The sequence below is a fragment of the Candoia aspera genome, chromosome 6 (assembly GCF_035149785.1).
Source record: "Candoia aspera isolate rCanAsp1 chromosome 6, rCanAsp1.hap2, whole genome shotgun sequence".
Classification (NCBI taxonomy): Eukaryota; Metazoa; Chordata; class Lepidosauria; order Squamata; family Boidae; genus Candoia; species Candoia aspera.
The window spans coordinates 28,029,871-28,101,959 of record NC_086158.1 but is presented as its reverse complement, the minus strand read 5'-3'; the positions used below and the strand labels follow the sequence as shown (position 1 = coordinate 28,101,959).

Genomic DNA, 72,089 nt, shown 5'->3' with positions numbered 1-72,089 from the left:
GTTCAGAAATTTATCAAGTTAAAAAATAGACAAAATGCAAGAATTGATAAAAGAAGAAATATATCACATGAATGGCAAACTCTTTATAGCAGAGTTGCTAAAATAAAAAACAGTTAAGGGAGAACAGGGATGAAATGAAGCAAAAGGTATTATAAAACTCAAATTCCTCCACCTCTGATGGACCATTCCTTGAAATTACAAGATGGACCTGTCATTCATTCAGATCCATTCTTCCCCCATACTGGAGTTTTATTGGAAAAATCTAAACAAAGACTCAGTGGCTGTCTTTTGCAAAGCTTCAAAGTGCTGAATTGTGTATGCAGCCTCACGGTGGTCTTAAATGAATTCTGGTCACTGCAGAGGAACCCACATTACCCCCAGAAGCCACTGGATTGGTTCAGAAGTTGATTTAGGACCTAAATGTACTCTTTTGCATTCTCAGTAAATGGAAAAGTTTTCAGCTAATTTGTACTGTTCCAAGCTTAGATCAGGTTAAAAGAAATTTAACAAACTCTTGACAGTCCATGAATCATCCATGAGATTTCTCATCAGTATAAATATGTGAAGCCAGAATCTGAAAATAAAGTTGAGATTGTGATGAGCTTCAGAATCCAGAATACATCAAGTCAACCAAAGGTCTAACAGATTAAGTGTATTCAGCCCCAAATTCCCTTTTTTAAACATAAATTTTATTAAAAGTTTTAAAAAGAAGATAAAAACTAACAAAAATTAATATAAAGAATGAAAAGAAAGGAAAAGAGAGATAAAAAACAAAAGATAAAAAGAAATAGAAAGAAGCTTCCAATTTTGTTTGCAGCAAATACAAATGTAATTACAAAATTATCTCTTACTCTATGGTTACAAAAAGAAAAGCTCTCTTTTTTCTATTACCTAGTTTTTTTCTGATCATCAAAACAACAGATCATAAGTTTAATTTTTTTCTGGTTTGGGCAAAAAGTCTTACAATCAGCAATAATTTTGATACTGTCTTTTCTCTAATCAAGGAAGTCAGTTTAGCCATTTAACAAGTTAGAGTCACTCTTGAGTGAGAAGGGCAGTGACAAAATTTGAAATATAAATAAATAAATAAAGTAAGTTCCATCATCTTTACCAACCATTCCTCCACTGTGGGTAATGCTGAACCTTTCCACATTTGAGCATATAATAATCTAGCTGCAGTTGTCATAGGTAAAGGTAAAGGTTTCCCTTGACGTAAAGTCCAGTCGAGTCCGACTCTAGGGGGCGGTGCTCATCTCCGTTTCTAAGCCTTGGAGCCGGCGTTGTCCATAGGACACTTCCGGGTCATGTGGCCAGCATGACTCACGGAACGCCGTTACCTTCCCGCCGAAGCGGTACCAATTAATCTACTCACATTTGCATGTTTTCGAACTGCTTGGTGTGCAGGAGCTGGGATTAACAACGGGAGCTCACCCCGCCGCGCGGTTTCGAACCGCCGACCTTCCGATCGACAGCTCAGCGGTTTAACCCGCAGCGCCACCGCAGTTGTCATATACAGCATAAAAACAAAGTTCCATAACCTTTTTCCAGCTCTGTCCATTAGTCCCGAAAGAAATGCCTCTGGTTATTATTGCTTGTTGTTGTTTATTCGTTTAGTTGCTTCCGACTCTTCATGAGTTCATGGACCAGCCCACACAAGAGCTTCCTGTCGGTCGTCAACACCCCCAGCTCCCCCAGGGATGAGTCCGTCACCTCTAGAATATCATCCATCCACCTTGCCCTTGGTCGGCCCCTCTTCCTTTTGCCTTCCACTCTCCCTAGCATCAGCATCTTCTCCAGGGTGTCCTGTCTTCTCATTATGTGGCCAAAGTATTTCAGTTTTGCCTTTAATACCATTCCCTCAAGTGAGCAGTCTGGCTTTATTTCCTGGAGGATGGACTGGTTTGATCTTCTTGCAGTCCAAGGCACTCTCAGAATTTTCCTCCAACACCACAGTTCAAAAGCATCGATCTTCCTTCTCTCAGCCTTCCTTATGGTCCAGCTCTCACAGCCATATGTTACTACAGGGAACACCATTGCTTTAACTATGTGGGCCTTTGTTGTCAGTGTGATGTCTCTGCTCTTAACTATTTTATCGAGATTTGTCATTGCTCTTCTCCCAAGGATTAAGCGTCTTCTGATTTCCTGACTGCAGTCAGCATCTGCAATAATCTTTGCATCTAGAAATACAAAGTCTATCACTGCCTCTACGTTTTCTCCCTCTATTTGCCAGTTATCAATCAAGCTGGTTGCCATAATCTTGGTTTTTTTGAGGTTTAGCTGCAAACCAGCTTTTGCACTTTCTTCTTTCACCTTCATCATAAGGCTCCTCAGTTCCTCTTCGCTTTCAGCCATCAAAGTGGTATCAACTGCATATCTGAGATTATTAATGTTTCTTCCAGAGATTTTAACTCCAGCCTTGGATTCCTCAAGCCCAGCTTGTTGCATGATGTGTTCTGCATACAAGTTGAATAGGTAGGGTGAGAGTATACAGCCCTGCCGTACTCCTTTCCCAATCTTAAACCAGTCCGTTGTTCCGTGGTCTGTTCTTACTGTTGCTACTTGGTCGTTATACAGATTCTTCAGGAGGCAGACAAGATGACTTGGTATCCCCATACCACTAAGAACTTGCCACAATTTGTTATGGTCCACACAGTCATAGGCTTTAGAATAGTCAATAAAACAGAAATAGATGTTTTTCTAAAACTCCCTGGCTTTTTCCATTATCCAGCGGATATTGGCAATTTGGTCTCTAGTTCCTCTGCCTTTTCTAAACCCAGCTTGTACATCTGGCAATTCTCGCTCCATGAACTGCTGAAGTCTACCTTGCAGGATCTTGAGCATTACCTTACTGGCATGTGAAATGAGTGCCACTGTTCGATAGTTTGAACATTCTTTCGTGTTTCCCTTTTTTGGTATGGGGATATAAGTTGATTTTTTCCAATCTGATGGCCATTCTTGTGTTTTCCAAATTTGCTGGCATATAGCATGCATTACCTTGACAGCATCATTTTGCAAGATTTTGAACAGTTCAGCTGGGATGCCGTCATCTCCTGCTGCCTTCTTATTAGCAATGCTTCTTAAGGCCCACTCAACCTCACTCTTCAGGATGTCTGGCTCTAGCTCACTGACCACACCGTCAAAGCTATCCCCGATATTGTTATCCTTCCTATACAGGTCTTCTGTATATTCTTGCCACCTTTTCTTGATCTCTTCTTCTTCTGTTAGGTCCTTGCCATCTTTGTTTTTGATCATACCCATTTTGGCCTGGAATTTACCTCCAATGTTTCTAATTTTCTGGAAGAGGTCTCTTGTCCTTCCTATTCTATTGTCTTCTTCCACTTCCGCACATTGCTTGTTTAAAAATAATTCCTTATCTCTTCTGACTAACCTCTGGAATTTTGCATTTAATTGGGCATATCTCCCCATATCACTGTTGCCTTTTGCTTTCCTTCTTTCTTGGGCTACTTCTAGTGTCTCAGCAGACAGCCATTTTGCCTTCTTGGTTTTCTCTTTCTTTGGGATGTATTTTGTTGCCGCCTCCTGAACAATGCTGCCAACTTCTGTCCAGAGTTCTTCCGGGACCCTATCTACTAAGTCCAGTCCCTTAAATCTATTCTTCACCTCCACTGCATATTCCTTAGGAATATTAGTGAACTCATATCTAGCTGATCTGTGGGTCTTCCCTCATCTCTTTACTCTGATCCTAAATTGTGCAAGAAGTAGTTCGTGATCTGAACTACAGTCAGCTCCAGGCCTTGTTTTTACCGACTGTACAGATGTCTGCCACCTTTGGCTGCAAAGGCTGTAGTCAATCTGATTTCGGTGTTTTCCATCTGGTCCATGAAGTCCATGTATAAAGCCGTCTCTTAGGTTGTTGGAAGAGAGTGTTTGTTATGCAGAGTGAATTGTCTTGGCAAAATTCTATCAGCCTATGTCCTGCTTCATTTTGTTCTCCCAGGCCATACTTACCTGTAATTCAAGGTGTCATTTGACTGCCCACCTTAGCATTCCAGTCTCCTGTGATGAAAATAACATCTCTTTTAGGCATGTTGTCCAGTAGGTGCTGCAGATCCTCATAGAACTGCTCTACTTCAGCTTCTTCAGCATTTGTGGTTGGGGCGTATATTTGGATCACTGTGATGTTAGATGGCTTGCCCTGAATTCAAATTGAGATCATTCTGTCGTTTTTTGGGTTGTATCCAAGCACTGCTTTAGCCACTTTAGTATTCATTATGAAGGCTACTCCATTTCTTCTGTGGTCCTCTTGTCCACAGTAGTAGATCTGGTGGTCATTTGATGTGAAGTGGCCCATTCCAGTCCATTTCAGTTCACTGATGCCCAAAATGTCTATCTCTAATCTTGACATCTCACCAATAACCACATCCAATTTGCCCTGGCTCATAGATCTTACATTCCAGGTTCCAATGGTGTGTTGATCCTTAGAACATCGGATTCGCCGTTCACCACCAGCACCGTTGGCCGCTAGCCGTCCTTTCGGCTTTGAGCTAGCTGCGTCATCACGTCTGGGGCTAGTTGAGCTCATCCTCTGTTCCTCCCCAGTAGCATTTTGATGATCTCCCAACCTGGGGGTCTCATCTTCCGATGGTATACCGACATATCTCTGGTTGTACTGATCCATTTAGTTTTCACGGCAAGAATACTGGGGTGGGTTGCCATTACCTTCCCCAGGGATCGCATTTAGTCTGACCTCTCTGTCATGACCTTCCCATCTTGGATGGCCCTTCACGGTTTAGCTCATGGCATCATTGAGGTGCTCAAGCTCCAGCACCACGACAAGGTGACGGTCCTTTGCTGAAGGCAATCCAGTATACACATTATATTCACTTTTAATACAATGCAAGCAAGATTTAAATAGGATGAATATCTTCTATTTCATAAATCATACCAATATCTTAATCAGAAGGCATAATTTGGTTCAGAAAAATAGAGATTAGTCTTTAAAATCTTCTGAATTGGTGTATGTATTTATATTGAAAAGTTTCTGGCTTTTTTACACATCCATCAAACATGATAAAATGTCCCTTCATGTTGTTCACATTTCCAACATAAATTTGAGGTATTTTTATACATCTAGACAAATTTTTCTGGTGACATATGCCAACAGTACATAATTTTATAAAAATTATCTTTAGAAGGCTATTGGAGTTAGAAGGACATGATCTAAGATTTAAGTTGTATAGATATTTGTGGTATGCCAAAGCTAAGGTTAATGTAGCTTTGTAATTTTAATGATTTTAAAAATCATTACGTCAGATGTGCCATTCTGAGAATATGGAAGAAATACAAATCTAGGCTGTGCCCAAAAACACCTTTCTGGTTCTCATCACAAAAAGCATTTCATAGGCAAGGAATTATAAGTAAGCATACAGTAAATGGTTAACTTATCATGATTCAGTCCCAAATTCCAAGAAGTTACATGCTTTGCTTTTGTTTCAGAGTTAATCTGTCCTGAAACCAGAACAACAGTGCTGAGCTTACACCCACAAGTGCCTGTGTTCTGGGAGATTTGGTGGAATATCTGATTTTCCATCTGTCTCAAATGTAAATCAGTAAAAAGTTATAATGGTATTCTTTGTTTCTTTAGCATTTCCATTTGGTCAGTCAGTGGTGCTTCTTGAGCTTACTCTCAAGAAGACAGAATCTAGAATGATGAAATGGCAGTTTTTGTTTTTTCCATTTTAGACACCAAATTACAATGGCCTAGAGTGGCCTGTAATAGGTTATTATAGAGCTAGAAATATAAGCATAAAACAGATGAAGTCAGAGTTTACTTTAATGAGAGTTTAAACATAACTGGACAGAACACACATAACTTAAGGGTAAAAAAATAGAAGAAATGGATTTGTGTAGTGTACACTAATTAGATCTCAGAACCCAGCTTCACACACTCATTTGAATGAGTTTCATCACAGCATGCCTAGAAATAAATTGAGTTTAAAAAGCAGATGTGCTGATTTAACAGAGAAGGGGAGAAAAGATAGTTATGTTGTTGCTCATTATACTATATGTCAATGGTTTGGAAGCTTAGTCTGAGTAAATAGAAAATAGAAATTATGGTCCGCAACTTTACTTCATCAAACACATTGGAACTGAAAAACAGGCTTAAAGCTTTAGAACAGTACTATTTTCTGTGATTGTAAAGCCTTGAATAAAAGACTAAATATCCTCAAATGACTACACTGAAAAGACAAAATAACAAAATCAAACAAAGCTATTATTTCATGGAAACCATAATGAATTGAGGTTTGAAAGGGATGAACTTTCTAAAAAACATTTACTTATAAACCTTTGGTTTAAAAAATAAAAGAACAATACACTGTCTTCCTTTATACCCTCTTCATGCATGTTTGTATGTGAGAAATTGTGATGCTTTCAACACAACTGGAAATAAAAACACATAAAAGTATTTCAATGATGTGTAATTCTAAGTAGAAGTGAATAGAATAACCCTAAATTAACATAGAAATGATTGCAATAACACTAAGAAAAGGGACAATATACAAAACCTCTACTTAAAAGGTGATTATTATTGCTACTGTTATTGTTATATAGAACTGAAGAATATATTCACTTTTACATACAATGCAAGCAAGATTTAAATAGGATGAATATCTTCAATTTCATAAATCATACCAATATCTTAATCAGAAGGCATAATTTGGTTCAGAAAAATAGAGATTGTTGGAAAGTAGTACTGATAAAAATTAACTGATGGAAGTATATTTCAGAGTAAGAACATAACTAACTAAAATTTATTCCCTACGGCACCTGCTTTTAGAGTAAAGAAAAAAGAACTGTGCTTCTGGCAGAGATTTGCTTTGCAGAAATCAATTTAGGCATCACTTTTGAAGAATGAGCATTATCTTAGTACTTCAAAGATATCTCTTCTTTGCCACATATAACATCTAGCTAAAAAGAAAAATTCTAGCAATGTTTATGATGTCTGTGTTGTTCATTACATCTAAAGCAGAAAACCTCTAGCAATCAAACACCATGCTGCTTCATTCCATTGTCTTAGATCCTTCTTGTTGCTTTGTTTTATCTCTGTGGGGAAAAAATCATGAATCTTTTCAAGGCAATCCTGTATAGCTAGCAAATTTGCTGTCCCACTTAAGATGCCAAAATGACAACAGGTTAGACCAAAATCAAGAAAACTCCACAGTTGTAGTACTAATTGTCTGTAGATGAAAGAATCCTAAAAACATAGGGAAAGGATGCCTATAACAAGCAATTGAGGATATCTGACTGAGGATCTCCTGAAGGGTGAGAGGGAGTACAGAGAACAAGTTCAAATTTTTTCTTCCTGGTAAATGGGAGTTTTATGCTATTTTTGGCAGCCATTGTAAGAGTGCCCAAAACTTGCTCTCCAAATTCAGAACAATGGCTTCCAAAGGGTGAAGGCTTCATTCAGTTCATGAAGAATGACAAATTGTATAAGTAATACAGTTCATGAAAAAATTGTAGTGTTCTTGTTTCTTCTGGTTAGGTGAAAAAGTTATCTGAGAGCACTGGAAGTTTCAGTTGACTGCACTCTGGTTTATAACTAAAGCAGGTTGCAAACACATCATGACAACAATTTGTGTCTGTGTTAAATCAACATAATCCAAGCAAATCATTTAATCGGTTTACAGTCAACAAATTTCAGGCTTAGACTCATACCTTTATTATATAGCATTTTGACTTTCAGATTTGCTCCTTAATCTCACAACACATGGACAGACTCAACCGTACTTTCAACTGGGAAACTGTGAGCATCCTAAACCAAACCAAATCCAAAAATGCTAGAGAATTCCTGGAAGCTTGGCACTCAGACAAAGCAGTCATCAACAGATACATAGAGGTAAACAACATTTACATACCATTCAAAAGAGGCAATAGAAAAGCCAAAAGACCATAACACCTCCTCACCAGCAATCAACACCCAGATATGCAAAGATTAACACTAGGATTAACACCAGATGAACAATCAAACATCACAATATACCCTAATCAAGGAGCTATCAACTCAGTCAATCAACCAAGCAGCAAACAACAGCCCAATCAAGGAACTCCCAAGAAGAGAATAATACCCCCACTAACACAAGCAGGGCAAAACACTACAGTATATATAAACTGAGAGCAAGGCCCACTCGCTCTTCACACTGAAGATGTTGCCTAGTCTGGCAATGAAATTTCTGCAAGAGAACAACAAGGCTCAAAGAGCCTCAAGGACTCCACAGTTCAACACTGAGCTACAAATATTTGCCTCAATTGTCCATGTATTTTAATAAGGTTATGAAAATGCTCTAAATCTCTTGCCTAATCATTTTGTGAAATTAATTTTAAAAGATATGAGTTCTGTAAATAAATAAATACTTTAAAAAGTATGAGCTTACATAAACCCTAAATTCCTGATTCATAAATACAGTTTTCAGAGCCATTTGGACTATACATTTCTTGAAGACAGCTGTTCTCTACTGAAATGCAGCTGCAGAAATTTTGAAGATGAAAAGTCATTCTGGTAGTTTATACATAGCAATTCAAACATGTCCATGTTGCTAAAATATTTCCAATCTTACTGCTTAAAGAATAATTATTGTGCATCATTGAAATTTTACCCCAAACAAAGATTTAAACTGACTATTGCTTTGGAAATACTTACTTAAGCAAGCAGTTAGGATGGCAAGCTTCAAAGATCTTATGCAAAAGGAAATTGGTGGAAATCTGTCAAATTATTTTAGAGAAATGCAATATAGAATTACTTTGGTACACTTCTCACTGCTGAAGAGAGAATTTTGAAAACATATAGTGGTAATAGTTAAGATCATACACTTCGTACTTGAAAGGCAAAAGGACAAATCATAGTTCTTTCCAGAATACAAGCCAATGCCAACAAGATGAAAACCACAGTAGGAGTTTTATTTCAATCATCCATTTAGTTTTGCTTTGTTTGAAAGATTTTATTTAAAAATAAGTAAAATACATTTATTTAAGCTTCACTTTTCTAAGTTAATCTGCTTTCTTTGGTTGCCACTTTCTCTAAATAGCAAAACATTTTGTTTTTTCCACTTAACTGGTTTGGAACTGAATGTCCTATTCAGTAAAAAAAAGTTCCATTATTCCAAAAAAAGTTCCATTAAAAATAAACAAAGGTAATAATAAAAAAACTTGCTTCAAATTCTAGATTTTAATTCTTCTGGCATTTATGATGCTGTTCTGAGAATGTGAAGCTGACTGTACACAGCAAACAAACAAACAAACAAACTTTATTATGGTCAATGACCAGAACATAGGCTATTTTATACATGGTCAAGAACATGGAAAATGGTGCATTGGAATTATTTTAAGAATAAATCATGATTTCTATGTACCAGAAGAGAACTTCTAAAAAATATATCAACAAGTTATTGAAGCATAAATAGTACTCCTGATGAACAAGTCAGATGGCCTGAATCATATTACAAAACCCTGGCAAGACACATTTGAAAGTATAGTGATAGAACTGGCACCATCAGATACCTGCCAAGTCTCATAATCTTACAGTACACCCAGTGCCAGCATACCTCCCCAGTTCACTTTGAGGCAGCATTTCCAAAGTGAACTGGGCTCCTGATACGGAGTTCAAAAGTGCTACTATGCATTCATATCCTGGAAGCATTCTTAGAAAATGTATATAATGGCAGCTTCATCCAGTACTTCATTTGAAAATGTTCTCACATGCCCCAAAATATGCAAAGGTAAGCTGAAAGGACTGAGAACATTTTGGAAAGCCACAGAAAGTGGTGGGGAGCAAATAGACAATGTTGATAGGGGACATCCTGGGGGAATTAATGATGAGGAACAATCTCATCCATTTGTCTTCTTCAGAATTTTTAGTTTAACAATGACCACATATGCCATAGTTATTATAATATGTTTCAAAAATTCAAAATATGCCCATTGCCCCATCCCAAACATTGAGAACTTTGATCCATTTCAAGTTTTTAGATTAGTCCAAGGAAGGGCACTTGATATTGTCTATTAATAATTAACACCTGCAGATAAGGCAGAATAAAACATTTCAGATTTGCAATTAAGCTTCTATTTAAGGATTAAAAGCTATAATCATTATATGATTGCATATATTTAATGCTGTCTGCATGAGAAAGTTAGTTTATGCCAACTTCAGTTTTCTGCCTTAGCTGTTTGGTTACCCACCCTTTACAGAAATTAAAGACTGGGACCAAAAACATCTTGGATGAGTTTGGTCCTGTTAGTCCTGATGAAGTGGACATGGTCCATGTAATTGTATGCTTGGCACCCTAATATTCAATCTATGTCCCTCCTGGTTAACTAAGAGATGATGTGTCACTGGATCATCGAGGTGGTGAACTCTTCCTTGAGAGAGGGGTAGTCCCACCAGCACTCAAGGAGGCAGTGGTTTTCTTCAAGAAGCCATTGATGATCCAAACCTTATTGGACAATTTTCATCCCATCTCCAACCTTCCCTTTTTAGGGAAACTTAATGAGAAGGTGGTCACCTGCAGAGAGCTCTTCAGGAAACAGATTGTATGGACCCATTCAATCAGATTTCAGACTGATCGTGCTTGTGGATGACCTCTGGAGGAAGCAGGATGGGAATGGTGCATCCATGATAGCTCTCCTTGATCTTTCAGTAGTCTTCAATACTATCAATCATGATATTTTTCTGGGCTGGCTTTCAGGATTGGGAGTGGGGAATACAGTGTTGTCTCCCCTTCCTCCAGGGTTGGTTCCAGTCAATGTTGATGGAGGAAAGAGATCTAGCCTATAGCCCCTGCTTTGTAGGCTGTCTCAGGACATGATGCTTTCCCCACTCCTGTTTAACATCAACATGAAGTTGTGGGTAAGTTCATTCAATGGGATGTGGTGAGGTATGATCAGTATGTTGATGATACCTGGCTTTACATCTCCACCTTGGGCTGGCCAAGTAATGCTGTGGAGGCTGTTTCTCAATGTCTAAAGGCTGTGGAGGTCTATGGGAGTCTGGATGTCAAGGAACAGGCTTCAGTTCAACCCTAGCAAGCTAAATTATTTGGTTTTTATCCCCTTGCATCCAGGGATCTTCTATTTTTAATTCTGGATGGAGTTGCACTACCCAAAACAGAACTGGTATGGAATTTGGGGATTCCTCACAGCTCCTGATCCAGGAGCAGGTGGCAGCCATGGCTAGGAGGACTTTTGCAGAACTTCATATTGTGTATCAATCACACCCTTTCCTGGACCAAGAAGAACTGCTTACAGTCACTCATGCCTTGATCACCTCCCAAGTGGATTGCTGCAATATGCCGTATATGGGACTGCCCTCAAAGAGCATCGAGAAGCTGAAGCTAGGGCAGAAGGCAGTGGTGCTGACAGTTATGGGTGAATCTTAGTGTACTCATACTGCATCTCTGCTCCACAAGCTACACTGTTTTACAGTGTGCTTTTGGGTGCAATTCAAGGTGCTGGTTGTCACCTAAAAAGCCCTACATGACATGGGGCCAGAATATTTGTGTGACTGCTTCTCCCCAATTATTTCTATCCATCCTGTACATTCTGGCAGGAGAAGCATGCTGTGAGTCCTGTTAGTTAAAGAATGTCATCCTGTTGGACCTAGGATGTGTAAATTTTCTGCTGCAGCACCTGCCCTTTGGAACACCATACCACTTTCTTCCCCACAAGATTCAATTGGCCCCAACTCCTGCAGCTTTACAGAAAGAAGACTTGGCTTTGTTCCTGGGCAAAGGATGCCAGATAGTTAATAAGGAGTTTGTGAGGTTGTTGTTTGTTTTGTTATAGATTGCTGTGTCACTTTGCTTGTATTTATTGTGGGTTTTATGTTGATTGTATTATTTTTCTATGTTGTTAGCTGCCCAAAGTCACTCTAGTGAGATGGGTCGCTATATAAATCATCATCATCATCCTCATTCATCATCAACATTTTAGCTGTAAGCTTTTAAATGTCTGGGAGTCAGTTAGCAAAGCATTCTTAATCTGGAAGCATGAAAAGAGAACATATGAATATTATTGGAACAGAACGTATGACAATTAGGGAAGATGATGGTGGCATCATCTACTTTCATTCTACCATGGTTCTATAAATGAAATTTCCAGTAGAAAATACACTACATCATTATATATAAAATAATACTGGTGGCAGTATGGTTTACACATGACATTAGCATGTACTGTTCTCCAATTGCAGAAGGACCTGCCTTGATTATAATATATTGCATTATCTCTACCATGCCTGGAAAAAAATTACTGAAGGAGTGACAACTGATTTAAATAGATGCAGCATCCCAAAATAAAGGTTTGCATCTGTTTTTCCGGGCTTTTATTTCCACAGCTTGGCTTGAGAACATAACATTTTATACTGTTGAAGAAGAAAAATCATCTGGCTGAGCTTGGCCACCTAACACTGAAAGGAAGGGAACTATGATTTAAGTGTTTTATTAGAACTGAAATTTCCATTTTCACTGGGAGATGTTCATCAGTGCAAGATTTTATCAATCCCTCACTGAGATTTCTGCTTCTACCATGTTTGTTTTAGTGAAGTAGAATTTCCAGTAGAAACTACAATACATCATTATACGGTATATGAGAAGACAGAGAGGAAACATTGAGGTTAAACCCACAATGTTAACTTAATATGCTTTGGAAGCAATCATATACTCACTTATCTGAAAATAAGCTTCATTGAATGCCACTGCATTTCCTTTTGAATGTCAACCTTTAGCAGCATGCTGTTAGTACAATTAAATAGCTAAGAGCTTCCAATAGTTGACAGTTTTTCTTTTTTCTTTTCTTTTTTTCTTGTTTCTTTTCCCCAACTTTTGTTTGAAAAGTTAAAGTTTAGAAAAACAGACCCTATTAAGTTAACTTTACTATCAAGGCTTGCCAGATAAAATAAGCAGCAGACATCTTTTCTTCTTTTTTAACTTATTCAGCATTTTCTCTTTGCAAAATGTAGTTTGATTTTACCCTCCTTCTGATTGTATTTTTTTTTCAAATAAAAGAAAAAAAAAATGCCAGAAATTTAGCTACGCTTGAATCTACAATATGCTGTTTTTATTGACAAAGGCAAATTGGAGTGATGGAGGAATGAAATATAAATTGAAAGTAATACTAGAGGTTGACTAACAAAATGTTAAATATGTCTATTAAGTATTTAGGCTTAAAATGTTTAAATTAACATTTATTTCCATTTAATAATTCTTAAACTAATATATCTACACCTAATGTCACTAAGCCTTTGTTAATTTTCAACTGTTGTTCAATGTTGCCCTCTCCTGGATTGATAGAAGGCATAACAATAATATTCATAATATTATAAACCTTAGTCTACTTTGAATGTGTGGTTTCTCATTTATATTTGTAATCCAACAGCAACAGATAATGCTATTATCACAGTAACCAGGTAGATTATATCTATTAAATCTTGAATGCAGTGGAGTTCATTATGATGTTGATTACTTAAAAATGTAACTTGTGATTTGTGACTCATAATCTAACATACATGAGTTTTCCTGTTAGTAGAAAATGCAGTTAATTCTGGAACACTCACAAAGTTAATGCAAAGCAAAGAGCATGTTATTGCAAAAACATACATCTTGAAAAATTATGTCAAAACAAATAATTAAAAGCACCTCTCCAGAGATTACCATGAAAGTAGAAAATCAGTTTCTTACTGGATTCCTCTCCGTTTATGACCCCTTATAATCATATGAAGATGTCATATAGGCAATGGTATGCTGCTAAATGTTTAAAAACTGTTTCTGCGAGCTCCAATGCCACTACTGTACTGCTAGCTATGGAACAGCTGATTGGCACGCTCAGCTTGCTGTCAACCAACTCTCAAAATTTCAAAAAAATTAACAATTTTTTTGCAAGTCAGTGCAAGACAGCTCCAGTATACCACTGCATATAGATTATAGCACCTGACCATTTGCTCCATAAAAGAAATGTCTATGCCATTTTTCCACAACTATTTCAAGAGAAAAAAGACAGATGTGACGGTATTGAAAAAAAGCGGCATATGGGACAAAGCTATTTATTTATTTATTTATTTATACATTTCCCTGCTTGCTAGGTTTATAGGCCACTCCAATTACAATTCTGATAGGTTTACAGACCTCCAAACAGTAAAAAGATTAAAAACAATAAACAACAGCATTATTTTATGGGGAAATAATTATTTCTATTAGTATTGAGTTACAATTATGTATTCTAATAGTGCTACTCTCTCATAATTCACTATTCTTCAGCCAGGTGCTGAAGAAGAGCTTCTGCATATGATCTCAGTGTATAAGCAGGTTGCTGAGATAGTACATGGTTCTTCTGCTACCTTGGTCCAAATCCATGTAGGAGTTGCAGGTTAGAACCATCACTTCGATGTGTAGGTACAGAGAGTTTTAGAGCTAAGCCAGTGGCAAACTAAGATCCAAGAACTATAAGCATCTTCTGTTCGCCCCATCCAAATTTTGAACATGGCACATAAGCATTTCAGTTTATAAACTCCAAGTTCAGGACTGTCTACTCAAGCTGACTATGACATTCTAAAACCTTAGGCCAGGGGTTCCTAAACTTTTTCCATCACACCTCTCATCAGTGTAATCTTAATGTACACAGCTCCCCTAAAAATCCAAACACCAAAATGAATACAAATGAACAATGAAAACAATATGATGAAACCTTGGGAAAGGTGTATTTACTGAAACAATGTAACAAAAAGGTTCTTTGCAAATCCCATGGACTCTGTCTGCACCTCTGCAAGGGAGGTACAGCTCACAGTTTGGGAAACCCTATCCCTTAGACAGTTTTTCCTCAACTTAAAAGTTGTGGTGGGAGAACTAAAAATGCAGGGTTAGAGAATTCAGAGACTGAAAGTTATGATGAAGTAGGGTACATAAATACAATAAAAATAACTGCAATCCACTGGCTTTTTAACCTAGCAAAATGATTACAGGTTAGCCATAGTCACAGCATGCATGCAAATGGATCTGCACCCAGTAGTTAACTTCTAGCTTTCTGATAATAAGCATACCAATTGAACCTTGAATGAAGCATATCACAGCATTTCACAAGTAAAGTAGAAATACAGGTAAGAGAAGGTTCTTCTGGAAACAATTGATCCGAATTGTAAAAAGATGAATGCTTGTCATTCAGACCTTGGTTTAGAGATGAATGGTGTGTCAGTTTTGCTCTCTTTCAATATCATGTTGTGGGGGGCTCTCTTCTTTTATTTTTAAAAAAGCACGTATTTGGGTAATTAATTACTTGAAAACAAGACTAACATATCACTTATCTACCCTGACCAAATAAGGTTTTATTCGATTTCTACATATCATATAGAACATTACAATTTAGGATGCAAGAGGAGTAGTAAAGAGCAGGGACTGAGTGAAAGGAAGGAAAATAGTTTTGTTGTGTATTTGTGAAGCTAAGAGAAAGGGAAGGATGTAATAGATCAGAACGGTGGTTTCATCTCATGGAATGAACATGATGAATAGATGTATTGCAATGAAGGTACAGGTTTAATTATGAAAGGACTGAAATATATGTCAGAAAGTAAGAATAATTCTCCTCAATACTGTTGTGAGTGCATATGAAAGTAGAAATTCCAAAGCTCATGATATCTGCAGGTTACACTCAGATCATAAAGGAGCCTGGAATCAATTTGGAGTGCTGAAATTGTGCAACATTCTGATTAATGTGATCTGTGATTAATGTGATTTGTGGTAATTCTGTTCTCATCCACCTATTCTGGGTGAGTGGGTAGAAACAAGAGAAGGGCATAAAGAAAAAGAGACTGGACCACTCTGAGATCAAGAATGAATATGAATAATGATTTTGGTATCTTCTTAGGTATCTTATAGCAAACACATGGTAGAAACATAAGTCTATTCAGCTATATGCATTGCAAAGGAATGAATAGATAGACAATAGATAGAGATATGTACTGTATGTGTGTGCATGGGTGTATACACACACACACACACACACATATACAGTATATATGATTGATTTGATTGTGTAGAAAGAAATATTGGCATGCAATTAGTGGTAGAAAAGTAGTGGGTAGTATGTTATCTGTAATTAGGAATAAATATTTGCCAAAAAAAGTGAAAATGGTTTTGTGTAAGTACAGAATGTATGTGGTAAAAGACGAGATGGGATGAAGAATGCATGGGCATTAAAACAATATGGATTTGAATGCAAAAATAGGGATTCAGTAAAGAATTACAATGAGGTCATTTCATCAAATAGAGAAAATGAATGAGGATTTAATGGGTAAGTATGAGGTATGTGCTGTATATCCATTTCACACAATGATTCCCATTACTAAATATAATTAAATTTACAAACAAGCTTATAAACCAAGCCTAAGAGCACCTAGTCTTCTTTTAAATGCTAATGCTTAGGGCAGCCTATGGAGTTTGCGATCATCAGGAGACCAAGCCATCCATTAATCAGAAATAGAGTTTAATTCTTTCCTCCTGCGACTCTACTTAAAGGAATGTCAATGAGATTTTAAAAGGAAATGAACTCTTCAACTATTTAACATTCATAGCAACCATTTAATAACTCTGTCTCTAGGTTTCTTGGATGATTGAAGCAGCTTATAAATAGAACAAATAAACGTATTTTTAAAGTTAACTGTGATAATGGGAAAAAAAATCAGAAACCATTAAATACAGTCTTCAAATCCCAAAATTCATCATACTGTAACCAAAATCTAGGGTCCGATCATTTTTATATTGGACAGATAATATCCCTATGAAATAGGTGTCTTGGATATTATTTTTGTGAAGGCTTTTCTTTGAGGAAAGGTGAGTATTAATGTAGCCAAACAACCCAATGGAAACCAGGTCATGTGGGAAGCATTCAGACAAAACATCTGGAAGTAGTAAAACAGCTGTAAAGAAAATAAGTTGACAAGGCCAAATATTGAGTTGCCAAGGATGAAAACAATGTTAACAGTAAGGGAATTTCCTCCCACCAACTCAAAAAGGAAGATTGGCCACACAACCATATTTATTATATCAAAAGAAAGAATGTTCTATCCCAGCAATGTGTGCATATCCTTCAAACTGCAGTATGTCAGACTTCAGCTGTCTTTGGCACATAGGTATGGTCATGTGGAAACACTTTTGTGAGATGATTCCAGGAGTTTCTTGGGTTTTTAAAAATTATTTATTTAAATTATAGTTCTTATTTGTCAGGATAATTATTTTCTCCAAGCAGCATACAAGCAATATAGACAATTTACAATATATATTACTTTAAAACAAACAGAAAGCTTCTAAGATCCTGACAGAGCATTTGGTAAGAGTAGTCCTGGGGTACAGAGAGGAAAGCTAAATCCAGATGAGTAGATTTCTGTGGTGGTTATCATCTCTTTCCCTCTTCCCTTCTTCCAGAATGCAACTCTGAGAACGCATATATGTAGCTGCTATTCTTCAGCACACTTTCTAATGTGTGAACTCCAAGAGTGGAGCAAGCTTTTTGTTTTTGAAAACAGCACTATCATGAACTCACTGAAGCATATTATTTGGCACTTAGAGAAAGCTTTTATAATCAGGGAGGTGGAAGAAAGCCTTCAGATGGCTGAAAAAAGAATGTCATGATGGAGGAGGTAAAAGACTTCTGTAAATGGCACTTTACGTCTGATTATCTTCTTCCCAAGTTTTGTTACTGTGCCAATAAGCTTAAACTGTGCAGAAAGGAGATGATTCATCAGCTTGCATAAAATAGGCCAGCTGCAGATGTTGAGCTCAAAGATGCAATTTTGTACACTTCGTATGCACTAGGGACCATTACTATATGGTTCATGCAGGGTCCTTGTATAAAATTTGCAAAAATCTGGCCCTGTTATCTCTGAAGAAGAAATGGAGAGCTGTTAAATTTGTTGGTGAAGTAGTTATCTGCTTTTCTTTCCATCTCTTTTTTCACATCTGTTTTGCTTCACCCTCAACAGGTTGGCCAAAACTAGTAAACCTCTTTTTTCTTCTTTTATTTTTTTAACTTCCCTTTGCAAACCAAACCCTTCCCTTTAACCAAGGCTCTTTAACCTTTTCTGGACTAGCAGGCATATTTGGAATTTTGAGAACAAATTAGGCTCTTTCACAAACATTTGTCATGATAGCCATTGCTAATAATAAAACAACAACTTTACAATCCTTCTACTATTTCAGGATGCTTTTTAGAATCACAGTTTAAATTTGTCTTTTGGAGGAGAGCAGTTGTCACACAAGTCACCTACTGTTTTATTTACTATCCATTTTGGAAGTGGAAAATATGTTTGAGATTGAAGTAGAATATTAGGGTTTGTTTGTTTTAATTATAAGATTCATGAAAAATCAGTCTAAGAAAGGACCCTGATGGATTGAGAAATGAAGCTTTAAACTATAATTGGTCTAAGGGACCCATTTCATCCCTTAAAATAGTTTCACCACCTCAACTAATATCAGGATGATTTCTGCCATTCAGGGAGTTTCTAAGATCCATAATGGGTATCAATTGTGCAAAATTTGACATATCCATTTTGCCCTTAACCTCCTAGAGCTTCAACCCTTAAACAACCAGTATGAAAATATTTGTTCCACCCACTCTAATGAAGTCATGATTCCACCAGTATCTCACCAGTAAATACTGTCTCCTACAGTATTTGGGTTCTAAGTACTTTTTTTTTTTTAAAGATATGATTCCAGCTACAAAAAACAAACAAACAGGCTAGCACTTATCCTTGCCAGAAATATGAAGTAGGCAATGACAAATGGAAGATAATCAGCATAATTATGGCTGTTTGATGGTGGATGTTGTCCCCATGTCAATATGTAAACCTCCACTGTTAGTACTCTTATAGGCCCTACATTTAATAACCATCAGAAAGAAAGAAACCAGCATTTCAAAAGAATGAAATGATAGCACCAAATAGAGAGGAGAAATATTAAAAGTGTATAACTGGGACAAACTATACAAATTTATTAGATCCATCTTGTTGGGCTCGTCCTCCAGCACCATGTCTAAAACTCATTTTAATTTACATTTTGGCAGATTCAACACAGATAATTAAAAATAGTGCAAAAATATCTCTGCATTTTATTTCTACAATTCTCATTTTAATATGGTGAGAGAATTTCATTAGAAATGTATTCCAAAGGAAAGGAGATTTTATTGAAATTCATTTGGGCAGAATGTGGTGCCTTTGCATTCATTAGCTATGAGATGGCTAAGGGTGTATGTGAATGATCTGTCTTTCATAGTGCAAACATCTCCCTAGTGGTCCTCATAGTAGTCTCTGGCTTCTCACACTTCAGTTAAATCCCAGTATTAGGCAACATTGCCTAACCTCTCCCACAGGACTTTTAAGATTGAGAAGCAAGGAAGCCTGCCGAGTACTGTTTAAGAGAAAAGAAAAACAGCAGCATTATCATCCTTTGCCACCTCCAATAAGAAATAAGCTCCAAAACACCACCAGAGAAATGAAAGAAAGACAGCAAGAGAGAGAGAAGGTGTCCATTTCCCCCAAATGTTAGGAAAAAGAGGTAAAAATAGACTTAACAGAAGGGAATATTGGCAGAATAAAGAAAAGAAAAAGGCAACGAGACATTATGTATACCTAAGAAAGCTTCCAGCTTCTTTGTCAATCCTCTCTGTCATTTTAGATATATCCTCTGGCTCATTCTTCAACAGTGCTTGTCTACATTTGTTAAATAATGCTAGATGAACCTTTCACATGTCATCAGGAATAATAATTGTCTGATGCATTGAACCGGGGTTTTGTTTGAAAAGAAATAGAAGCCAATTTCAGCTAACCTTTACTCAAGAACTAATGTCTGCATAGAATCCTCCTATGCGCTGGCATGGATTCAATAACAGCTTTTTGTTGCAGCAAAATCTGGTTTTCTTTCTCCCTCTCCCTTACACCACCATACTCAACTGCTATGAAACTCCTTAGCAGTAAAAGTCAGCATTTGAAGGATTTCTATTTGCAAGTCCAAATGGAAATGTTAGTTCAGTTGTCCATGTTATAACACTTCAAACCTTTTCCAGGATAATTACATACATACAGTTTTACAATAAGAACAAGATTTACAACTTATGGCCATTTTTTAAAAAAATTCAGCCAATAACTCTACTGACTGATTATTTCTGTAAATTTAGGCTATGCTCATTGACAGGTTTATCATTATGATGGCTAGGTTTTTACAAATGAACAATTGCTAATTTACTATACTATTGCTGATATTTTGGTTGACCCCAAATCACCGTTCAAGTGTCTTGTCATCTGGATAGGAACATTTTGAATTCCACTATTGACAATAGAAATGTTAAGCACATCAGTTTTTGTTTTGTTTTTTGTTGTTTTGTTTTTTGTTGGTTATTATTATTATTTTGCTTTTCCTTTGCTTTCTTACATTCTCCCATACTCCATCTAATTAATGTCTATGGTCAGTTACTTTTCTCTGAACGATGAGCTGAAGGATTATAGCAAATCAAAACATCCTGTTCTATAGAAGTACCTAAGACTGATCACACAGCTTCTGCAATTTCCTTCTGAAACAATGAGGTTTTTCTGTCTTACTGAGCAGGTAAAACCTATGTCTATGGTTTGTGTAGAAATATAGCCAACAGAACATTCCACTTCAGCCTTTCTGCCTTTTTTAAAAAGTCAATTGAAAGTAATTAAGAAAACATACCAATCATACAATATATTACACTTCAACAATAGAAAAGTAGGTATAAAACTGTACAATAAAATGATCCAAATCATTTGATATTACTTTGTCCTTGTTTGGAGTCCTGATGTTAACTTGTGTCCATTAATTCTTTTGGACAAAGTTTGTCCTATTTGTCCTTTGCAGAATCCAGAGGGGCATTGATAGCAGATGATGGCAGACTTTTGGAGGAAGAACATGTGAAGTGTATGTGAAGGTATGCTTTTGGAGCCTGTGATGGTGATGTTGGTGTAGATGTAGAGTCAAAGTAAACATCTGTCATGTTCGCCGTTTCAATGTGTTTGATACATCGTAACATTTCGCATGTCATTAGCTGGATGCGTGTTTCATCTTTGCCGGGAGGACGGTTCCTGTTGGGAGTGGCTTATCTCTTGGCTGTGAACTTGGAATGTATTTGGGTTATCTCCTGTGTTCAAGGTTGCTTTCCCAGGCTAGGAGATCTGATGGTTGCCAGCACCTGGGACGGGCAGCTCTGAGGGTAGGGAGGCGGGGTTACGTTTGCAACGAGGGTTTTAAGTTTGTATTTGGCGTGCTTTCTGTCATTCTCAGCTTTCTCTGTATTTGTCCTAAGTTCCCTAATAAATCAGATTTCATTTAGCAACCTCTTGTGAGTCTGAGTATTTGGGCTGGGCAACCATTACATAAAGCTGAGAATCATAAAACTCAAAATTCCGCTGGCCCCTTTCCAGGAGAAGGCAAGTTTGTCCGACCCTGTGAGGGAGAGTGCTAGTGATGACCGAACCTGACATCCTGCTACTGGAAAGTGAGGAGTTGAGTGAAGGGGAGCCGGACTTGACCGTGATGCGCCCCGACAGACCTCCCCAACTGGGGGAGCTCTCAGCGATTCGGGAAGAGACGAGTTCTGGGTCGGAGGGCGAAGCAGCAGGCATGAAAACCGCGCCGGAAACCACCATAACCACCCCGGGCGAACTGGTCACCTGGGATGAAACCCGGGGGGACGTCTCGGGGTGGTGGGGGGCCATCCTGGAGGCAGAGGTACCCGCTGTCCCCTACAGTGATCCAGATGCCGCAAAAAGGGGATTCTCCCACTCCGGACCGTATCCGAGTGTTAGAGTCAAAAATGGACTCATTGGAAACGATCCTGAAACAGATGAGTCTGGACCTGAGTTCGTTGAAGGAGACACGGGAGGGGTCAAGCCAACGGCATTCGACCCCTTCGTCCCATGGGCAGTCCCCGGAGCGGAGAAGGGCGGCACGTCCGAGAGAAGGGGACCAGGCTGTCCGAGTGGAATTAGCGTCGCCGCCCGTAAGGTCGCCACCAGCTCCCGAGCGGCGGCTGGCAAGAGAAGTCGGACCCGCCGAACCCTCAGTGGGAGGGCGCAGCCCGTCGGTGGGCGGGTTGAGGGACTTCCCCGTCAAATTTGATGGGGACCCGACAAAACTCTCATTTTTCCTAACAAATGCCAAGGTATACATGGAGGAGTGGGGGTCGCTTTTTCGTTCGGAAAAAGCGAAGATCATCACCATTGCTACCAAGCTTAAAGGGAGGGCGGCAGACTGGTATGTACAGATGTGCCAGTCGGAAGCGCCTGAACTGGAAAAATTCAACGAGTTCCTCTGGGCTCTCAGGCAGCACTTCGAGGATCCCTTGGCGAAAGCGTGCCTTGAAAGAACTCAAGCAAGGGTCGAGATCAGTAGCTGATTATGCGCTGGAGTTTAAGGCACTGGCAGGAAAGGTGGATGACTGGTCTCAAGCCACCATCATCGAGCTGTTCAAGGATGGCCTGAATACAGAAGTGCTACGCTGGTCCTTAGGACGGGACGACCTGTACACTTTGTACGAGTGGATCCAGCTCGCTGGGAGGGCTGAACACGCACACGAGGTATTTGCCCAGCGGAAAACAGTGAAGTCGGGGCGAGATGGGAAACCTAGTCGCCCGCTGAGTACCGGGGGAAGACCCGGGCAAAGATCCTGGGAAGAGGAGAGAGGCGGTATGCGAAGGGGCAGTGTCTGCGATGTGGCAAAGAGGGACATCGAGCGGCAGCGTGCCCGAAGGCAAAGGGTGAGGAATGACCAGGGAAGTCGACGGCGAAGTCCCCTTCCCTGCCGAGGAAAATGAAAGCAGCGGTGGCTGAAAGTGAGGGAGACAGCGTGCCGTTCTACGAAGACGAGGGGGAACCGGAATTATTGCAGCAACTGGTGGGCTATTTTTTTTTCTTAAGAAGTTTATTTTGTGTGTGATGGAGGAGGAGTTAAAGTTAGAAAGGAAAGAGGTTACCTGGACCTCAACCCAGCCATCGTGACATTTGAGATTAAGGCAGGGTAACTCCACAATGGAAGTATTATCCGGAAGTACCACAAGCAGACTCTCTTTCCAGCAACATCTGTTTTGCTAGGAAGATCTTAATCTGCTGTAGCAACTGTAGCAAATTTTTGACCAGGGCAACTTAAACATCCAGCTATTTGAAAAGGCTGCTAACTTCAGAACTGAGACATGAGTAGCAAAGGCTTTGTTTAATATTTTCATGATTTTGTTTGGGTTTTGTTGATAATACATTGTAATATTTACAGCAAAGGCAGCTTTGACTCTCAAGATGTTTTTAGTATCCAATTCCTATCAAACTCAGCCAGCTGGTGCAATGGTCAAGAATGATGGGAAAATGAAAACAACTATAAGGGCAGAGAAAGAATCTAGGGAAACAATCCTACTCCTACCATATTTGTATTGCTATGAAAGCCACTTACAGTTTGAATGTTCAGTTTTGTGCATTTGTTGTGGGAAAGGGGAAAGAGGAGTTAACAGGAGTTGGAACTAAAGGGCTGCCATAGGTAGAGCCAGTTATTCCTAGCTCCTTCCCATCTTCCTTTCTTGGAAGATTGTGGAGCTTTTAAAACAAAACATATTATAGTTCAATAACACCTAGTTAGTGGTTGAGAACAGTGTTTTTCAATCTTGGCAACCTTAAGATGTGCAGGCTTCAACTCCCAGAATTCCCCAGCCAGTATGGGTAATTCCCCAGCCACTGGTTTAAAAGAACTGTGTGCTTTCATACTGGCCTAATCATTAGAAAATCATTAGAAAAAGAGGTAGGCCTTAAATGAAAATATGATTGGCACTGTATCTGTTTGGTATTTGTACAGTAAATGCTTCATCCACTGTGCAGAGATGGACCAGTATTTCAGATTCTGCAAAAATATGATCTCAGTAGCATTATTTGTTGTTTTGATAAAGGCTGCACATTTACAATAAACTATCTCTGTGGCCATCAAATTGTTGTATCATGCTGAGAAGTACAAGTCTAATCTCAGGAATTACCTTAACAAATAAAAACAGCTTTCACAATGTAATATTCTGACTTTTTTTGTGCTATGCAATTTGCATTTATCTCAATTTTTTTTTTTAAGTCATACTGTAGCATTAACCCATTATTCAGGGTTTTATGTGATCCCTAAAACCCTGTTGAAGGTAAAATTAATATTTGTTGAAAGAGTCTAGGCATATTTTCAGAATTAGGGCAAAAATCTAGGAAACTATAATGTTGCATTTATTTGAAGGTCAACAGAATTCTCCTGACACAACCCCCACCCTATTCATCCTTGGGAAAAGTCTCTGTGTGGGTCAGCAGGATTTTGGTATCAGCCACTGAAATGTTGCAGATATAAACAAAAGCCAGCAAAGTTCCTGGACATATGAAAAACTTTAAGTACAGCCCCAATCCTCTTCTGAAACATTCTTGAAGTCATTGTTCATTTATGAAAGTGCAAAAGACCAAACATTGCCTTGAGACAAACGTCTTGAGCTTGAAACATTTAAATAAACTATACTATTTCCTCTAGCTCTGTAAAGAGTTTGTTTTCTCAGGCATTGATATTGATGTGTATTGGCTAAATTTTCCTTAAAAGCTATGGGTGAGGAGAAAAAAGGCATACAATAACCATTTGGTAGTGTTGAGTTTCTTCTTATTTAAATACAAAAATGCATTAATACATACACTATGATTTTTATGCCTGAACTACAGGCATAATTATATTATTCATTGAACAATAATAAACTCCTTGCGCAGTCTCAGAATAAACCAAAATATGTTGCTGAATGCACCATAAAAAACTCCTATATTCTCTATGAAACAGGATCGTGCTTTGTAAAACTAATTTATCCATAGAGGTTCAGTATGACGAAATCCCATAAACATCCTACAAAGGTTGAAACAAACATTTCTGTTGAAGGATGATTATTAATGATTAAAAAAAAATGTTTCTTCTTTAAAGCTCATTGTTTTGTTTTTTTAAAATCTGTTGTACGTATATATATGTGTGCGTACAGTATATTTAAAAAAACAGACACACGAAAACGTCTTTTAAATCTTGTTTATTTACCTCAAAATATGTGTACCTTAGCACCTCAGATTTATGATTTCAGCATTTTTTTCAAGTGTAATTTTTAAATTACAAACAGTAGGCACAGCAGAAATACTTAAAACTGCTCCCTTAAAAAACAAAGGCAAGTCAAAAACCTGATTTTTTTTTTTTGAAGAGTAACTTCAACTTTTTGGTATCCTGATACAAAATTCAAGTAGTTTTATGCAAGAGCAGAGAATCTGGTTTCTGAGGTTACTTGTAGACTTTTCTCAAAATGAAGAAGCCTGGAGCTTGTGCAAAAAGTTTATTTTTAGAAAAGCTCAGTCCAATCAAAGGACACATGGTAAGCAAAGACACTTTCAAGTCAAGATTTTTCTTTTCTTTTAAGGCACTTTAGAGTCTGTGAATAAACCAGACACAATTTTTGGCCCAGAGCTTTGCCTTTATCTATAGTGAACTTAATCCTAAGAACAATATGCATAATTATCCAATTTGTTCTTTTTTTAAAAAAAAATGAAGACATGCAGCTTGATATTTAGACAGTTACCAAATGGAAAACCCATATTAAAACTTTTGAGTGTCCACATCAAGGACTTTCCACTCCTTTAAAACAGAAAGAGAGGTAAATTATTTTATTTTATTTTACTTGTATTTCAAGGCTCAAAGCAGATGTTTACAAGTATTTGGCTGTCTGTTTTTCTCAATATCTTTACCCAAAGTAAAGCAGCTGTCTAGAAGAAGCTTCTTATGTCACTGTCTTCTGGGAAAAGAATTATAAATAAAAGTTTGTTGTAGTTTGTCTCTGAATGGCAATAATAATGGGAAATAAACTTAGGGATCAATAAATGATACTGCAATATATCTTGTTCCTTTCAAAATTGGAAGTCCTTCATGTAAATGAGTAAGTCTTCCTGGATGCATGAAACTCCATCCTTTTCTAGGTGATTCAATTGAGCAGTTGTATCTCAGAAATTTACATCCACCTCCCTATAAGAAATAAGTCAGAAATAACATCTTAAATCGAAGTCTCTAAGTAACCTCCCATTTGGACTACTGAAACGCGCTCTACATGGGGCTGCCCTTGAAACACATTCAGAAGCTTCAGCTGGTACAAAATGTGGCTGCCTGGGTAGTAAATGGTGTTGGCTACTCGGCACACGTAACACCTCTGCTTTGGGAGCTACATTGGTTGCCGGTGTGTTTCCAGGTGCAATTCAATTCATTTAAACTCACCTTTAAAGCCCTTCATGGCTTGGGACTGGGTTACCTGAGGGACGGTCTTTTCCCAGTTAGTTCGGCCCATCCAATCCAGTTCAGCAGGAAGGGCATGTTCCGGGTCCCATTAGCCAAGGAATGTCAGCTGGCAGGGACAAGGAAGCATGCCTTTTCTGCTCTGGCGCCTGCCCTCTGGAACATCCTTCCTCCTGATATTAGGATGGCCCCGACCCTGTTGGCTTTCCGGAAGGCCTTGAAAACCTGGCTTTGTGCCCAAGGGCCCCATTGCATGGTTATATTAACACCATGGCTTTTATTTGAATGAATGAATGAATGAATGAATGAATGAATGAATAAATAAATAAATAAATAAATAAACCCCAAAGAAGTCAATAAAAAAAGGGTCCCCTCCAATGTAAAGTGTTTTGAATGAGACAACAATGATTGACATTACCACTGCATTCTCAGACAAGTATGTTAATTTGGGACAGCTGTAGGTTTGGTTGAAAGATACTATAACTCTCCACAATATTTGCATTTCCCTTGCAAGAAAATGAGATGATATACAGATTTCATCCAGTGTTGTTTTCTAATCTACATACTATCAATCCAGCCTTCCAAAATTAGTGTTTGCCATTCTTTTAGGTTACAACTCTAATCCCCCCTGCTAAATCAGTTGAAACCCAGGTTTGAAAAGAGATTAAGTGCAAGGTAATGGTGTTTGACACATATGCGGGAGACTCTGCAGTTTACATCCAGCATACTGAGTCAGTCATTAACAATCAGCCAATTTATCTCTCAGGAATGTTGTTGTAGGGATAAAATGAGGAGATACCCTCTTTTGATCCCCCAAAGGAAAGCAGTTGTATACCTACTAATGAATGAATAGCTACAGCTGTTCACCTGAGATGTACCACCTGATACTAAGCTAAAGGTGAAAAAGGACTATGAGGGAAGCAGTCCATCTGGCCATAACACTTAGCTTTTGGGGAGGGTTCCCCATTTATTCCTTAAAGTGGCACTTCAAGTAAATTGGGTCCTGTCAACAGTACTGTTTTCATACTGGACACCTTTATCAGCCATACAACTTATTACTTACATCAACACTTAATATAATCACATGGTTGGGCATTCAAGTCTCTGTACTGCAGTATCTATTCTAATGTTTTACAAAAGCCTAGTCCAGAACCAACATTCCTGACTGCAGTTTCTTACCTCAATCTTCCAAGCAGATATCCTAGAGATATTTGTGTATAAATGAGCAAGAAGCTGAAAGAACACTGTTAGTTCCCTGGATGCATCCCAAACTTACTTGGAAATCTTCTCCAACTTTGTTCAGGGCAATGTTGATGGTAAATGTAGATGAGTCATGGTGAGGTCTGAGAGAGCGCTGTCTGTCAGTAGTGTATTTCACAACGAAATTCAACAAGGCATTGCCCTGGACAAGAAAAGGCATAAAGGATTTAAAAAGCATAAGTTGTCATGAGGGGATTAATCAATTGAGCAGTTTCCCCAAGACACTGATGATGTTGGGGTGTAATGATTCCCTCCCTTGGATGATGTGTTCCAGTTTACTTATCTCCTTGACTTGCACTTCCCTACTTCTTTTGTCTTTTTTTTCTAACATGAACACTGCAGGTTGGTATCTGTTATATTATTATTACTACTGAGATTATTGCTATTATTATTTATGAATAATAATAACAGCCTAAACCACAGAGACATTATTATTTAATTTATATATCCATTAAGAACTTCATAATATGTTTAGCTTGTGCTTTAGAGCATGATTAATTTGCCTTTTGCAGAAGAAAATGATGTGTAAATGCAGAGGAGGCATGAGTAGGGCTCAAAATCACTGCAGTCCAATCTAAAATGGCTATTTGTATGCTCATATACTTCCAGTAGCAGAGGGACTGGGCAAAGGGGAACATGCCCAGTGATATCACTCTCTGCATCTAAGGACTCCAAAGCCTCAGAATAATTAAATAGCAAGGCACAAATCAATTTTTATTAAATATCAGCCATAAGTTATTGATGAATTAGCTCAAGCTGTAACATGTGAAAGAGAAGTGTTTAAACTATGCTCTACTAAATTACTTTTTAAAATTTAACTTGCCTTTGTATAGTAGCCAGCAAATACTTTTAGTGTTACAGGTGCTATGAATTCTCGGATAAAATGCAGCCACACTTTTTCCAGGCCAATTTGCTTCATGTGAATGTCATCTGTTGGAACATTTTCATAGCCTCCAGAAATGCGGCTATCCTAAAACAAGACATAATGTGGCATCTTTTATATGAAATGGTTCACATCTTTTATTAGACCAACTATAAATAAAGCAACATGGATCTTTGTAATTATTTTTAACATACTCCAATATCTGGACACAAAATACTGCTTTATCTGGAGTATAGCTCATTTCATACAACCAAATGGCAGTTGCTTTCTATATCAGTTTTATTGTGTAATCTACAGTAGAGGAAGCAAAATGATTTTCCATTCAGCTTGCTGATAGTTATACACTTTTATTGTAAATGATCAAGAGAGTCTGATAGCCAGTATAACAAGCTCAATACATTCAATTCTAAACAAACATTCATAGTTAAACTGTCAACTCCTTAAAGAGTTTTTAGATTATTAATCATCCATTTAGTAAAAATACTAACTTCCTTTATGAAGGAAGTATTTTTTTCTTTATTAACTTTTATGTTATACCCTTGTGTGTTGCTGTAAAAACTTGGTATGAAGTTTATGAAGATATAATCAGAATAGAGTTGAACCCTTATATGATTATACAATAAGTGGCATGGTCTTACAGAGTCAGAATATCTCACATAATACTTTCTACAGAGACTATGAGACCTCCACGATTCCAAAGAGGAGTTCTTCAGCCAGGGATTAAACTTTTTTGTGCTAGTACTAAAATATGTTATGAATGATAATTGTAATATTTATGAACAACTATTAAGCTTACAGTTAAAGACTGCAGCCCACCTTAAAACACAGGACACATGTCTGATCCTCCCCAGTATCACAGACCTCGACAGAAGTTTTCCACTTCCCTTCTGGATTTTGGTTATGGGCTCTAGTAGTGAATCTGCTGGTTATTACTGAGTATGGGAATCCAATGGGATCTCCCCTAATGTCATGCACTATCCACAACCAGCATTAGCTATCACTTAACTTGATTTTACTCATAATCAGCATTATGCATTTTAAAGCTACTATTAAAACTAAAAAAAAGTTTTAAAAGTGTCCATGATTTATGCTTACATGATGTTTTCCACCAGACCACTGGCCAAAGTGTTCCATTTCCTCTACCAGTTCATTGCAGGCTGTTTCAGAAAATATGGGGAACCAAAACACATCTGGGCATGGCTGTACATTAGAAATAAAATGCACATACATTACAATAGATTAGCATTTGTCACTCTATGCATTATTTGACAAGGAAGCCACCCATATTTTCTTCTACATCGCTGAGTAGAACAGAAGGGATTTATGGTTTACAACTATCTACCAGCTCTCCCCTGTAATTAAAAAGTATATGCCATTTCTTGTCTTTTCCTTTGTGGATTTATTCAAATAGTTTTGCACAGATAATACTATGTAATGCACTTGACCAGCTTTATTATTGCTCTTATGTGAAATCTATAATTATCTGAAAGGAGAGACCATTTCAGTGGTGGCTTGGGTCTGCCTGTATGAAGTAGTTTCCTCTCACATGCCCACAAATATGTAGTGTACACCAGTCTTTCTGGCCTTATATTTTGAGCAAAAGAAGTTTTTCTTCTCAAGAATTAAGTCTATGAGACCAGCAGTTCTAATAACCTGAACCAGCCCTTCAGGGTTGGACCACTCTGAGATGTGACCCTGGTGACTCTATATCTGACCTGTGTAAATGTTTGGAAAGAGATGATCTACAACACATGGGATTCCATATGAAACACTGGTCTTTGAAACACTAAAGTCACCGCATCTTTTCCTGGGCTCATGCAACTGCTTTGTACATCTCCACATGCAAGTACAGTTCACTTTTTTCTGCATGCTGTGGAAGAAGGTTTTTTCTATATATACCCCACTCCCAATACTGGTTAAAATGCTTCCAGGATGTGTGGCTTCCACACACACTGCACATTAACTGTTAAGTGTTTGCTGAAGCTACCCTGCCTGAAAGACCTTCAGGGCTCACTGAGCTGTCTCCAGGTGGGTAGCTTCAGCCAGCACTCCTCTGACTGCTGCAGCAGTTGCTTAAGCTGCCTAGCCTGGAAACATATTAGTCTGTGCTGTCCCTGCGTCTTCCTCTACAAGAAAGCACTGCGGGAAAAAGCTGAGAAGGTGCCCTGCAGCACTGCAAAGCAACATAGATGCTTCTTAGAAACAAGGGGGCCATGGAATTTTGCGAAGTAGCTTTGAAGAAGTCCTTTGCTCAATTATTTTGCCAGAGCAAAGCTCCCCTTCAAAGTGTGTCCAGTCCTATTACCAAATTAGAAAACAACACCTCTTACAGTATATAAGTTCTCAGGGTGACCCTTTTCTAGCCTTAGGGTCAAATTGTCTTGTGAGGGTCATATGGTTTGTTAACAGTAATCTGAACAGTAACAGAAATGCGCTTTCTGCTTTACTTTGGAAAGAGAAGGAAGGAAACACATACATCAAATTCCCTAAATTCAGACAAACTATATTTTTGTAACTGTAGCCCAGATCAAATGACAAAATCTTTCCACTTGGTTTCCTTGAAAAACCACAAGACTCTCTGCACTTACAATACAAACTTATATACAAATACAGACTCCCATGTAACATGTAATTCACCTGTGGTTGCATTTCCAACAAACCATACCATACCATGGAATGAAGTGCTGTTCTTGAAGCTTTTTTCCTTCCCAGATCTCACTACTCAAGGACACTTTTCTGCCACTCTCCACTTAGAGACCAAGGCTGGATGGGGCTTGTTATGGGATTTAGAAAGCCAGATTTGGGAGGTAGAGACAGCATTATGAACCAAAGTTTTCCCTAAAGCTATCTACAACTGTGCATTTTTCCCCTTTTCAAAAAGTTTGTTAAGAACCAGAAGAACAGCCACAGAGAAATTGCACAACAATTACTATATAGAAGTATCATGAAGATATGTTGACTCCATATTAAGCATCTAGAATAGCAGAACTTCTAACCATACATTAAAAATCACATTGTAATACTTTCAGTGAGGGGAATTTCTAATTACCTGTTCTACTATACTTTCAGTAAAGATTTTTGAATAGTTGGGGTTTATGTAGGTTTCCTTCCAATCCTGAAAAATGTAGTTTGAAAAAAACAAAGATAAAACATGAATTATTTTTAATGTTTTTCAATGTTTAAAGCATCAGATAATTTTTCACACTGAATATGGATAGTCAGGTATAACACACTCACAAAGGAAGATTTGACACACACATCCCAAGTCTGAAAACAATTTCAATTCCTACTTCAATACATACCACAGGATTTTCAAAGATCTGCCAGAGATCATTGTTGTAGTGAGAAGTATTGTAGTTAGCCATTGATAAAAGTCTCCCAAATTCATGTCTGTTAGTGAGGTACATAAAGATTCCCTATTACCAGGAAATGGGGAAAAAAATTGTTAGTGACTATATTTAATCTTTTTAAAATACTGAAGAAATTATCAGCTACATCCAGACCAAGTTCACTGAAACCAATGAGACCCAAATTGTAATTTAATTTATCAATGTTATTCACAAGATCATTCTACATTCTTCCCTTTGACCAGTGTTTTGATTGTTCAAGACTTGCTATCCAATGTAATTTGACTTTATTATAATAATAATATAATATAATATAATATAATATAATATAATATATAATAAGTTATCCATGTTCCATGATACAATATCACTCTGTATTCTTCCTTTTGATCAGTCTTTTGATTGTTCCAAATCACTGGGCTTGCTATCCAAATGTGTTGTCCCTCAGCCTGTTCTTTAAATCAGCACAATTTATTTGATGGCATTAAATGAGTTAAACTGTAAATTGACTCCCCTTAGGAAGCAAGCAAGCATGGATTCTAACATGTGTACAGGTTATTTAGTTCTCTCTCCCATGTGCAGCATGTATTTGCAATGAAAAACAATAATACTTTGTTGTACCTTTCTGCTACAAAAATACACCACACCACTGTCCAGTTTTATGTTCCATTACTTCTGATGGGGCTGCATTACCATAGAACTGGAGAAACACAGTGGTAACACATGCTTCTGACAGCGGGTGTATTTAAAAGTATGAGACTATGTCTCATGGAAAATGAAAGAAAACTACAAGCGTTCTTTGTTATTGTAGCATAAAAGAGCTTAAATGTATCTCACAGGGCTGCACAAGAAGAAACTTCTTATGGAACAACAGGTTTTCTGGATTCAAAAGTTGGAACAGACAAGACTGATTGGGTAATTTAGCTTCAACATAAACAACAACAACGAATTACACCCAGTTATAACTATGCAAAACCATTAAACTGCATTTTTTTCCTGCTACCTATTTGAATTTTGATTTTGATTTTTTTTTAATATGCCTACATTCAAGTTCATGTTAATTTTAAAATTTAACATCTTGTCACTAACTCTGTGGGCTAAAAATTGGAATTACCCTCATGCAATATGGTGTGGTTTCATATTCATTAACAAAGTGACAAAATTAGCATTTCAAACAGCAGATAAAAGTGATATATATGAAGCTATTAGCCTCAATTTAAAAAAATTATACAAAGTCCCAATGGAACGTTATAACAGAAACTGAATTATAATGGAATATAATAACCTACATCTGCTGTTACTAGAACAATGACTTAAAATGCTTGATTTTAAAGATATAGCTTTACTTCTATCATTAGGAAGTTCATCTGGGTGAGCAAATGCTTTGGTTTGCATTTTAATATATAATTTACACTTCCTGAAACAATTTTCAATTATATTACAATTATATTTGAACAGGTTTCCAAAATTTATAGACCTGTTATCTATTTAAAAACTTATGTGAAAATTTAATATTAGAGAAATGTTAGTCCAGAATTTTATATACTAATAAAATACTAACAAAAATGCTTTGAAAAACTGTACATAGGAAAATAAATACACTATTAGAAATATTTATGGAATTGCACTCATTAAAAATAACTTGAGGAATAGTATGAAACAAAAGTTAGAAAAAATGAAAAACCAAGTGAATCTAAAATTGACAGTCATTTATACTGCAAGTAGTAAAAAAAGAGGGAGTCACACATATATTTTAAACTAAAGGGACACAAAAATCAACTTCTGGAATAATGCTACAAAATGTAGTTATTTTAATAGGGTTTTATAAAAATACAAACCATACAAAACAAAAATGATTTGCATATTGTACTGTTACGTAGTTTTAGACATTTAGTATAATAATAAAGCTTCCAAGAGAATTTGAAAAACAAAACTTGATTCAAAAACCATTTACCTGTATGTTCCATATACAGTATAGTACCCTGAGTTCAGTAGTGTGCTGGTGAACATTTAAGAACCAACTCTACTGGCTCCATTTCCTGTGCTGCACTATGCTGCTAGCTGTGGAGCAGCTAATCAGTGGGCTAGGCATCCTGGCTCAGCTCTGCTCTCAGCCAGCTTGTAAAATTCCAGAAAAGTTAACAACCAGTTATTGTGAGCAGTGGGAACTAGCTCTTGTACACCACTGCCTAAATTGGATTACATCTCTCACTAAGAACTAACTAGGGCTGATGGGAACTGCAAAAAGCTTACAACCTAATGTGGTAAGTTACAGCACTAGCCCCTGGTAACCAATAGTGGGGGTGGTTAGCACCCCTGGGGAATTATTTAAATTAAATTAGATTAAAATAAAAATATCTTATCTTGGATCTTATATTTATATTTATATTTTTTACGAAGAATATTGCTTTTGTTGTATTTTAATCTGTAGTTATTTTACTTTTATTGTAAACCACCCAAAGGTGCTCTTAGTGAGATGGGTGGTGACGAAATATGAAATATAAATAAAATAAAAAATGGCAGTACCATCATCATCATCATCATCTTATTAGCACCAGAGAGGAACTATCAAGACGTGTCTATAAGGCTAGCTAATATTTCACTATGTAAACAGTAGTAATAACTGCTTCCTTTCTACCATTTAGTTTTGTTGACTGTTTGGATCATATCCGTTAACAACACTGTTTAGCAGCCTATGGCTCCAGAGTGGCAAGTGTCTTCCCACTTTCCTTTCTGCAAACTGCATTTCTTGACTGCATATCCTAACACATTTAAACAACCCTACAGCGTCTGTCTTAAGTTTAATACCAAGGGGGAAAAAAAGCTTATCTACTCCCACATTTGGTAATCCTTCGAAAATCACTGTGCCCTCCATATGGATAATCCATCCTTGCCCTACCCCCCCTACAGCCTTCAGCTTAGTTTTTTAAAAAACAACACTATTAAGTACACCTCCTGCTTTAATGCTTGTAAAAGCTGAAGACAAATAAGGATATCCAATGTATTGTAATAAATGATTAAAAAATGTGAAACCTTTGGGGGGCTGAGCATATGGAATGTCTCCACAGAAGGGGAGTCTTTTTCCCTCTGTATGGTCTAAAATGAAGGAGGAGAAGCACCACATCAGTTGACCTTTTGTTGCTCTTTTTCACATTGTTAGAACTGTATTAGGGTTTCCGCTGCCATGTTAGATAAACAACATTCTTTAATCAAAAGCTGGTAAAGAACTTTTACAAACAACATGCAGCTTCAAGCAAAGCTTTTCACGTGTGGGTTAAAAGCTTGATCTGTCAGCTATTTATATACAATTAAAAGCAAAAGAAAAAAAAAAGGCCTGTGCTGAGCCTTAGCACAAGAATAAGAAAAAGAGTGTTTTCTTCTTTGTTTTTCATGAGCCATGAAGTCAAGTTAGACTTAATGAACATGAGCACATGGCAAGCACAGACTGTAACAACTGATGCCAGAGAGGTTGAGAACAAGATAATGTTGACTGGGGTATTCTGTAGAATGAGTATGAATAAAAGAAAATCATGCCTTGTTAAAGGAGGGAATAAACTTTAATACTTGCCAGCTTTTCTTGTTCAATTCAGCAAAATTATTTTTCAATGCTACATTGCCTGGAAATAGCTGTCATATGTTTCTGCTCTGGAACTAATGTAAATATCAGTACAAATTACAGATTTACAGTTGTATTCCAGTGATATTCATATGTGATCTTATAATACTATCATCCATTCAATATCCTTAACAGCATTATTGCTCTTGTCCAATAAAATGTAATCAGCTTTATAATCATAAAATCAACGGCAACTCTAAAATGTAACACTGGGACATTAGTACAATCCAATGATGTACTAATATGTGTATATAATGTATAGCATTATGGGTCTTTCATTTATCTAATAATAAGATCAATTTATAAAATGGCAAATATCTGTACTATAAATACCACATGGAAAGGGCATTTGATTAGTTATGTTAAAAAATAATTTTGCATTCAAAACTAGGCAGCATATAAAGTTACAAATGTTTAAGAATATGTAAGAATGCTTTATTATGAATTAAATGGCTGCCAAATTGAACAAAAGCACAAAAAATTGGCTAGTACTTTCTTTTGTGAAAAGGAAAAAAGGGTAACAATCAATATGGAGTATCACGTGCATCTTACCATTTCCTGGGCATTCCTGCACACAGCCATATCGGGATCCAGCTTTTCACGGGCAAAATAATTTTTGTCCTTCATCTCAGATCTGAGTGTCTGTCCTCTGATCAAGTATATGTTAGCCACATAAGGGACATTCCATATACCTCTATGAAAGAAATGGCAGATGGAATGGAATGGAAATATTCAGGCAGTTTGGCAAGGTTTTGGCTCACAATCCCATTACTTCTCTCTTAACCTGAGTGAGAGTATACTGTCAAACTTTAACTATACTTTCTTATTTGGTATGAAGTAGGAAACCATAGTTAAAAGCTTTGGGAGCCACCAATAACATAAGCAGCTTCCTAAGTGATTACTATCCTGACTTTTTCCAGAAGTGTTCACTATAGTTCGGACAAAATAAGAAACTATAATTAATGAAACTTATATATAAAGCTATTAGGGCCATGTGAACTCCACCAAGCAAATTTCAGTTTATTATTCAGCACAGTCAATATCATTCATGAATTTTGCAAATTTGCAGAGCTCATTTTTAACCTTCTGTTGGGAGGTTGTCTTCACCCTCAATAACTGCACAGATATAGTTTTATTCCAGTTCACTCTATAGCAAACAAATTACTCTGCTAATACACACACACACACACACACACACACAGAGCAATATGTATGCATGTATGTATGTATGTATGTATGTATAGCGCATTAGCAGAGTAATTTCTTTGCTATAGTTAGCCCATCAATGAACTGGAATAAAACTATGATAGGAACACAATCATTTTCATGGTTGTTACTCTGCTTTGGAAGAACGCCACAAAGCAAGTTAGCATTACTGAATTTTACAGAACACTGCCTCTTTCCAAGGAAATCAGTTTCTTGTTGAATATCTGAAAATGGAATGCACATTGTAAATAACTCTGAAATTAATTTCCAGAAGGAGCTGTAATTTGTTCCATGTCCCAGTACACTGCTTCATGCAAAAACAATTGTATAAAATTCAACGATCAAGGAAAACACAAATTATTTTATTTCTAATTCATAATTGAGTAATCGATGTCTCTATATAAAGAACATTTAACTTTTAAACTTCGTCATGTGAAAGGTAAAAGGTCCCCTGTGCAAGCACTGAGACATGTCTGACCCTTTGTGGGGATGATGCTTTTGCGACATTTTCTTGGCAGACTATAGCAGGGTGGTTTGCCATTGCCTTCCCCAGTCATCACCTTCCCCAGCAAGCTGGGTGCTCATTTTACCGACCTGGGAAGGATGGAAGGCTGAGTCGACCTGAGCCGGCTACCCGAGAATCCAGCTTCCGCTGGGATCGAACTCGGGTCGCAGGGAGAGTTTTTGGTTCCAATACTGCTACCTACCACTTGCACCACACGAGGCTCTACAAACTTTGTCACACAATTATACTTTTTAAAAGCAGTGACAATTTACAGTTTAAAAAAGCACAATGCTAACAATTCACTTCACACTATTTGCACGAGTATTTCTAAAAAAAAACATTCAGTGAGCATTGGCCATACTGTAGCCTCCACAAAACGTGGTAACTCTTAAATAAATGACCACAACTAGGCAAGGAGAAGGCTGAGATTTCCTAGATATCACATCCTGTAACAGACATGATTTGAAGGTAGTGTGCAAAATATTTTGATGTGACCCATTTCAAATTTGAAATAGCCCATTTTGATTGTGAGAAGCAGTCCCAAGTGCGAAGTAGGTTGTTTTGAGCACTTTAGGGAATGATCAAGACGTTTCTGAAATGCCTGAAAAGGGGCATTTCACACAGAAAATGGGGTGTTTCAAACTTCATATGAAATTGAAATATTAAAATATTTTACACATCCCTAATTGAATGTTTTTTTTTTCATATTTTAAGCCTTCAGCAAAGAAAAATGCAACATAAATTTAACAAGTTTATTAAAACTGTTCATACTGGATAACCAGAAAACTAAAAAATATAGTTGCCAGCTAAGACCTTTGCAGAGTAAGGCTAACTTACATTCTGTTTCCTTGGACAATATCTATGTAGTCTTCAGATCGTGCATAATACCCATCAGGACTTAATGCACCCCAAAAGTTAGACCAGAGCTTCCCATGACGCATTACAAGAGGTGCAATCATCTTTCTGTAAATAATAGCAGTAAGAAACATGACCAGGTTGGAAGTTAACAATGAAGGCTAATATAATAATATTAATAGTATGGCATAATAGTCACTCATGCTCTGGTTACCTCACGACTGAATTACTGCAATGCACTCTACATGGGACTGCCCTTGAAGACCACCCAGAAGCTACAGCTGGGTCAAAATGCACTTGTGCAAACAGTAACGGGTGCCTCAGTGTGCCCATATGTCACTGCTGCTATGCTAGCTGTATTGGCGTGCCAGTTGGCTTCTAAGTACAATATAAGGTACTGGTTATTACCTATAAAGCCAGCATGGCATAGGGCCTGGATATCTGAGAGACCACTTGTCTTCAGTTGTTTCTGCCCTCCCAGTACATTCCAGCACAGTGGGTGTGCTCCAGGTCCCCTCCATTAAATATTGCCATCTTGTAGGATCTAGGAAGTGTGCCTTCTCTGTTACGGCCCCCACCCTCTGGAACAACATCCCAGCAGAAATAAGGATGGCACCATCTCTCCTAGGGTTCCAGAAAGCTTTGAAAACTGGCTTTGGTCCCAGGCCTGGGGTTGATGCTTGCTGTTTGTTTAATGGCCCCTATTTTATTTTCTTGATTTTGCTGTTTATTAGACCATTTTAGTCTGCACTGTCTGACTTAATGTTTATAGCTGTTTTGTGTTTCTTCTAGATTTGTATGCTACCTAGAATAAATAATATACTGACATATATAAGATAGCAGTATGAATGTATTCTGATAGTCATACAGGATTCAAACATCTTTTCCAGGCACCACCAATTAGATGCCCAAAGAAAACTGGCAGTTCTATATTGTACACAGGCTCATTCTGGATTCATACATGAAGATTTATAAACATTCCAGTAACAAAGAAATATCTGAAATACAGCGACTTCAGGAGCCATTAACTGAAAGCTAAATACATGCTTTGCATGGACTGTATATGACCTTAAATATTATCTCTGGCATTTTCACTGAAAAGCTGGAACAAGTAGAAAGATCTACCAAAGTCCTAGGGAGGAGTTGCCTGACAGAGTAGACAGCTGCTGGGTGAGATGGATTAATGGTTGCTGTTAACTGCTCACTGCCATGTAATGAAATAGATTCTTATATTTGGAGGCAATTTCTTTTCAAATTCAAAAGCTGAATAAATGGCTTTTGAACAAACTTCCTGAAAAAAATTACTGAGATGGAAATATAATATACCTACCAGTGATCTAATGAACAGAGAACTTGATGTTGACACACAAAAAAATGTTTGTATTATTTTCTCTAATACACTCTGCATGTTCTTCTAAAACTAAAGCTATTTCAAAGAATTATCAAATAAATCTAAATTAGAAATTGAGATTAGACTTAATACTATTCTCTAACTCCAACCATTTTTCCCCATATTAAGCATACCTATTTTGTTCTATAAGAAGCCTCAGGGTATTTGGATTTGTTAAAATAACATCTGCATCAATGCTGAAATAGTAGTCACACCCATTATTTTGCCGACAGATATCCCTTGAAAAACAGAATAGACAGCAAAGCCATTAGTATTTAAAACAGGCCAACATCCAAATTGCTCATAATAGCTATAGGTGTGTACATATGAAGCAAAGAAATGCCTCTTTAGAGGCATTCAAAATCCCATTATCAACATCTTCCACAACATTTAAACAGTTGTATTTATAACAGACACGATAGAGAATGCTCCCACAATCCTGCATGGTGCTTTTTCCTTCCAGGGTCTAGGACTACAGATCCCAAATTGAATGTGAAAAATTAATTCAACATGCGTAAGTCCCATCAGGAAAAGGCCTTCTGTTCTTTGGAATTGCCACATAGATCAGCCATTATACAGAGGTAATTCTGGAATACAGTCCTGTTCCTGAGAAGAAAAAGCTACCTCATCCAGATTTGGAAGCTTCCTCTTCTGCTATCACTTCAAACAGCTTTTCAGGGCTCAAAATTAAGTCTTTGAGCTTTGGGACAGGAAAAAATGGTGGAGACTCAAAGTATCTATGCCATGGTGACTTCCTGCACGCACCTAAGCAAGGATGCTCATTATATTACCTCCACAATCAAATACTGATGACACCTTTGGCAATAATGCCTTTTTATGATGAGAAAGAAGATCTGAAACACAAGTCCAGAGATACAGAACTTGTGCTTACTTTAATAGCTCTTCAGGAGAGATCAAGACAGCTTTATAAATTCTGAATTTTTGATGAATGATTTATTTCATATCTATTGATTCTCTATTTTTATTGGAAAATTTTCTGCTATTTTATTTGCTTTTTATTTTTTTGCTTCATTTTTATTTCTTGTTTGAATATTATTGCTGAATGTTGAGTCTAAAAAATAGCTGCTTTGGAACCTTCTGTTAAAAGTTAGTGAATGAATTTGTTAAAACTGAAAATAATGAATTTAACAGACAGGCTGATGAATAACCCACACCATCTGCTCTATTTCAATATATTTCTCCATTATACTGAAAAACATATTAAATCCTAACTATTAAGCAATCCCACAAAGAGAAAATGTGTATAAATACATAACTGAGATACTTAATTAAAATGATTATATACACACACACACACACAGAGTGTGTGTATGTATGTATGTATGTGTATATGTATGTGTGTGTGTGTGTGTGTCTGTGTTTGTGTGTATATATATATAGATGTGAATTGAAACCCTCTAATCAAGATCAATACATTAGGATTTCTTCTAATATATGCAGTTGAAGGATAAATAATTAAAATTAAATTACATCCCCATGTTCCTGGCATCAGCTTGACTCAGATTTTCTTCAGGTCCAACAATTTTTATAGTTTTAATTATATTCTTGGCTTTTTCCCAAAAGTTTTTTATATCCTTTTCATGATAAACTTCCTGGAAGTGTTTAAAAAAAGAGAATTAATGAGAAATCAGGAATACTGTATAAGAATTAAACATGCAGTAAAACAGACAGAAGACAAAATGGAAATTGAAATCAAAACTCTACAACTCTGGAACAGATTATAAATTAATTATTCTTACTGCAACATTTTTGTTCCAGATTTTTCCTCAGAGGGGGTTTACCTGGGAGTTGGAGTTCACCACACTGAGATCAAATGGAGTACACACACACACATACACACACAAAATATATACAGACACAACATGTTAAAAAAGAGGATGGGGCTTCAATTGCATGATCATAGGCTCTATCTTAATTGTGACCCCCTTTTCACTTGTGGATGCTCCTGCCTCTACCTGCAACTTCAATACCACTTAGAATCTACTCTCCAAGTACAATTACCTTAAAATGACATTGTGAACATTGCATTGGAATTGGCTCTATTTTCTCTATTTAATGATGTTCAATGGGAAAAAAAAGGGGAAGATTCAGATCTCAGACCTGATGCCTCAGTGAAAAAGAGGTGGAAAACAGGATCTACAGGATGCACATAATAATTTGAATAAAACATTTACCCAGATTGACAAAACAATCTACACCTCCACCCATCTCTACCTTCTGTAGTTAGACTGAAAAAAAAAAACATGTTCCAAGACCCTAAACAGCTGGAATAATTTTGGAGAATTATTTAGTATTTGCGAGTTTAATCCCTCCTTCCACAGAACTCTAAATACATTCAAAAGAAAGCCAAAGGAACAATTGCTTCAAGATTTGGTACGAATAATGCATTGGAGAGAGAACAGAGACACTAACTTGGGATGAAATTCTACTATGAACATATACAGTATAGGCACATTATACCTCATGTAACAGAAGAACCATTTAAATGTTTAATGTTATTTTATTGTCAGTCTGTATTATTAGATTCAGTCACTTACTGATTTACAAAAATTACAATTTAATCTCTATTTATAAAGTACTTACATTATTATGAATGAAGAAGCTAAGTTTTTCTTTTGCATACTCCAGACTCAGTATTCTGTCTAAACACTTTGATAGGAAAGGAGTCGGTTGTTCAATGAAAATACCAATTGTTACTGTTGGAGCCTCCTAAAAATAATAAAAGTAAAGGTACAAACAATGAAAAGGATTCATTTCAAAATCTTTCATTGTAAAAACAGTGAACTATATTATGTACCTTGGAAAAAATGCCACTCTTTAATTTAAAGAACAATTCTGAACTAGTATTTCTCACACATTACTAAATACTTTAAATTATACCAAAGAACTGATGCATGAAATATCTTTATAAACTACTATAATAATTATTTTTGCCAACAATCCTATAATTATTTACCTAGGAATAGATTCCACTGAATTTCATGGAACTTAACTTTTAATAGACATGTATAAAATAGTAATAATATGTATGCATAGTCTCCAGGTCTTGTTTTGGGGGGGAAAAAACTGGATTGGACCCATATTCAACTTCAAGGTGTCAGTTTTAACCTTTCAAAAAATGTAATTCAGAATAGGCAATCTTTGGAGGGGGGGCAAAGATTATACTCCATTATGTGTGGCTTTCCAGTAGCCATATCAGTAAAGTGGATTAAGTCCAAAGTAAAACTTCAGTAAAATTAAAGCACAAAAAGTTAAATATGAACTTATGTATAATGCTAGGATTATATTTGCAAATCCTTTAACTGAAAATAGATAATGCTATCAGCTAGCATAAATCTTAAAACCACTAATACCATTCTTCATCTTGAAATACAGGTTTATGTCAACTAGAAATGTTCAGAATTTCCCTGTACCTGTTTCAGTTTAATAATCTCTCTCAACACTATTCACAAAATGAGAAAAACAGAAACTATATGGTATTTATATGTGTATGGTAATTTATATGAGGTAGTTTATATATGGTAGCTTATAACAAGTCAACAAGCTCCACTTCCCTATGCACTGATATTCTTGCCTATCAAAGCAAATATTTGTAGCTCATATAGTTTATATACCGTGGCTTGACCGCTTGTGTTGGTAGGGGTGTTGTTCTCTCAACACAAGCAGGGCAAGCCACAGTATATAAACTGAGGGCAAGGCCCACTCCCTCTTCGCACTGAAGATGTTGCCTAGTCTGGCAATGAAACATCTGCAAGAAAACAACAAGGCTCAGAGAGCACCAAGGGCTCCACATTCTTACCTAGCTTGGTAATGAAATGTCTGCAAGAAGAGAAGCAAGCTCAGCGAATAGAGAACCCAACAGTTCTCCTACCATAGCTGTCTCCTAGGATAAATTACTGCTGTGCCTCTGACTGCAATCTAGGCACTGCCCAGGCTAGCTTCTGCCATGAAGCCTTGGGTACTTTATTCCCCCCCATCTGAGCTTTCTATGCTTTCATGAGATAAAACGAGTTACATTTTCAACCCAGATTATAAAAGCCCTGACAAAAACTGAGGCAGCAAAGGATCCCATATGCTATCTGTTGCAGGATCTCTATTTTGCTTCTGGGCTTTTGGTGGTATCTCCCCCATCTTTAAGTATGGTTCATGAGATCAGAGCTGTCACAGAAGCATCCACCAGGGAGTGGGGCCAGGTGTTAAGTGAAGCTAGGAAAGTTATTGGACTTGACAGCCAAGAAGAACATTTTTTGACAGTCAGAAGAAAGATTCTTTTGCCTCCTGGGGATCCCCCATTCTGCCTCAGTGATTTGGCCTACTGTTCTGGGAAAGAGAAGCCACTAAACAGAATTGCAAGTCACTGGGGACTTGTTTTCTGCGTTGGGTCCATTATGGTTCTGGTTCCTTGAGACTCAGAGTTTTGAAGATTTTCTTGAGACACTGAACAAAGTCTGTTTTTTGCAAGGGTCTGGTGAATGGGACTGGCTATTAGTTTTCTTCTTTGACCAGCTTCTCCTCCTGATCTGACTGAGTCAGAAGAGAGACATCTGAACCATACAGTAATGAGTGGGGACTGGTTTCCCCTACTTTGCTTGGATGCTGGCTCTTCCATCTACAATATTGGACTGCCCCTTGTCCTTTTGGTGAGGAGGTGGAGAAGGAGAGATGGGGAGAAAAGCTCCCCAATGGAACCTCCCACTTTTTTTTGCTGCCCCTCATGAGATGGTTAGTCACTGGCATGGGCCTGATCCAGGAGGATCAAGTCATCCAGCTTGAAATACCAATGCTTTCCCTGGTAATCTCTGGAAACAGAAGGTCAGGGGTTTCTGATAGAGAGAAAACTGTACATTCAGTCCTGAACTTCCACATAATGTTATCATTATTTTCACATAACAGAAATCAGTTCCCACCCTCGTTTTTATAGATAAAATGGTAGCAAAATAGAGAAAAGACAGATGAGAAAATCTGGTGAAGGCAAGGATATGAAAGAAGAGCAGAAAGCTGTAGACAGCTGGATAATACTCTTATCATTTATATACAGACTTCAACCACATGTAGCACATACTTACAGGCAATGTAGCTAGTTCTAGTAAATCTGTGTCACAGTTACCACATCCTGTTTCACGAGTCCAGCCATTAGGTATATAATTTCCAAAGTAATTGAGATTAAGCTAGGTTAAGAGAAAAAGAAAAAAAAAAAACACTGCCAAGTCAATTCTACAGATTAGCATTTCTAGCTTTTCAGTAAGATCCATTTAACAAAGCTGTGCTGCAGTTCCCACTTAATGGACTAAAGGGAAATTAGCTATGAAATTTCATGAAATGCATTGAGCCTTCCTACCACTGCTACTATGCTACCAACAAATGAACTTCTATTTTACTGCTCTCATATGGAAAAGCTCATACTGAAATCAAGTCTATATCACCTACTTTTGTTGGGCCATTTCCATGAAGAGTGACTGGCAGAGTATCATACATAGAATTCCTAGCTCTGGCTCTTCCATCTTCAAATTTCAGAAGAACTTCATCTGCAGCCCATCAAAAAGTTAGTAACACATCAGTTGTAGGTTACTTAAACAAGGATGATACAATATTCTTTGCAGCTTCCTAAGCATCCATAGATCCTCACCTAATCTTGTAATTTCCAAACTGCTCATTCCAGAGTTCAGAAGGAACATGTATATCATAAAAAGATATTAAAAAGCCACACTCTTTAAATATAATAATCACTAAAAATATTCAAATAATAATAACCCAAATGAACAAGCCCATTCCTTTCTTGTAATATTGAGGAATAGGGTGTCCTCTCCCCCCTCTTTTTGGTTTGGGGAATTTAGCATCTATTCAGTTTCCTGAAATTCTGTGGAAAAATTATAAACTGGCATATTTTTTTCCTAATCTGTTCCTGTTCATTCCCTTCTTTTATTCCTACTTCTTTTATCAGGAAATACAAATGAAAAAAGGCAGATATTTAAAGCAGCTTTTAAAAATCTAGAATTAGTGTTCAATTAATTCCAAGCCTTCTTATCTTGAGATTCAAGTCTTCCTTCATAAATAAGTGAAGGATGGACTTCAAGCTCTGTTATCAATGACCAATAATTTTATAGAGGGCTTTGAAATCTTCAAAGGGGTGCTTCACTTTAAAGTTTGTGATGCAACATGGCCTCTTCACATTCCCAGCATTCTTTCCCAGCACTTGTAAAAATTAAATGAGCCTTCCATGTAGCCACAGTTCCTGAGCAGAACTGTTTCTCAGCTCTGGCATGTGACTAAGATAAGAGATGGATGTAGTGGTGGGAGAATATCACAAGTATTGCAACATTGGGATACAAATGTGACCCCTTTGGCACTTCCACCATAATGATGCACCCAAGTACTTAAAGGGCAGAGCTTATGTCATGATACCACAATGTATGTTTTGTCATTGCTGTAGATCCCCATGTAAGAGACACCAGGAAAAACTTGAGGCAATATGAAGTGCTTCATGGAGCAAATGGCATTTCAATTTACATCCAGTTCTTCAATCAGGCAAATCTAAGTCATCTCACATAGATCCAATTCCATATCATGGGCAAGAAATGGCAACACTGGCAAAGAAGAAGCAATAATAGGCATTTCTTCATCACTTAATAGGTACTTCAGCATACATACCAACAGCTCCATTTAGAGTTTGGAAAATATTGCATTTGTGATCCAAGGTAATATTGATACGTTCCTAAAGTATAAGAACAGAAAATATGGTAAAAGAGGCTTATAAATAAAGATCTGTATAAAACTGAATTCAAATAGTGTTATAAAATGACCAGATGTTTCACTGGCAATTCTTTTAAACACACACACACATATACAATTTCATCCAGATCTTTCACAGTGCTCCATATATCTTCATAATTCATCATGTCATCCAGACTTACCCTCATGAAGAATATATACTTTGTTAGCACATTGTTTATATGTCACTAATACTAGAGATTTGCTTTCTGTTTCAAAGGCCGAGCAAACAGAAGTTCATGACTTCTCAAAGAACAGTCACTTGGCAGTAACAGATTAGCAACTTTAAAAGATCAGAATAAGAAGTTGAAAATGGACCATGGTACAGAGAGCAGTATAATTAGGGCTGCTACATAAATTAACTTTGCTTGTTTGTGTTTTTCTAAAAACAGCAGCAAGGCATGTTTTTAGAAATTCCTGTCCTCAGATCCACTACAGTTTAAATCAGTGAAAGAGCCTTGGGATAAGTTTAGCAACAACAGCTAATTCCATTCCTTTTTTAAATCTCCAGGTGGGGATGGAAAAAATCATTTAGTAGGCTGCAGACAGTTTCATATCCCAGTTTCAGAACATACTAGGGTTCAGTACTACCTTTTCCCTCCTGGAATGTACTAAATCAACTGCTCCAGAGTAATCTGTCATATTCTAGAAGTGAATCTTCCAGAAAAAATCACGGGCACTCTGGAGGCTGTACTTAAGGCTTCAGAGAGTACAGATGATGTACCCCTACTCTTAACAACATGCATTGTTAAAACCAACTAACATCAGCAGGTATGTGAGAAAGATCCCAATAATCATATCCAAAATGCAGTGCTAAATATTTCAACTGTCCCAATGTTTTTTCAGTGACTTCAAGAATCTATCCTTGAGCAGAGGAATTACATATACCAACTACATCAAGAAAAACTGAAATCATTTCCATCAGAACAGTCAACATAATTACCCATAGATAAAGCAAAAAGACTTTTTACCATAATCAGTTAACTAACTGTTCAAATGAAGAAAGCTGCACCATAATGCTGTAAGTTTTTATGGTTAATATCTGAAATAATTTTGCCACCCATCCCTTTTTTTTTTGCTTCCCCTTCTCTTTCTTTCTTGCTCCATACAAAAATTCATCTGAGAATATTATACCCCATGCATCTGAAGAAGCATACTGTAATCCACAATAGTTGATAGGATAATACTTTTGTTTGCTTTTGTTATGGTGTCACAAGATTAATTGCTGTCTCCCACTGGAAATTGCCATATTGACATTGGTTCCTTTTAATTTTTTTTCCCAATCCAATGGAATGTTGGAAATAAATTATATAAAGGGATTCAGGACTCTCTCAGCTGAATAATTTTCCAAAAGCAGAAAGGAATGAGACTACATTTGATATTGTAGGAGAAATCAGCAAGACAAAGTTACACTTCAAAAGCAAGTTGGATTCAACCAGGCTATGAGTATTAGAATAATCTATAAATCTTCCCTATATGAGAGGTGGTTGGGCATCAGCTAAAAGGTTGCTGATTCTTCCGTTCCCTCTTCTATATCATGTGACCTAGAACAAAGCTATTTTTTAAGTGTTGGACAGAACTGCAGAAACCATGTTATGTTGTCCCTAACTTGTTTAAAAGTAAATTTTTATATGAACTGCTTCAAAATAAATAAATTTAAAAAACTACCCACAGAAACTTGCAGGGTTAAATCCAACTACTAGTTATTCCCCCTTACTTTGACAAGACTCCAGCTTCTGGAAAGGACTATGATATAATCAGTCTTAGATGTTAGATACTGTATATCTGGAACATTTGTATCTAGAGTACAAATTTACTCTATATGTACAGAGCTATATGGCCACAACTCCAGTGAGTTTTTCAGATCTCTAAACTTTTGTATAACATTTTTGTGATCTAGTATATAGTCACCTTATATTTTGCAAATATTTGTTTCCAAAAGTCCAGACACAAAACCATTTAACCTGCAAGCTATGGCATTTAAACTAAATATTCATATTTTTCAGCTAATGCTAGAATTTCAGTAAGGTTCTTTATTCCTTTTTACCCTGGATTTTTGGAGAGACATACCTTAATTAACTGTATTGATTACTGATTCAGTTCTACTTACCCTCTTTAATGGATCAATATAAATTTTTGTATAAAAAAGCTGATCATCATCATTATCTTGGAGGTTCCATTGTTGCAGAATATCATTTACATTTGGAGAATAACCAATAAATCCTGAAAGAAACCATAAAAAATAATTATTTGATACTTCCTAGGACACTTACCATTAAACTTTAGGGAAATTTTAAAGTCCTTCTTGGAGAAGCTGTATCCAATGTCTTGCTGGAGATTTCTTTGTATTTATTTCTTCAAATATATTCTGTTCCTTTGCTTTCTTGCTCTTAAATAGAAAAACTAATCTAGGTATCATTCTACTTCTGTTAATTGTTTGACAGAAAACTAGGTTGGGAAGATGGCATGACACTTTTTAACTTGGCTTTATTCAAGTCACAATACCCGAGTGAAGAAGCACTCAGTACCCAAGGACAGTAGCAAATGAAATCTGCTGTCAAATCCTATGCATGTCTTCTAAGAAAATCTGTCAGAAAGGGCCTTCTGAAGTTGACTCCATTCTCTAGCATAAGGAAGAAGGCCTTCTCCTGCATCATTCCCATACACTGAAATGCACTTCCTTGGGAATTCCCTTTGGTCTTTGCATTTTAATGAACAGCCACAATACCTTTCTTGCATCAACTAAAAACATTAATTATTAGTTCAATGTTTACCTTAAACTAATATTTTAATTTTGTATGTTGATTACTGTAAGCCCCTTTGTAAACCTAGAGGAGTAGAAAGGTGGGTTATAAAATAAAATTAAAAAATTAAGAAGTTGGATTTTCTGACACATAACGGTGCATAGAATCATTGCATACCATGCTGCACACAAGAGCACATATTAAAGATATCTTAGCTGTGATGGCTGGAACACTCATGCATTCACTCAATTACGACTGATAAGCTTCTGCTTATAAATCTGTTTTAACGAAGCGTAGCGTTCAGTACAGAGAAAAAGTTGTAAATGGAATTTCCTGCACATTTTTACATTGTAAAATCACAGTAACTTCAATGACCCCCCGCACTGCCGCCTTAGGTATGTGGCCCCTCCTACTCATGCCAGCAGATGGCTGTAATGGTTCTTCGCAGATGACCTTGGTGCGAAGAGCAGCTAGCCCAAACAAGATGATTCACACTCCAACCATGCTCCTCCTCCCTGCTTTTGAACACATTGGAAAAATCAAATATTTCCTAATGAATTCTATTCTTGATTTATGGTTCATTTTTCCTAAGACATATAAATTGATACAACCTAAGAAGCTGATTCAATTCCTGTTCTTACCTGCCACATTTGTTATTGTAAAACATTGGAAAAGTACAATTTTAAAAAACTAAAAATTAAATTAAAATTTTAAAAAAGTATAGTAAAAAGTGAAAGTCATTGACTAGTTATATTTAAAGGTGTGGAAAACTGTCATGTCCCCCGTGGCGATGTATACATACATCACAACGGGGAACATGCCTTTCTGGGGAAGGGAAGGAAGGAGGAAACAATCAGTGCTAATCCTGTAAGCACTGAAAGACAAATACAAATAAAGGACAAAGGAGCCACACCTTTGCCCTGACCCGAGAAGCCATCATCATATCTCCCTGACATCTCTGCATTACCATGGGGGACACACCTGCTCCGGACACAGGAAGAGGACAGAAGTCATCAGCGCTAATCCCCCTGATCGCCCATCGAGACTCCAGAATCGCCCCGATCGCCCATCAAGAGTCCGGATCAGGACTTTGGGACAATGGGGGGTGGGGAAGGATCAGGTCCGCACCGCGGGTATTTACCGGCTACCTTGCACGCCATGTGCTCATTCCCGTCTTTCTCAGTGTATGCATTCTATTCCTAATAAACCAGAAATCCTTATCCCTGGCTAGTGAGTCTGTGTTTTTATTGGAATAAGGGCAACCATCACAAAAACTGTTTTGGCACATCAACAAAGAACTTTGAAAAACTCTAGCAAAGGATATATAGATATATATTTACTCACATCTGGTCACCATTTCTTGGCTAAACTAATTCGATCTGGTAGGTTGGGTATGCTCTGGGTCCCATCAGCCAAGAAATGTTGGTTGACAGGGACTAGAAGATGTGCCTTCTCAGCCGTTGCGCCTGGCCTCTGGAATATTCTCCCTACAGAGATTAGGATGTCCCCAACCCTGTTGGCCTTTCATAAGGCTGTGAAGACCTGGCTATGTGCCTGGGTCTGGAGTGCCAAACATGTGAATGGTCCCATTTCTTGGTTATATTAACATCTATGCACTGCTTACTTGGTGGCCATGTATATTTATTCTGTAATTTAATTGTTTTAATTGAAATTGTTTTAATTGTTTTATAATTTTTATTGTTGTAAGCTGCTCTGAGTCACTTGCTGAGAAGGACAGCTATAGAAATCAAATAAATAAATAAAGTTTTCCTAAGTGAATGCCCTTACCTGTAAAAATATCAGTCTGGGCAGAAATAGTGCACATGTTAATATGGGGTACTTAAAATATTTGCATTTTTATTTAAGTTCTGTCATACAGAGACATATTTACAGACACATGTATGTACATTTGGACAACCAAGTTATTTCAGTTCTTTTTATTTATTTTTATTCTGTATTTTTTTAGTTTGCAAACAATAAAAATGATTAAAAAGCACTGAAGCAATGAGAAACTTTTTTTAAAAAAACCTTACATTTTCAGCCATCATGCAAAAAAGATGAATGTCTGAAAAAAATCGTTATTTATGCAACAGCCCCAGAATTATTACATTAACCCTGAAAACAAGGGGATGTCACCTGAACTCAGCAGGCCATACGTGGCCAGCAAACCCTCTTTTATGACACCAAGATAGCCCACAGCAGCTCTGTTTTCTATCATTTTTGCTGCAAAGGAAATAAAATCAGTGTGTCAAATATCCCATGGGCTTAATTCACCTATTATTTATTCTTGAAAAACTTCAAACCAAGAAAAATCAGTATAATTGCCTGCCCATCTCTGCTCTGGTGATGTCATCAGTTCACCATTACTTTGGCTGGTGAAAAAAAAATCAATAAATGTCTTAATACGGCAATACAAAGATCAGTGCACTCAAATATATGAACATACTTTTGAATTATATACCCCAAACCTGGGGCTATATAAAGAAATTTGAATTTACAGAGCATTGAGGAATCAAAGAAGATCCTTGCTTTATGTTGGAAAGATATGGGTACCTCAATCTTGGATTGCAGATATGCATTAACTTCCTATTTATGAGCTGCTCCTTTATTGATGTAACAGCTGATAAAATTATTTCATGTGGTTAAATTTTAATGGTCTAGGTCTATCTGTTCAGTCGTGTCTGACTCTCAGTCACTTTGTGGATCAATGCTCTCCATGCCTTTCTATCTCTTACAGCTTCCTTTAGTTCCATCAAAGTCATTCCAGTGTCCCTTCTGATGGTGTCAAGCCAGTGAGTCGTAAGGCAGCCCCTTCTTCTTTTACCACTGACCAATCCCAGCATAACTGTCTTTTTGAGTGAGTCAGCTCACATAACATGACTGAAGTATGACAGTTTTTGTTTGGTGGTCTTGGCTTCCAGGGATATTTTTGGTTTGACTCTGCCTAGGACTTCCTTGTTGGTAATCTTCGGTGTCCAAGAGACGCATAGTAGTTGTCTCCAGCACCACCATTCGAATGCATCTATCTTTCTCCTATCTGCCTTCCTCAAAGTCCAAGTTTCACAACCATACATTGCTATTGGAAATATGATCATATTAACTAGTCTGCATTTGGTTGGGAGGCTGATATCTTTATTCTTCCAGATGTTATTTTTTTTATTTTTATGTTATATTTTAATATATAAACATATTTTATATTATATTATTTGTATGTTTATTTTTAAATTTTAATGATTTCTTTAAAAAAGAACTAGGGGAAATAATTATGAAATACTAGATAAACATATAGAGATCTAAATACAGAGATAAAGAGATGAAAAAGCTATAGACATAAATTCTTTTTCTTTCTGTCTGGTTTTATGTTGTTCCTTCCCTTCTTTTTTGTATATGAAAGTGAACATGAAAATGATATATTCAATTCAGTTTAATGTGTTTATTGTTTTGACTACCAGTCATAACAAATAAAATATACATTAAAATGTACAAAAATCAGTAAGAACATTAAAACATTGTTATTACAGCAGATAAAATAATGGAGAAACATTAGGAACTTTTTATAAAATCACCTCTCAATTTAGCAGCAGCCCGTGTAAAGCTTGCTGATCTCCACAGGAGTGTTTCCTTGTCTAAATTCATTAAATATTAAATTTTATGTGAATCAGGCCAAAATGATTTTCCTATCAAGAGGGAGTCCAAAAATTTTCCATGTGCTGAAGGGGAAATAGGGCAGTACAATTAATAATCTGTAAAATCTTCTATAATTTCCTTGGAACATGGGCCAAAGCACATATTATACAGGATATTAAGAAATCGGCCCTCTCTAGTTGCTAAGATAACAGAATTGGAAGACGTGGCAAAATTGACTTGTTTGATTAGAGATAACTATGTTTATTAGTGCCTGGGAACCCCTTATGACTTTTTGCTGAAAAAAGAAAAAAATGAATATGTGATTTATGGGTTTGAGATTAGAAAGGGTAGACTATGGAAAGAAGGAAATTATGTTGTAACCATAGAGAGAGAGAGGGTAAAATATAAATGTACTTGTAACTGCTGTTAAGAAGACTGGAAGCTGCTTCTTTATAACTTTTTCTTTTCTTTTTTCTATTTCTTTCTTTGCACTTATTATTACTTTTCTTTACTTTCCTCACTTTACTCTCAAAATTTGTATTGTTTTTATTCTTTTAAAAATTTCCCCATCCATCCATCCATCTTGGCCCACTCTAGTTGCTGATACCATTTGCTGGAACCATAATCTCATAAAGTGCCTGTCAGAGGGATAGCATTATAACACACCTCAGATAAAAATTATATATATCTATATCTATATCTATATCTATATCTATATCTATATCTATATATAAGGGGACACGGTGGCGCTGCGGGTTAAACCGCTGAGCTGTCGATCGGAAGGTCGGTGGTTCGAAACCGCGTGGAGGGGTAAGCTCCCGTTGCTAGTCCCGGCTCCTGCTCACCTAGCAGTTCGAAAACATGCAAATGTGAGTAGATCAATAGGTACTGCTTCGGCGGGAAGGTAACGGCGTTCCATGTCGTCATGCTGGCCACATGACCCGGAAGTGTCTATGACAACGCCGGCTCTAAGGCTTAGAAACGGAGATGAGCACCGCCCCCTAGAGTCGGACACGACTGGACTTTACGTCAAGGGAAACCTTTACCTTTACCTATATATATATATATTAAATAACTGTGCTCTCTCAACATAGAACATTGTCGCCTTTAAAATATGAACAGTGAAGTCTTTGCAGAACCAGCTGGAATTCCAAATTATCCAAATGGCTAAAACACCCACACAGAGACACCCCATCTTAGTCCAGAATAACAGAAGAAATCCATTCACTTTGCATTTTAAAGCTAATCTACCCAATTAGCACTTTTTGAAATGCACACAAACTGGAATGTCATGCCAAAGCCAAATCTATAACATGGGATTACAAGGAAAAGCACGCACAAAAATTGATGTATCAGGGAAAAGTATGCATAAGATAACAGGAGAAAAAAAATTACATGTATCAAGATAAGTAAGTAGACTGGTTAGAGTCATTAGATGGTGGATGAGCAAGCAGCCAGCAATCATTTTAATTTCTTGTAATGTTACAGAAATATGCTATGTCAGAAACACTGAGGAAATTCAGTTCTGCCCAGGAAAGGACAAAGGGGAACATGAATCATTCCAGTGCAGAAAGATTGTAGTTCCTATATTTAACCATCTTTGTTAGTGTCACATAATAACAGGTTATCTGTGACAACTGTCGCATACCTTGCAGTTAGGGTATTTTTAGGAATGTGCAAATTTTCCTAAACAATGTTCCCTGCCTGAAAAAAAATATTCTGAGGAATTTCTACAACATTCTTCAAATGAGTTAGTTCAGTAAGAAAACCCCATGTTGCTTTATAAGTAGTTTGTCAGCTTCTATCTAAAGTGTTTTTCAAACTTGGCAACCTTAAGATGTGTGGGCTTCAACTCCCAGAATTCCCCAGCCAGCATAATGTACATTTCCTCTTCAAAATATTTCAAAATGTAACTAACAAAGAAAACAGATTTGTATAGCCTGCCATTTTTTCCAAGAGCAGGCAAAGAAGACCTTTACCTTTAAAAAATACTACTTACCTCCAGCATTAAGAAATCGTTTTCCACTGCGGACAATTGGGTATTTGTCAGACAATCTTTTATCAGGCCATATCAAGCCATCTGCTGCGAATATGACTTTGTGATTCACTTGCTGGAATTTCTTCAACAATTCCTCAGGTCCTCCAGCAAATATAACATCATAGCTGAAGTTTGAAAAGAGTGGAAAAGGTGACTGTTAAAAAGTATTTCTACACTTCAACAGCAGCATTCAAAACTGCAATAAAAGAGAACGATGCTACCTTAATACTGTAAAGACTCAGATGTTATTCAGATGTAAGCTTTACATTTAGAAAATGAGACAACTCCACTTTTTTATGCACTATTCACTTAGTCTTAATTAGGATCAGGTTCCTTCCAAATTTTCATTCAAAGCATGTCATGCTTTAAAAACATATAGGCTATCCCTCTCCTCTATAGGCTTTTGTCCATGTGTTGCTCCAGCCATTTTTTTTCCATTCCTAGCTTATTTCTAATGCTGGAGCCAAGTAAGAGAAAAAAAGTTCCTGAAAGAATTGTAGAGAAATAACATGGAAGAAAAAGAGCATTTACTATGCTTTTCAGTATCTTCCTTTTACTGTTGCAGTCAATGTGTAAAAGCCTCTTTAAAGTTCCTCAGTTTTCTTCCCCTTTAAGCGGCTTTCCATTTTTTGCCATGTTTTCCAAGTGCCTGAGAATTTCCTTTCTATTTGATTTTTCTTTTTTTCTTTTCTTTTTCTTACTTTATATTAGTTTGTATTAGTTTTTATCTTCCTTCTTTAAAAAAAAATTAAAAAATTATATAAAATATATATAAAATAAAAGATTCTGTGGGACTTCCAGATCCAGACAGACGGCAGGTACTGGCCAATCAACCAGACATTGTGGTAGTAGACAAGGACCAGAAGACAGTGGTGGTGATAGATGTAGCGGTGCCAAGTGACACCAACATCAGGAAGAAGGAGTATGAGAAGCTGGAGAAGTATGAGAAGCCTGAAAGAGGAACTACAGAGGATGTGGAAAGTGAAGGCCAAAGTGGTCCCAGTGGTGGTAGGGGCACTTGGGGCTGTGACACCCAAGCTGGGAGAGTGGCTCCAAAAGACCCCAGGAGAAACATCAGAGGTCTCTGTCCAGAAGAGTACAGTGCTAGGACCAGCTAAGATACTGTGCAGAAGCCTCAAACTCCCAGGCCTCTGGTAGAGGACCCGAGGGTGAGGAAGACACATACCACTCATAGGGGTGAGAAGGGTTCTTTGTTTTTGTTTTTTTTGAAGTAAATCTGCAGCTGCAACAATTTAAGAAAATTACTCTTCTGTGTTCTCTCCAAACCTCCTGAAGAAAAATATCCCTATAGGATCTGAGAAGCAACATCATTGAAATGGAATGTTGTCTTACAATCATTTTCATCTTAAGAGTCAACATCTTATTTGCGAGCATTTAAAATTATCATAAATTAGTGCTGTCTTAAATCAGGGCTCATCTAAGTGCAGCAGCTATGGGATTAGGGTTTTTTTTTCAGATATTTCATGAAAAAGATTTTTACTTCTCATGTTCGTAGAAAGAACAATTTGACATGATACAGCTGCACAAATCTATATTCATGTTATTAAATAATCTACAGTAACACATGTTGTTCTGTGGGATTAGAATACTTTTTTTTTAATTCACCAAGAAAAAAGCCTACAAAATTGCCATGATTCCTTCTGGTTAGAACTACTGCACTGCAAACTCACTAAAATCAGAGAAGCCTTAGAACATGGTCAAAGAGATGACCCAATCCCATTCAGGCAAATCCCAACTCTAGCACCATTGTGCTGTCTCTATCTTACTTTCTCTGCAAGTGCAATTGATAAAACTGCAACTCAGTAACATGTGGAGACTGACTGTCTTTCCTTAAAGTTATAGAATTAATTTATTATATCCATAACCACTGAATTACATTAATTAATTTATTTGTGTGCTTGTTTTATTATAGATTATTCCTAATTGTCCTGGTGCAACTCTTCAAATATTGTCAAGCATGCCCACTCACCACTAATGTAGATACAATTCCACTGTATTCTCTTTCTTCTGGGGCAGGAAAAACCAGAGACTCTCGGCAGACTCCATCCTTCCTTATCTCCCCTTCTCTATGTTATCGCAAAACAGCTATATTGTAGGTGCAAACACAGCATCTACAGACCCTTGCAGTTTATACATTCAGTTCCCAAATGGACAGGGGTGTCATGTTCACTGTTTCAATGTGCACTGTACATTGTAACGTTTCACATGCCATGGTGCTGATGCGCATTTCTGTTGGGAGGGAGCTGCTGGGAAACCTTGTGCCAAGCTCTGTATCTATGTTTATTTCAATGGAATGTGTTTGGGTTATGTGCTCTGCTCAAGGACTTTTCCCGCGGACCATCAGAAGCCGTTAGGAGCACCTGGGATTGTGAGCCTGGGAAGATTCTACGCGGGGAGGGATCTCGTTTGTACCGAGGGGTTTTTAGTTTGCTTTTGGCGCTTTTTTCATTCTCAGCTTTCTTTGTGAACCTGTATACTATTCTTTAATAAATCAGATATCTTTGTGATCCTGCTCATGAGTCTGATGGTGTTTAGAATAGGCAATCATTACATAAAGCTGAGAATGGAAAAAGCACGCAATCATTACAAGGTGGGGGGAAATACTTTTTTTCCTTCCATTTTTGTAATCATGAATGAAATAGGTCTGGGCAGAAATATACCCTTTACCTATTCTGCTTTTAATCTACCTTTTTACTTTTCGCATTGCATTCTCTCACTGCCGCTCCAGCTGTTTGAAATATTTCTGTTTTTTTTCCATCTTAGTAGTGTCCATGAAACAGAAAATGTAATTTTGCTTCCACCCTGAAACAAACACACAGTGTGTTTGTCACAGAAGTTCTGCCAAGCTGTTCTGAATCGGCCATTGGCCACGATTGGGCAAAAAAATAAAATAAATCCCAGAACTGTCTGTGCTGTTTGGATTTTGGCTAAAACAAAAGCTACAGGGATCCCGGAGCAATCTTACAGGGCAGTGTTTCTAAACCTCGGCAGCTTTAAGGTGTGTGGACTTCAACTCCCAGAATTCTGGAAGTTGAAGTCTATATATCTTAATGTTGCCAAGGTTGAGGAACACTGTTATAGGGCAGGGCTGTTACACATCACCTCTATGCTGCTCTCCCACAGCAACTCCTATGCAGCATATCCCAGCAGCTGACCTGCCCCCACCATCTTTGCCTTCCCTTTGCTGCAGTCAATAACTTAGCGTGGCATATTTCATTTCTGTCCACTGCCCAATCTTCCCAGTGCCTTCTTTGCCTCCCCACAGCTGCCATCACAGATGTCCCAGTTCCAATAGAAGAGAATACGTGTAGCTCAGGGTTGAACTGTGGAGTCCTTGGTGCTCTCTGAGCTGGTTGTTTGCTTGCAGACGTTTCATTTACCCAACTAGGTAACATCATCTACCACACTAGCGTGTTACCTAGAAGAACAACTACTACTACTAGATTTCTAACTTCCCCCTTTTCATACATCTGCTAACTGAAGACATTTAAGTCCCTTTAGAAGTCAGACTGTAAGTGATTATATCTGCCATGTTGCATGATGTATTGTATGCATGGGAACCATTCTTGCTTATATTTGAATAAACTTCTTTTATGTATATATGCTTTTAGTTTTGCCATTGTTGCCTATTCTCCAAATTCAAGCTTCCAATCCGATTTTGTTGGAACTGTATCTTTATTCCAGTGCTGAACAAAATTTATTCTCACTGCTGTAAGCATATACCTTATTAAATTATGATGTTTCTTATTAATTTTTTTCTGAGATTATCCCTATATGATCCTATTGTTCCAAAGGTTTGGAACTCCTAAAGTAGATACTTAAAAGCTGAGAAAAATCAATAACTATCTTTAAAGACTTTTTATAAAAAATGCCCTAATTGAATGTAGAATATTTTAAGTACAAGGAATATCCTGAATAGAAAGCAACTAAACACAAATTTTGGTTTGCTTATACCAGCCTCTAAGAAGCATATCAAACTGAGAGTCATTTAGTGGTTAAGATGCTGTACTAGGAACCAGGACACCATGAGTAATAGTTTTCTGAGTCCCTTAGGCATGAAAGCTGGCTGGATGACTTTGGGCCAATCACTCTCTCCTAGGATAACTGCCTTGAGTTGTACAAAATAAAGGCAGCATATTCATCTGTAAATAAACAAATAATGAACAGAGCTCTGTCAAATAATGAAAAAGCTTTCAGAGTTAACCAATGAAATATAAACCAACACCACAGCAATTCCTTCATTATAACCACTACAAAGCCACCCAAGGTTAAGTTCTGCTAACCCCGCTCTTCCCCTGAAAAAGCCTGGTTGAGAAATTGTTATGAGATTCGGCTAGCTATTTCCAGTTTCATACCTACACTTACTAAGACATTATTTACTTATTTATTTATATCCCCGCCTTTATTATTTTTATAAATAACTCAAGGTGGTGAACATACCTAATACTCCTTCGTCTTCCTATTTTTCCCTTTCTCAGCAATTCACTATACAACTTGAAGTCATTCTCCCCAAGTATTTGCATATATAGGGTGGGAGACTTCACATGTACAACTAAAAGGGCCCTATATGGTCAGAACTCCTGCAGTTCTATCTGTATTCTGAAGGTGGTGGTGAATGTTTCCCATAATTGAGGAGTGAGAAGTGTTTATAAGCTGAGGTCTGCACATTTGAATGGGATGTCAGGACCTTTCAGTTCAAAAAGTGGGCAGGCTACTACAAGCACTAGATTTCCATTAATTTCCATTTCAGCACTGCATTTCTAAAAGTTAATATTCTCATTCTCCATTAATTTGATAATTCATGTCTCATATTAAACCTGCAACTTAGTAACAACTTTGGAGGGCTTTGGGAGGTTCACTCAACGCTTGAGGGAGTGGATTTGGCCCTGGGACAGAGGATCTGTCTGTTCCTTAAGGACTGAACAGAGCTTTAGCTGGCAGCACAAACTGATGTGTCTCACAGATGTTACTATTTAACACATGTATTACTTTGCAAAAACTCTATTCACATCTGGATATATATTTCTGAAAAAAAACTTTAAACAATGCTTATGATATTCTTTATAAGGACTCCTATTTCAGTGTATATTGTTGGAAAAATGATTGCTAAAGTAGTGCTTTTCCTGGGATCACTACAAACCAAAATGAAAAGGTACAGCAGCCTCCATATTATTCTAAAAAAATATCCAAATGCTCAGAAAATATTTGTGAATTATATTATAAACCAAAGCATTGTTTTTACAATAAGATATTTAAACATTTTCTGTTTATGTTCCTGAAGAAAGAACTTCATGACAAATTCTAAACCAGTGTTTCTCACCTTAGCATTTTTAAGATGAGTGGACTTCAACTCCCAGAATTTCCCAGACAGTATAGGGAAATTCTGGCAGTTGAAATCCACACATCTTAAAGTTGCCAAGGTTGAGAAACACTGATCTAGACAGACAGACAGAGAAGCAGACAGACGGTCTCTGTTTTCTTTTCAGAATGTCAAAAGTATTTCTTTATACCATGAGTACAGAGAGTTTCCATTGTCCATCCCTCAGGATCAATTATAATCTCCAGATTCCAAGGTTAAATTATGTAAGACAAGTTCCTAACCCTTCTAGAACCTGAAATATAAAACAAAAAATGCAGCCATTATTTTGCTCATTCGTTTTCTTAAAAAAAAATCATTTCTCCCTTCCATGGGTGTTTAATCAGCAAAGAAAATCTTAGCAATAACCATACTCTCAGGCTAAGAAACTATGATATCTAGGTAAAACACATTAGTTACTCCATTAACTATCCATCCAAAAAAACAAGATTTAACATAGCTGTGACTGGACAAGTGCGTGTCTTCTCCATAATAAAAGATATCAATAGGAACAGGAATTCACAATCTTTCTACAGTCATCGTGAACTTATTTCTTGCTGGAGAAGGTGATGACTGGGGAAGGCAATGGCAAACCACCCCACTATAGTCTGCCAAGAAAACGTTGTGAAAGCGGTGTCCCCCCAAAGGGTCAGGCATGGCTCGGTGCTTGCACCGGGGACCTTTCACCTGTTAAAAAAAAAACATGATGCATAACAATGGAAAATATAAGGAGGATCTGATCTGCAAAGTTTTCAAGGTCTGATTACCTAACTTCAAAATTCACATTTGTCCATTAATATAAAAGCTGGATGATAATGGCAATTCAGGCTCCTAAGTGCCCCAAACTATTTTTGGGATTACCTGTTTCTCCTGTCTGTTGGCAAAAGCTTTCCATACAAATTCCACTGCAGCTTTCTGCAGAATGCACATTGACTTATCTAATGTTATAAATAGGGTACTAATTCCAGAAAATACTATGTTACTAAGACCCCCAGGCAAGTTTATCTATTCTCCCCACCCATTTTGTCCTCAAATTTCTTTTAAAAAAATAACTTTCATTCTAAAGAATAATATTTTTAAAATGTTGATGTTCATGATACCTTCTGTGTGAAGCATTAGTATACCTTCCTACTATGATATGTAAATGTTATGGAGTAAGATGCAACAGACCACAATGAGGGAAATGCATAGGTACGCTTCAGCCTTGTGCACTGTGTCATAAACTATACTCACATCCTAGCTACACTCTCTACCTCCCCAAAAAATTCTCATCTGGCATGCATGTTTGGATCATAACAAGCAAATATTCTAATAGTTAAGGGTTAAAATGGATGCTTCAGTATTAGGATCAGAAAAGATAGCAATAATTAAATCAAAAGTTGAGGGGAATTTTACAGTAGAGCAGTAAAGTTGCAACAGTAATGAAACACAACACATAAATAAATCAGAAGTAGGGTAGGAAATACATTGAGTAACAGAAAATGTAACATCAAAAACCTTAGAATTTGCAAATAAAAACATTTTAGCCTAGTTCCAGATTATTAAGAGTAGGTGACTTACTCATTGAAAAGAACAGTTTATAATACCTCTAACAAGCTATGACCCTTGTAGAAGGGTGCATGATGAACCTAGATTGGAAGTCAAAAGTCAAAAACCATGATAAATCACTTCTGTAATCCTGCCAAGAAAAGCACATGATTGTAATGGTTGCCTATTCTAAAACACTATCAGACTCATGAGCAGGAATTCAAAGATATCTGATTTATTAAAGAATAGTATGCAGGATCACAGAGAAAGCTGAGAATGATAAAAGCGCGCCAAATGCAAACTAAAAATCCTCGGTGCAATGAGATCCCTCCCCCCATAGAATCTTCCCAGGCTCACAATCCCAGGCGCTCCTAACGGCTTCTGATAGTCTGCGGGAAACGTCCTTGAACAAAGCACATAACCCAAACACATTCCATTGTAATGAACACAGAGCTTGGTACAAGGTTTCACAGCAGCTCCCTCCCAAACAGAAACGCGCATCAGCGCCATGGCATGTGAAACGTTACAATGTATAAACTACATTGAATCAGTGAACATGACAGTGATTCAGTCACCAGAAGTTGAGCTTGACTTGAGGGAGTCTTTACCTTTTAGGCTACTAACCCTATTTGGAGGGGGTGGTACCAGATAGAGAGGTGCTGATTTACAAATGAAAAAGAAAACAGACTCTTTCCATGCTCCCAAGTTTTGGCAGAAGGATGGGATTTCTTATGTTTCCAAAAACTGGCTGGCTAATGTTACAAGCAGCCCTCTGTGCAAGTTGGCACAATCAGAGACTGAAATGAAGATCAATGCAAAATAAGGAAAAGCTGGAAGAGAAGGGAAAGTGGCAGTTGGCTGAGAGTTACATTTTCCCTCTTTGCAAAGCTGAAAGCAGAAATGTTAAGCCAGTGACATGATGCAGATGCAACCCAGAGCACAACTTTCCAGACAGTATTTTCTTCACCACAAAGCAGAGTGACCTAATGTTATTCGGCTGGCTTCTTCTATCCTTTTTCGTCCAGACTATTTGTTAAAGCAGTCACTGTGCAGTCATGCAAAAAAGGAAATATTGGCATAGTCAGATTGCTTTTGTTAATTTGTTCTAATTATTTCTCATTAATTAATCCAGAGGTTAGGTATGTGGCAACCACTGAACTTCCCCAAAAGTAAAAATTGCCAAAAGCTTGTCACGCTGTAAGATTTCATGCAATGAATTGTTAGAGCTATGAAAACCACTAAGGGTTTCAGGCAAGAATGGAAAAACTTCCTAATGTTTTCATGGTGCTGAATAAGCTATTGTGATTGTAGTGCGAACTTTCTTTGGTGGTAGGTTGGATTCCTGTCATTGCATCAGAACATGTGACAGTATCTGGAAAGACTGAAATGAAATGCTCTATATCTATATCAACCTTTATTTGAACATATAAGTTCCTGATTACTTTATCCACAGATGCTATTTATCCAATACTTAAAATGCAAATACACACACACTTTCATTTATGAAACACAGTGATATTCCAGGAGAGTAAGACTAACTATCACATTGTGGAAAGATCTTTGAGGCACTACTAAAGAAAGCCTGGATTACTTAAGCCCCATTCAGACATTTGTTATCCAAGGCATTTTGCTGATATCAACCAGTAACGTTGGCTGCTACAGTCTGAATGTCTGCAGCAGCGAAGCCAAGTTCATTTCCATGTTATTTGGGATTAGGATAATGTAGGATCCCAACTCACATGGAAGGCAGTACATATTTATGCTGTATGTGCAAATGCTTCCTTGACGTAGACATTTACACTGAACATGCAAATGTTGTAGCAGTTTTGCTAATTAAAATGACATCAGTTGGAGGTGGGTAGATTTCCATGAGTGCTCCCATGTTGAGTGCTACAGTTACCGAACGATGGAAAGAGGCTTTATAATCCTAACATTTGATGTACAGTGTATCTTGATTTTCATGGCCTATATTATCACCACAGTATCCTATCTGATCCTTTTGTTTTAAAAACAAAGGCAAAGAAGTGGGACACTTAAATTCCTCTCTGTATCTGTGATCCTGGAAATTAAACACACTTTTCCTTTCTTCCAAATATCAATGACAAATGCTCAAATGCTTCTCTGACCCAATGATATAGGGATTCCAACAATCAAGTCCATCCACCTAATCATCCTCTTCTTCTTTTCCCTTCTCTTTCCTTAGCTATCCATGATATTCTTCTCCAACACCAACATTCAAAAGCATCAATGCTCTCTCTATCCTGTGTTATAAAATTGTATTCCGGGAAAATTCCCCAAACTGCAAATATACAGTAAAATGGCACTTTATTATATATAAAATAAAATAAAAATAAAGATGTAGTAAGGCAAAATCATCATTTACATTTTGCTTTTCTCCCTCTTTTACCAGAAACAAGGGTTTTCTCAGCTAATCACAAGAAACATGGAACACTGACATGCTGCAGTTCAGCCAGAGGTCTAATCATTCCTGCTGCAGTGAAAATCTTGGACTCACTACTTTCCAAAACATATATAAAAGGATAGAGATCCAATGCAAACAGGCATTCCTTACAGAGCGGCACCAACCTGCATGAATTATAGAGGTTATTTATTTATGAGAATTTGAAAAAAAAAATTAAAAGTACTTAGGCTTCCATGCAGCAGTTTCAGTTCTGGAGCCCTGAACAAGTTACAGATCACCACCATCCCCATTTCTGTAACTTCTTTCAATCTTGGGTTTAAATACTTCATTGAGCCAATTATATTTGGTTCATTTCTAGTTTAGTGCAATGGATTGTAATTGGATGTATGAACTCAATCAACTGTGGCCTGTTCAACAAATCATGGTTAATGTGCAAACCTTGGAACGTGATGTAGTGAAAGAACAGGAACTCTAAACAAGCATGTTGAAGGGATCCCGTGGATTATTCATAGTGCACTATTCATACACTATTTATACTCTAAGTATTAAACATTTACCAGAACAAATCCTTCTTATTTTAGATCTACAGGAAAGATTTCCAGGGCAGAAAGAACAGCATTATCAAGGTTCATGCCCCAGCATCTGACTTTCCATTTCAGAAGGCTGACAAGTTGCTATTATCTAGCTACGGTTTCCTATGCATTTTAATATTGCAAGTTAAAAAGGCATGTTGCCCATTTATTTCTGACAGAAAGGACTAACTCATACAAGAGGAATGCTTATTTTGGGCTGTGCAATTCACAGCTTCTAAAGCCTTGATAACATCTCAGGCATCTTCAAAGAATATGACTGCCATAATTTTGACCACGTTTTATATCTGTAAGTCCAGTAGAAAAAAACTGGAAGTAGAAAACAGACTCTGACTCTATTCCTTAAAAAAGGCTAGGGCAGCAGAAAGATCCAGCATGACACAACAAAACGAACATGTTATGACTTTACCACTGACTAAAATATGAAACCCAAAACAAGCAATTCCTCTTACCAGTCCACATACATAACCACCAAATCTTCCTGATCAGCATACGTCTCCAATGCAGATTTCAAGAGACGTACTTTCTGGCCTCCACCAATAGAATTTGGTCCCTCTCTTCCTTTCCACTCTTCACCTTTGCCCAAGACCTGGAAACAGAAATAAGATGGCTTCTTTTGTATTGTTAAAGACATGTTATCATCATTTCACTAGCAACATGACACACAGAAAGCTTATGCTTGTCAGATCCATGTGTCCTCTCCTTTTATCCAGTGGTACTTCAGGATTTTACAAAGGGATCTTTTAAAAACCTGCCAAGGATTGAATATGTAGAAGCCACTCAAGATACACTTCACACTGTTTTTCAACTTGAATGGTTTGATTCAGATGACAAAAATAATATAGTACTTCTACTCATGTCTAATATTTACATTTTTCATAGCCATTTTTTTATTTGTGAACTACAGATTCAATTTTCTTTTACTATTAATAGCAATAGACCTCTACCCAGGGCCCAGTGCTGAATGTGGACTAAATGGAGTTTTGTGCTCTCTGAACTTGGTTGTTTGCTTGCAGATGTTTCATTCTTGAACTAGGTAACATCATCAGACTGATGTTACCTAGTCAGATAATGAAACACGTGCAAGCAAACAACCAAGCTCAGAGTGCACCAAGGACTCCACAGTTCAACCCTGAGCTACAGATATTCTCTGTTGGAGTGGAAGCCTTTTGGGAAGGCTACCAGAAAAAAGGCTAGTCCTTTGTCTACAAAAGTCAAAAACTGACAGTTCCTCACCATTTTGAGTGGGATACAGACAAAAACTGTTCTACAAGAAGGCTTACCAATTTGAGAAAAAAAGATAATAAAACAATTTCCAATTTCTTCTCCCCAAGCCTAGGAAACTTACAATCTTAACCTTATCCAGTTTGCACCATCATTCTGCTTGCTGTGACCTTCAGACCTGGCAAAAAGTTTCCCTACAAAATGTATGTAGTATTATATGACTAAGGAGTGGCCATAGAAATTAGAACAAACAAACAAACTTGCCATATTTTAAGAGTTGTAAACTCACACACACCCCCAGCAATAAGATAATGCTATGAATAATTTCATGTGAAAGAAAAACATGGTGGGGTTACTATTTGGTTAAGAATGTTCTCTCATATTTGAAGAATGGTGTCACTGGTTTCTGTTGTTTGGGATACAGAAAATTTATGGGCAGTGAAATTCTGGCTTAATACGGATTAACTCTGGAGGACATGATATTTGAAAGAGTGCGTGTATGCATATTAGGCTTCACTGTACTTGTTTTTGAGAAGAGATAGTTGACCCCTGACCCCACTTGTGTTAAAAGGACTGATTGATATTCCCTAACTTTTACAACATATGTTTGGAATTAATATATCAGAAGAAAAAAGAAGGGTGGACTGAGGAAAACTGTTCCTTCTTTTTATGGGACTAAGAAGAATTATTAATATAACAAAAAGATATAGTCACTAGGGCTGTGGAATGAGTTAAATTCAAACTGTAAAATGTGTCTCGGTGTGTTCATGGGTGCACACTTAGCACCTGCCAAGAACACCTTTTTCTGGGTTTGTTGTCAGCTACAGAAGACAGCTGCATATTTCTCCATAAATTGAAAATTGAACAATTGCAATGGTTTGTTATGCCTAAACTGTGCAAAACAGGAAAGAGCCTGCAGGGCTTTACTTCTACTCCTTTCCATTGCACTAATACTAATAGCTTGCATAAGCTTTTACACCATTGTAGCTAAAGTACTTTCATACTACTAAGCTGCAGAATAATAGTGAGTTTTACTTGGGCTAATAGTTATTGAAGTGGCTCGTTGGGATATTTTAAAAAATGAAGGAAGGGGGGTAAAGGTTCTTGCAGGTACAAAACAGAACTAAAATAAACTAAGAAAAATTATTAATGTAACAAAAAGATATAGTCACTAGGGCTGTGGAATGAGTTAAATTCGAAGTGTGAAGTGTGTCTTGGTGTGTTTGTAGGTGCACATAGAGCACCTGTCATGAACATCTTTCTGTTTTCTTCAGCCCTTTTGGTAGTGACTACAAAGCAGATCCTCTTTCCTCAGGCCAATAACTTGGTATGGTAAACTAGAGAAATGGGAGAAAGCTCATACCTGCCATCTTGATTTCCAATCTGTGTTTAATTTTCTATTCAGGTTGGTGTGAAAAGTAATTTTGGTTGTTTTTTAAGAGCTTAGAAACTAGCTGAGAAACAGTCAATAGATTCTAAACATGTTTGGTGAATCAATCATTCTCTGCACAAATGAGGCTGTTCTTTCATTCTTAAATATGTAGCCCTCTCATGTTTTCTCCTTTATAGAGAGATCCTATGTGAAAATAAGTGGCATACATGCAGGCATCTTCCACTTGGTCAGCTGCTGCCTTATTTTAAAGTTTCTAAACCATGATTGTGTTTGAAGTCTTTATACACAAGTCTTTATAAAGCATATGCCTAGGTTATTCATAGGAAAGGTGTTACTGGTAACACAAAGCAAAATCCAGTTTCCACTCCAAACTCTTAATATCTCCACAATACGAATTGGATAAAAAGGGCTTTTGTCTTAGTCAGATCAATCTGATACACCAAAGATTTTATTCTGAATATCTGTAATATTCATCTTTAAACGATGGTGCTAAAAGCAACCATGACCATTGTCAGTGCATTCATATTGAATGAATCAGAGTAACAAGTACCTCACTGAATCCAGGAGCCAGAATAAGATAATCAAACCAAAAATAAATTACACTGAGATGGAAAGGGATGATATGTTAATGCAAAGTTATGGAATAAAAGGGAATGTTTTAGAATCATAACAGATGCAAAGTATCATGAAGATAATTGAGTGGAAACAGAAAGAGGTAATATTTGCAGACTGTTCAAAAATCTTGCCAACGTTTCAGTCTATAACTCTATGAAATTGTCTCCTAAAATGAGTAAAAGACTTTGCATCCAGAATATTAAAAACTAGGCAACCCTAACAAAGCTATAGCAGGGAATAATATGGAGTTGGCAAACACATGCAGCACATGGCAACAGAAAGATTTTCTGATTTCATTCTACGCTTTCATTTTAGCATAGTGTAACCTGATGCATACATGCCCCATGCATATACGTGTATATGCACACACAGTGGAAATTGTCTCCACTGTCATGAAAAGGCAAATGAACACACAATACCTTTACTGAGTAGTTGAAGTAATCTGCTGATTGCATAAATCGGTGAAAACCATCTGTTTCCTTGGTTGCGACAGTTAGAATTAAAAGCTTATCTAGTGAAGGAAAAAAGAGAAGACATTTGTTCTTGACTGATGAAATAAGATAGCTGAAAGATAAGGGAGAACTCTGAAGTTGGCTAAACTCATCAAAATCTCATAAGTAATAAATCAAATATTTCTTTCACCTTGAATCATAACAACAGTGAACTAAGTCAGAAGCTCAGAATTTAAGAAGCTGAGCTAAACTAGCTGTTAAAAAACAGCACCAAGGAGTATTCCTGAATGGAAATGTGATAATATCCATTACTACTTAAATGGTGGTTTTATTTAATTACATAAATTATATAATTTATAATCAGGATAAAATGCAATTCATCAACACATTTCATTTTAAATAGTGGAATGAAAATTTTCAAGTCCATTTGAAAGCTGGCTTATGGAAAACATCTGTCTAAATGAATTCCTGGTGTCCAATTACATTGCAAGTTCAAGCCAGACTCATAACGCAGCGTCCCCAGTGTACCACGATTAACCAACATTCTTGGAAATTTTCATATTCACAATAAAAACTTTTATATAGTCTCTGAATATCCATGCAAATAGGAATGAAGCCATTTTGAAGCCATTCACATTCATGGAAAAAACTATATATTTTCAGTATGCTTACTCGTATAGCACAAAAGGGAAAATCCATTCTGCGTGGCATCAGTCTGAATGTTACTGAACATTAGTCAGTAACGATTTGAGGATTTCTACCTCAAAGCATTATTTTAAATTGCTTACTACTAGTACTACTTATATTTTAGAATGGGGGACATATTTGATAAACACTACACAGGTGCTGTTACTTTTTTAAAAAAAAGTACTATTGAAAGTTACGAAGTAATTCTTAACAATTTCCCTTGTGAACCATAGAAGAAAGCAATGATGAAAAGTTACTATTTTTTTCTCTTTGCTTGCACAGCAAGAATTATGAAGCTTGTGAAAAGAGAAAACTAGATATATAGTACACTGGAAAATGAGATTGCATATGGCTAAGCAAGACAAATCTAATCTCTGCAGCAGAAGAATTTCTTCTATTCCGCTTTGAATTACATTGCAGAAATGATGAAACTTTGATATATGTAGGACTTTCGTTTGGAGGGCCTATAAGCTGAATTCATTTTTGGTATTCCAAACGAATTCCTGGGCTTAGATTTCTTTAATGTAACTTATTTTCCTTTTATACCGGATTCTGGTTAAACCACCACCACCACCACCACCATCTTGCAAGCCAGAAATCTGCTTATTCCTGTTTTATCTTACCTATGGTCTTCCAAATATTCTCCTTTCTCAGGAGTTGAGAAGGAAAGGGGTCTAGGTGTGAGATACAAGAAAGAGATGTGCTTGCCACAAGCATATAAACACTCCTTTGATCTAATCACCTCATAGCAAAAAAAATGAAATGTTTACAAATATTGTCCATCAGTCAGAATACCACACAGGGAAAATTAGAAACTAATGTTTATCTATAAAGTTTTAGTAGTTTTTCTTCTTTCATTTTTTAAAAAAAATAACAAATAGTGGAGATTTTGGCATTTAGCTCAGAGATTCAAATCCTTTCTCATATTGTTAAAATAATTTAGAGCACTTTGTTTTTTATGGTTAATTTCTTGTCAGCAATATACCCAGCACTAACTGTACAATTTTAGTAATTCCCTTGTCCACTTACAGTTATTATATTTTGGCATTTTTCCCCCTTTTTATTTTCTTCCTTTCACTTGTTCATTCACTCTTTTTTTCCTTCTTTTAAAAATGATTCACAATTTTTTTTAAAGAAAGAAATAAAATAAATATGGCATTGAAGAAACAGTAATCTTGATAAGGATCATTAGAAAGCAGGGGATTTTTTCCTTCTTACCTGTGCTTGAACAAAGAGTTCAGACAGATACAATGGTCTTGATTAATCAGTAGCAGGGGATGGGCCATAACTTAATGGCTGATCTCACCCTGTATAATTTAACTTGGCCTGGATAAAGTAATAGGATGAAAGCCATTGGTGTCCACTCAACAGTAAAACAATCTCATCATACTCGTTTCCTCTTGCAATTGCTTTCTACCTCTCCAAAATGTAGTTTAGAGTTTTATTATATTTAATAAATGTATGAGAACTAGTTTGGCATAGTGGTTAAGGCACCAGGCTAGAAACCAGGAGACCGACCGTGAGTTCTAGTCCTGCCTTAGGTACAAAGCCAGCTGGGTGACCTAGGGCCAGCCACTTTCTCTCAGCCCTAGGAAGGAAGCAATGGCAAACCATTTAAAAAAAATCTGCCAAGAAAACTGCAAGGACTTGTCCAGGCAGTCTCCAAGAATCAAACACAATTGAAGAAAGAGAGAGAGAGAGAGAGAGAGAGAATAAATTAACAGAAACATCCATAAACAGGGCCAACCAAATAATGTAATATCAAAGCTTATTCTCTGTCAAGGAATCGAGCAAAGAACCACGTTGAGCTGATATTTCAACTCTAGTTCTTTATTGCTCTTGCCATAAAACAAAATCTTGCCAGACTAAACCTATCCTAACTAACCTAAAGGTAAATACCCCAGGAACTCTAAGGCGGGGCTACTCTAACTCTGTTTGTCTGCTGGTCAAGGCTCTCGAGGCTGTGAGAATGCTTATCTCCTTGGAATGCGCTCCCTCCTTCCTCTGGCCCGAAATCCATCACACTCCCCCCCCTTAAATAAGGAATTGGAAGAAGAAAGAAAAAAAAAGGCCCAGAAGTTTATCTCATAAACAAAATAACAGGACTGTTTATGCACCAAAAATAATTCAGAAGAGGTACTTCAGAATGCACAGGAGTAGAAGCGCAACTCCTTTTAAAGCAGCCATGTCTTTTCTCTTGTTTCTACTCAAATTTGAACAAAACAGAAAAGCAAGTCTGCTTTAAGGAGTCAATTTAATGAAGCAGTTGCTTTTTTCACTAACATGTACATGCAAAAAAAAAAAAGATGTGGTTGCTTTAAAGAGGTGCTGTTCCTCTTTTGGGATCATTTTCAAAGCATTCACAACTCTACAAAAGAACTTCAAACATTTTGACTGTGCTGTGGATTTTTAAGAATAAGGCAGGCAAGGACTACCTGGCCAAATATTAAATTCAACTACAGAGTGTTGAATTTAGTGTTTATCAGAACCGCTGATGCTAGAAAGAGTGCCACTTTATAGTTTTATTAGGTTTCTCCTTGTGACTTTGTTGGTAGATATTACATTTCAACTTTTTTTTTTAAGTGTTTCACGTTCTGGTATATGGCTATCTTTTATGTTTATCTTGCTCATTGTATGGAAGATAAGGGTTTAATTTAATTTCTATTATTTGTGTTCGCCACCTTGTAAAATTTGTATTTTGAGAGGCAACTTAAACTTCTGCTAAGTAAACAAACAACATTCTCCTATATGGAATTAACTGAATTACACTTTGCACGAAGCATTAATGTCATTGCTTAGTTTTGTTTAGCACCATGTGTGACCTAGGCTACAATGATTTGTTCACCAAATGATGATTAACAAACTTCAGCTAGTAGTTTGTGAAGCCAGCCTCTGTGGGTGACCAGACAAAGCATTCTTTGTTAGGATTTATTAAATCTTATGGAGCGTTGACAAACAAAGAAGAACCAATTTGAACAGGAATTTAAAATTCATCAATTTGGATAAAATTCTATTGCATTGCATACAACCTGGTCAGCAAACTACTGGAGAAATATGCTAGAAAGGCAATATAGTTTATAATATTTGAACCAACCATGTGCCAAAATCTATTTTCTATTTTATTGGTAAATTGTTACCCTGCAAAAAGATTTTATTTTCCTATTTTATTCTCAAGTTGATTCAGAATTTATTTAAACAATTTTGGTGGATTTTTTTTTCCACCTTC

General features: G+C 37.0%; 1 protein-coding gene across 1 annotated transcript; it reads right to left on the bottom strand.

Moving 5' to 3' along the window:
* Positions 1–25,062: 25,062 nt before the first annotated feature.
* PLOD2 (procollagen-lysine,2-oxoglutarate 5-dioxygenase 2) lies at positions 25,063–68,236 on the bottom strand. Its single transcript, XM_063306620.1, has 19 exons — positions 68,144–68,236; positions 64,945–65,081; positions 54,538–54,701; positions 48,278–48,390; positions 46,048–46,111; positions 44,827–44,924; positions 44,466–44,567; positions 41,983–42,108; positions 40,870–40,991; positions 39,513–39,617; positions 37,971–38,096; positions 35,975–36,116; positions 34,840–34,902; positions 31,762–31,875; positions 31,509–31,574; positions 29,555–29,659; positions 28,400–28,546; positions 27,593–27,718; positions 25,063–26,052 (listed from the first exon to the last, which is right to left on the bottom strand). The coding sequence occupies exons 1-19, from the start codon at positions 68,177–68,179 to the stop codon at positions 25,897–25,899; spliced, it is 2,112 nt and encodes a 703-aa protein (XP_063162690.1). The 5' UTR covers positions 68,180–68,236; the 3' UTR covers positions 25,063–25,896.
* Between the last annotated feature and the right edge of the window lie 3,853 nt (positions 68,237–72,089).

Excerpts from the sequence above, each read along its gene's own strand:
- PLOD2 (XM_063306620.1), bottom strand. The coding sequence starts at position 68,179 with ATGCAATCAGCAGATTACTTCAACTACTCAGTAAAG. Across the intron at positions 39,618-40,869 it reads GATGCCAGGAACATGGGGAT|GGATATCTGTCGGCAAAATA; the intron begins GTAATTTAATTT and ends CTGTTTTTCAAG. Across the intron at positions 31,876-34,839 it reads ATATGCTCAGCCCCCCAAAG|GGAATCTTTATGTACCTCAC; the intron begins GTTTCACATTTT and ends TCCTGGTAATAG.